The sequence below is a fragment of the Panthera pardus genome, unplaced genomic scaffold, assembly GCF_024362965.1.
Source record: "Panthera pardus isolate Hobbes unplaced genomic scaffold, ASM2436296v1 HiC_scaffold_12, whole genome shotgun sequence".
Taxonomy (NCBI): domain Eukaryota; kingdom Metazoa; phylum Chordata; class Mammalia; order Carnivora; family Felidae; genus Panthera; species Panthera pardus.
Genome location: NW_026526677.1, coordinates 51,648,233 through 51,720,321, shown reverse-complemented (window position 1 = coordinate 51,720,321; position 72,089 = coordinate 51,648,233). Strand labels below are relative to the sequence as shown.

Below are 72,089 nucleotides of genomic sequence, written 5' to 3'. Positions count from 1 at the left end.
TGAAGGCTGGACATTGAAACCATTAATCTGTTTCTGTTTCTGTCCTTGATGCTGCCTCTGGAGTTTTTCATATAACTCTGTCTCTCTCTCCCCAATGAAATAAATTTTTCTTGTAGCTTTATCCTAGAATCAAATATCACAGCTCTTATCCCTGGGACTGATGCAGCTTTTCTGTAGCTCTTGAGTTAATTTCTACCCATGAGCATTCTGACTCCCAGATGCGGCTGTCTCTTAGGGACTTTTGAGCTTTTCTCATTTCCTTTAGCTGTTTGTTTGTGATCCTCATAAAGCCATAGATGTGAACTGAGGGTGGGGTCCTGGTTCAACCAGGGTGGGTGACTTGGCATTCTGGGCTACCTGGTTGTACTTACTCATGGCCTCTGTTCTACTCAAACTTGCTTGGATATACTATTTCTATATTATAATGGATTGCTGCTGGGCATTTCTGACTCTATGCTTTGGTGGGTCCAAAATAACCCAACTTATAATGGGCAATTCCAGTTGCATCATCTCTTTGTGCCTCAAGATCAAACATCCCATAACTACCAGAGATCAGTAGCAGACTAGGAGCTGCTTCTCAAAAGGCATATAATTCTTTGCTGCTGATGGCATGGCTTTACTCCAGAACCCCTATATTATGATTCTCTCACTGAGGTTTACCATAAACCAAGCATAAGCAACCTTTTTCTGTAATGGCCCAGATAGTAAATATTTTAGGCTTTAGTGGCCATATGTTCCTTCCTTCATCTACTTAACTCTGCGTTGTAGTATGAAAGCATTTATAGATAATATGCAAATGAATTTACATGATTGTATTAATATAAAACATTTTGTACCAAAAAAGGTGGCATACCAGTTTAGCCCATGGGCCATTGTTTGCTGAGCCCTGCCACAAACTCCACAGTGATTCTTTTACCAACATTGACACCTCGAATACTGTGTGGTCTGCTGGATCATATAGCACAGCAGTTGGTCAACTTGTACCACAGCCTGAACCTACTGCAGAGTCCTTGCCACTTCTTGACTCCATTCAGAGTTGGCAGCATTCTTTGTTGCCTAGTATATGGGCCAGAGAAGTATTCCTATGTATGGAATATATCAGAGGCCTATCGGGTTCTGTGCTTTGTTCTTTAGGTTAGGGGATGCAAGATGCAGTTATTTGTCTTTTATTTTGGAGGGGATAATTTGACCATTGGACCCCTACATTCTTTTGTTGTGAGGCAGTTCCCTGATTCTTTGTAGGGTTTATCTCCTACCCTCTGGGGCATATGTCTTAAGGCCACCAATTCATTAGTTACCTCTTGCTTTTCCTGCTTGATTAATACGATGTCATCCATAGAATGGATCAATTGATGTTCAATGGGATGCTCCCCTGTCTTTCTGGATTTTGTTATGACAAAAAGTGGGAAAATTAATAGTGCTGGGGCAAAACTTTAAAGAATATTTTTGTCCATTCCATGTGAATGTGAACGATTTCTGGAAGTCTTTTATTACTGAAATAGAAATGAGTTCATCTGCCAAATCAATGATACATACTATGCAACTGATTATTAGCCTTATTAATCTGCCCTAGCAATGTTACCATGTCTAGGACAAAACCTGCAATAGGGCTACCACCTGATCTTGGAGGAGTTTACAATAATTTTTCAGGATCCATCTGTTACTAGAGGGGCCAACTGGCAAATTAAATGGAGATATGATAGGGACCACCACCTCTTTAGGTCTTTGATGAGGGTGTTAATCTTTGCCATCCCCTGTGTTGATTGTAATGTTTTTTGTTTTTTTTTTAAATTTACATCCGAGTTTCTTAGCGTATAGTGCATCAATGATTTCAGGAGTAGATCCTTAATGCACTTTACCCATTTAGCCCATACTCCCCCCACAACCCCTCAAGTAACCCTCTGTTTGTTCTCCATATTTAAGAGTCTCTTATGTTTTGTCCCCCTCATATTATTTTTTCTTCCCTTCCCATAGGTTCATCTGTTTTGTATCTTAAAGTCCTCATATGAGTGAAGTCCTATGATATTTGTCTTTCTCGGACTAATTTCGCTGAGCATAATACCCTCTAGTTCCATCCACGTAGTTGCAAATGGCAAGATTTCATTCTTTTTGATTGCCGAGTAATACTCCATTGTGTGTGTGTGTGTGTGTGTGTATATATATATATATATATATATATATATATATATATATCACATCTTCTTTATCCATTAAACTATCAATGGATATTTGGGCTCTTTCCATACTTTGGATATTATTGATAGTGCTGCTATAAACATTGGGGTGCATGTTCCCCTTCAAAACAGCATACCTGTATCTCTTGGTAAAATACCTAGTAGTGCAATTGCTCGGTTGTAGGGTGGTTCTATTTTTAATTTTTTGAGGAACCTCCATACTGTTTTCCAGAGTGGCTGCACCAGTTTGCATTCCCACCAGCAGTGCAAAAGAGATCCTCTTTCTCTGCATCCTTGCCAACATCGGTTGTTGCCTGAGTTGTTAATGTTAACCATTGTGACAGGTGTGAGGTGGTATCTCATGTGGTTTTGATTTGTATTTCCCTGATGATGTGTGATGTTGAGGATTTTTTCATGTGTCAGTTGGCCATTTGGATGTCTTCTTTGGAGAAGTGTCTGTTTCTGTCTTTTGCCCATTTCTTCCCTGAATTATTTGTTTTTTGGGTGTTGAGTTTGATAAGTTCTTTACAGATTTTGGATACTAACCCTTTATCTGATATGTCGTTTGCAAATATCTTTTCCCATTCCATTGGTTGCCTTTTAGTTTTGCTGATTGTTTCCTTCACTATGCAGAAACTTTTTATTTTAATGAGGTCCCAATAGTTCATTTTTGCTTTTGTTTCCCTTGCCTCCAGAGACGTATTGAGTAAGAAGTTGCTGCGGCCAAGATCAAAGAGGTTTTTGCCTGCTTTCTCCTTGAGGATTTTGATAGCATCCTGTCTTACATTTAGGTCTTTCATCCATTTTGAGTTTATTTTTGTGTATGGTGTAAGAAAGTGGTCCAGGTTCATTTTTCTGCATGTCACTGTCCAGTTTTCCCGGCACCACTTGATGAAGAGACTGTCTTTATTCCAATGGATATTCTTTCCTGCTTTGCCAAAGATTAGTTGGCCATACGTTTGTGGGTCTATTTCTGGGTTCTCTATTCTGTTCCATTGATCTGAGTGTCTGTTTTTGTGCCAGTACCATACTTTTTTTTTATATTCTTATAATCAGTAAATTCTCTTTTTTTTCACATTTTATTTTATTTTTTTTCAAAATATGAAATTTATTGTCAAATTGGTTTCCATACAACACCCAGTGCTCATCCCAACAGGTGCCCTCCTCAATGCCCATCACCCACCCTCCCCTCCCTCCCACCCCCCATCAACCCTCGGTTTGTTCTGTTTTTAAGAGTCTCTTATGCTTTGGATCTCTCCCACTCTAACCTCTTTTTTTTTTTTTTCCCTTCCTCACCCCCATGGTCTTCTGTTAAGTTTCTCAGGATCCACATAAGAGTGAAAACATATGGTATCTGTCTTTCTCTGTATGGCTTATTTCACTTAGCATAACACTTTCCTGTTCCACACATGTTGCTACAAAGGGCCATATTTCATTTTTTCTCATTGCCACGTAGTACTCCATTGTGTATATAAACCACAATTTCTTTTTTTTTTTTCAATATCTGAAGTTTATTGTCAAATTGGTTTCCATACAACACCCAGTGCTCATCCCAAAAGGTGCCCTCCTCAATACCCATCACCCACCCTCCCCTCCCTCCCACCCCCCATCAACCCTCAGTTTGTTCTCAGTTTTTAAGAGTCTCTTATGCTTTGGCTGTCTCCCACTCTAACCTCTTTTTTTTTTTTCCCTTCCCCTCCCCCATGGGTTTCTGTTAAGTTTCTCAGGATCCACATAAGAATGAAACCATATGGTATCTGTCTTTATCTGTATGGCTTATTTCACTTAGCATAACACTCTCCAGTTCCATCCATGTTGCTACAAAGGGCCATATTTCATTCTTTCTCATTGCCACATAGTACTCCATTGTTTTTATAAACCACAATTTCTTTATCCATTCATCTGTTGATGGGCATTTAGGCTCTTTCCATAATTTGGCTATTGTTGAGAGTGCTGCTATAAACATTGGGGTACAAGTGCCCCTCTGCGTCAGTACTTCTGTATCCCTTGGGTAAATTCCTAGCAGTGCTACTGCTGGGTCATAGGGTAGGTTATTTTTATTTTTTTGAGGAACCTCCACACTGCTTTCCAGAGTGGCTGCACCAGTTTGCATTCCTACCAACAGTTCAAGAGGGTTCCCGTTTCTCCACATCCTCTCTAGCATCTATAGTCTCCTGATTTGTTCATTTTGGTCACTCTGACCTGTGTGAGGTGATATCTGAGTGTGGTTTTGATTTGTATTTCCCTGATGAGGAGCGACGTTGAGTATCTTTTCATGTGCCTGTTGGCCATCCGGACGTCTTCTTTAGAGAAGTGTCTATTCATGTTTTCTGCCCACTTCTTCACTGGAATATTTGTTTTTTGGGTGTGGAGTTTGGTGAGCTCTTTATAGATTTTGGATACTAGCCCTTTGTCCGATATGTCATTTGCGAATATCTTTTCCCCTTCCGTTGGTTGCCTTTTAGTTTTGTTGGTTGTTTCCTTTGCTGTGCAGAAGATTTTTATCTTCATAAGGTCCCAGTAGTTCATTTTTGCTTTTAATTCCCTTGCCTTTGGGGATGTGTCAAGTAAGAGATTTATGGCTGAGGTCAGAGAGGTCTTTTCCTGCTTTCTCCTCTAGGGTTTTGATGGTTTCCTGTCTCACATTCAGGTCCTTTATCCATTTTGAGTTTATTTTTGTGAATGGTGTGAGAAAGTGGTCTAGTTTCAACCTTCTGCATGTTGCTGCCCAGTTCTCCCAGAACCATTTGTTAAAGAGACTGTCTTTTTTCCATTGGATGTTCTTTCCTGCTTTGTCAAAGATGAGTTGGCCATACGTTTGTGGGTCTAGTTCTGGGGTTTCTATTCTATTCCGTTGGTCTATGTGAATGTTTTTGTGCCAATACCATACTGTCTTGATAATTACAGCTTTGTAGTGCAGCTTGAAGTCTGGGATTATGATGCCTCCTGCTTTGGTTTTCTTTTTCAAGATTGCTTTGGCTTTTTGGGGTCTTTTCTGGTTCCATACAAATTTTAGGATTGTTTGTTCTAGCTCCGTGAAGAATACTGGTGTTATTTTGATAGGTATTGCATTGAATATGTAGATTGCTTTGGGTAGTATTGATTGCTTTGGGCAGTATTTGTTCTTCCAATCCAGGAGCATGGAATATTTTTCCATGTTTTTGTGTCTTCTTCAATTTCTTTCATAAGCTTTCTATATAGTTTTCAGTGTCTAGATTTTTCACCTCTTTGGTTAGATTTATTCCTAGGTATTTAATGGTTTTTGGTGCAATTGTAAATGGGACTGATTCCTTGATTTCTCTTTCTGTTGCTTCATTGTTGGTGTGTGGGAATGCAACCGATTTCTGTGCATTGATTTTATATCCTGCAACTGTGCTGAATTCATGAATCAGTTCTAGCAGTTTTCTGGTGGAATCTTTTGGGTTTTCCATATAGAGTATCATGTCATCTGAGAAGAATGAAAGTTTGACTTCCTCCTGGCTGATCTGGATGCCTTTTATTTCTTTGTATGTCTGATTGCTGAGGTTAAGACTTCCAATACTATGTTGAATAACAGTGGCAAGAGTGGACCTCCCTGTCTTGTTCCTGACCTTAGGGGGAAAGTTCTCTGTTTTTCCCCATTGAGGATGATAATTAGGGTTGGGTCTTAACATATATGGCTTATATGATCTCGAGGTACGATCCTTCTATCCCTACTTTCTTGAGGGTTTTTATCAGGAAAGGATGCTGTATTTTGTCAAAGGCTTTCTCTGCATCTATTGAGAGGATCATATGGTGCTAATACATACTAACTAATTCTTGTAGCTCTCTTGGGATGTAATCTCAGTAATCCTTGCAGGTGTCCACTGAGATCCATCCCATGTTCCAGGTTCCAGGTTCCAGGTTTTAGACTTTCCCAGTCAGGGCCCTGACCTTAGCAAAACAGACTTGCCCTGGCTGAACATCTCTGGATATCTGTGACTCTAACTGTTAAGTCCTGAGTCTGTGTCTTAAATGTGCTCATTCTTCCACTGCAGGGGACAATGGCTTCTTTGTAAGCTGCATAAGAGTCCCTTAGACTCTTATACACAGCCTTTAATTATTTGTTAACTACCCCTAATTTCTCATTATTTCTCTGCAGGGTGGCAGTACAACTTTCTAATAACCAGTCAACCTCACTTTCCTATAGGGAGTGTTCTCTCCATATTTTTCAAATATCTGAATCATGACACTGATAACAATGTTATGAAATTGCCACTGGTAAATTATTTAGCAATTTGGTTGCCATCTTATGTGAGGGACTGTGCTTTACATTCTACTCAAGTTGGATCCTTCTTGTCAGCTGGGTGGTGAGTGAGCCAATTTCTAAACTCTATTTTATTTCCCATTTCTGGGACCATTTCTGTACCATCTCTGTAACTTTGAGCTATTCAAGAAACATACACTAAAATAAGATTAGACATATAAGAGATTTAATGAGAGACATGCATATGAAGGATAAAGTGGTGGGAGCAAGTAGTCTATCAGTGAGCACCTTGAGATCATAATGCTAGTCTAACATCAGTAAAGGAGAGGGGGAAGAAGGATAAGGTAGGAAAAGTTTCAGATTACAGCACACTTCTGGCAAACTCTCAGGTCCTGAGCAAAGATCGCTTGCTGGAGGAGCTTGCAGTGGGTGGGAACAGTGCAGCTCTAATAATCCCATCATGCTCAGTCATTGGCTGGGGGTAGCCCACATCTGAACACCATTTGTGACTTTGGTATGAACACCATAGTGGATCCAAAAGGGTAGCACCTTGAAGCTGTCCTTTAGCAGGTTCTTTTGAAGGAGAACTAAGTGGTGCACCTCTATGGCAGCAGTAGGATGCAACATTGGATATGAAGCAGGTATATATGTGTTTTGTTTTGTTTCTGTTTTTGCAGTCAGGCATTGGGTGAGAGGAAATACAAATGGAAGATAATGGGAGCAGAAATGAAAGCAAAATTAATTACTAGAGAGCTTATGAGAATAAAGAAGGAAGCTCAGGGAGGTGACCAGGCAGGTTAATCAATAGAAAACTCATAAATTCTTTAACAGGTTGGGATCAAACTCAGCATATTCTAAATGGCATTCTTTAGGGGTGCCTAGGTGGCTCAGTGAGTTAAGTGTCCAACTCTTGATATTGGCTCAGATTGTGATCTCGTGGTCATGATTTTGAAGTGGTGAGATGGAGCCCGGCATGGGCTCTGTGCTGGGTGAGGAGCCTGCTTAGGAGTTTCTCTCTCCCTCTTTCTCTGCCCCTCCCCCACTTGCGTGGACATGTGTTCTCTCTCTCTCTCAAAAATAAATATTTTAAAAAATGGGATTCTTTTTTTTTTTTTAACATTTATTTATTTTTGAGAGAGAAAGAGAGAGAGAAAGAGAGAGAGAGGATACAAGCAGAAAGAGAGGAAGACACAGAATCCGAAGCAGGATTCAGGCTCTCAGCTGTCAGCACAGAACCTGACCTGGGTGAAGGGGGGTTCGAACTCACAAGCCCATGACCTGAGCCAAAGTTGGATGCTTAACTGACTGAGCTACTCAGGTACTCCTAAATGGCATTCTTAAATCTGTTCCTTAACGATTCCACAAATCTGTACCATTTTAGATGAGTTCTACGTTTTTTTCTTTTTCAAATTTTTATTTAATTTCTAGTTAGTTAACATATAGTGTAATATTGGTTTCAGGAATAGATTTTTTTTTTTTTACAGTTTATTTATTTATTTTGAAAGAGAGAGAGAGAGAGTGCATGAGTGGGGAAGAGGCAGAGAAAGAGAGAGAGAGAAGGAGAGAATCCCAAGCAGGCTCCCCACTGCCAGCATGGAGCCTGATATGGAGCTCCAACTCACAGACTGTGAGATCATAACCTGAGCTGAAATCAAGAGTCCGTCGCTTAACTGACTGAGTCACCCAGGAGCCCTGTCCTTCAGGAGTAGAGTTTAGTGATTCAATATTACGCATAATACCCAGTGCTCATCATAACGGGTGCTCTCCATAGTACCCATCACCCATTTAGCCCATCCCCACTTACCTCCCTCCATCAACCCTCAGTTTGTTCTCTATTGTTAAGAGTCTCTTATGGTTTGTTTCCTTCTCTCCTTTCCCCCCACTTCCCATATGTTCATCTGTTTTGTTTCTTAAATTCCACATATGAGTGAAATCATAAGGTATTTGTCTTTCTCTGATTGACATATTTCGCTTAGCATAATATATTCTAGCTCCAACCACATCATTGCAAATGGCAAGATTTCATGGTTTTTGATGACTGAATAGTATTTCACTGTATATATATTCCACATTTTTTAACCTTTTTTTTTTTTTTTTTGAGAAAGAATTTGCAAGTGTGGGGAGGGGCAGAGAGAGAGAGAGAGAAACAGGGAGAGAAAGAATATCAAGCAGGCTCCATGTTCAGTGCAGAGGCCCAACACAGGGCTTGATCTCATGACAGTGGGATCATGACCTAAACTGAAATCAAAAGTCTGATGTTTAACCGACTGAGCCACCCAGATGTCCCAATATACCATATCTTCTTTATCCATTCATCAGTCAATGGATATTTGGGCTCTTTCCATAGTTTGGCTATTGTTGATAATGCTGCTGTAAACATTGGGGTGCATGTACCCCTTCGAATCTGTAGTTTTGTATCCTGTCCTTTTGCATACGTAGTAGTGCAACTGCTGGATTGTAGGGTAGTTCTATTTTTAACTTATTGAGGGACCTCCATACTGTTTTCCAGAGAGGCTGCACCAGTTTGCATTCCCACCAACAGTGTTAAGAGGGTTCCCGCTTCTCCACATCCTAACCAACACCTGTTGTTTTCTGTGTTGTTAATTTTAGCCATTCTGACAGGTGTGAGGTGGTGTCTCATCATGATCTTCATTTGTATTTCCCTGATGATGAGTGATGTTGGGCATCTTTTCATGTGCCTGCTGGCCACCTGTATGATTTTTTTTTTTTTGAAAAATGTCTATTGATGTCTTCTGCCCATTTCTTAACTGGATATTTTGTGTTTTTTTGAGTGTTGTGTTTGATAAGTTCTTTATAGATTTTGGATACTAACCCTTTATCAGATATGTCATTGCAAATATCTTCTCCCATTCTGTAGGTTGCTTTTTAAATTTTGTAGATTGTTTCCTTCACTGTGCTGAAACTTTATCTTGATGAAGTCCCAATAGTTCATGTTTGCTTTGTTTCCCTTGCCTCTGGCAATGTGTCTAGTAAGAAGTTGCTGTGTGTGAGGTGAAAGAGGTCGCTGCCTGTGTTCAAAGAGGTCTGCTTCTAAAATGGCAGTGTGAGGAACTTCATGGAACCATTTCTCAGTGAAATAGTATAGCTGGTGAAATTTATTTAAAAAATCAACCAATGATAAGTTTCTGGGAATTATCTTAAGGCCATACAGCAAATGAAGGACATTTTATTCAGGAAACTCTTTGAAAAGTTGGTAAGAACAGCAAGAGTCTGTGGCATGATCCATGACCCACTCCTTCCTTCCACTGTAAGCAGATGTGGATGAGAAGATGGGGTTCCCTCTTCCCTCAGCTCCCAGTGAAGAGGTGTAGGGTATTTTACTGGGAGGGGCAGGTGGCCAGCATTTTTCATCCCCTCCAATTTCGAGTTGTAGAGGCTAATTTGTAAGAGACTGCTGCTGAGAAATTAGGGCTCCCTTCTTCCACCTAGCCCCACCCATAGGTGTGGAGGTTCTACCACAGGGATGGCAGGCTGAATATATTGGGACCTCAGCTCACTTGTAGGGAATGTGTTCTGTGCTGGGAAGGGCAAGCCAAGAAGACTGAAGACTGCTGCCCTTACTCAGTGCCTATGGAGTAGCTCAGAGATTTTTAGGTGAATAGGCAGTTCATAAGAACAGAGAGCCCTGAAGCTCTCCCCTAAAGAATTGACTTTATTTAAAAGAGTGTGAGGGGAAGTTAAAACCTAAGGGTGCTTCTGAAAACAATGGAGATTTTTGTGGTAAGAGTTAAGGGGAGGCTAATAACTCTATGACAGTAACATGCTAAACTATAGGTCAGGAAGTTTGACAAAGAGAATTAGGGAAGGAGACAGGAAGACTCACCCTGGGGTCAGGAGAAAATCCTCAAAGATTGGTCGTAAAAACTAACCCTGCTCACAGTTTATTGGAGCAGACTGTGAAACCTCTTATGCCCCAGGGCACTGTTGAAAAGAATGGAACCTTCGGAGAGGAATTAGTGGAGTCCAGCTGGGTGTCATATTGAAGGTGGTGGTAAACTGAACAGATCAGAGAAAGAGACAAATAGAATCCTGCTAAAACCAGTCACCCCAGGGTGATTGTGTTTATCACTGGCTGCATTCTCTGAGGAAGAGCATCAGAGGCATAAGACTGCAAAAGAGGCAGAATGGGGGGAAGAGAATAGAGAATCCACTTCATTAAAACAGTCCAGCCAGTCACTAAGCACACAAATAATAACAAGACCCATAAAGGGGACCAATATCCACCTTGCTATAATATATTGCCTAAAATGTCTACTTGGCAACAAAAAATTACAAGATGTTAAAAGAAAGAGGAAAGTATGACTCATACAACAGAAAAAAAAAGCAGACAACAGAAACTGCCTATGAGAGCAATCAGATATTAGAATTAGAGTAGAAGACTTCAAAGTAGCCATTATAAAATGTTCAAAGAACTAAATAAAAGCAGGATTAGAGAAGTAAAGTATGATGACAATGTCACATCAAATAAAGAATATCAATAAAAACAAATTATAAAAACCCATTGAAATTCTAGAGTTTAAAAAGTACAATAGAACAATCCACCCCCTTCCCTCTATCCATGCTTTTGCTTTCTGTGGTTTCAGTTACCCATGGTCAACTGTGTCTGGCAGCAGATGATCCTCTTTCTGATACATCAAAAGAAGGTCAGTAGTAGCCTAGTGCTACATTGCAATGTCTATGTCATTCACCTTACTACATCTCATCACATTGGCATTTTATCATCTCACGTTATCACAAGAAGAAGGAGGTAAGTGCAGTATAATAAGATATTGAGAGAGAGACCACATTCACATAGCTTTTACTACAACATATTATAATTTTTCTATTTTATTATTAGTTATTGGTAATTTCTTACTGTGCCTAATTTATAAATTAAACTATCATGGGTGTGTATGTATCTGAGAAAACATAGTATATATAGAATTTGGACTATTTGTGGTGTCAGGCATCCACTGGAGGGCTTGGAATGTATCCCCTGTGGATAAGGTGGGGGACAAATATAGCTGAAATGAAAAATTCACTAGAGGAGCTCAACAGTAGATATGAACCAGCAGAAGAAAGAACTAGCAAACTTAAAGGTAGACTGATAGAGATTATGCAAGTATGTATAATCTGAGAACAGAGAATAAAAGAATGAAGAAATGTGAACTGAAACTCAGGAAAATGTGGGACACATTAAGCATGCCAACACATACATAATGTGCAAAAAAGTATTTGAAGAAGTATGGCTAAAAACTTTTCAAATTTATTTATAAATATTAATTTACATGTCCAAATGCTGAAAACTAAAAAGGAGGAGAAAATTTTGAAGGCAGCAAGAGGAAATGGATTTATCTTGTATAAGGGAACCCTGATAAGATTAATAGTCAACTTCTCACCAGAACCAGTGGAGGCCAGGAGGCAGTGGGATGGTATGTTCAAAGTGCTAGAAGAAAAAAAAAGGTATTTATCAAGAATCTTATTCCAGAAAAACTGCCTTTAAATAAATGAAGGCAAACTACATTTCCAGGTAAACAAACGTGAGAGAATCTGTTGCTAGAAGACACATCTTAAAGAAATACTAAAGGAAGTTCTTTAGGTTGAAAGCAAAGAGCCTGAGAGAGTAATTTGAAATCACATGAAAAAACAAATCTGTTCAGTTTTTTTTGTTTTATTTATAATTTTGAGAGAGAGAGAGAGAGAGAGAGAGAGAGAGAGAGGCACTGAGAGAAGGAGAGCAAGAATCCCAAACAGGCTCCACACTGTCAGTGCAGAGGCCGACGTGGGGCTCAAACTCACAAACCATAAAATCGTGACCTGAACCGAAATCAAGAGTCAGACGCTTAACTGATTGAGCCACCCAGGCACCCCAACTCTGTTCATTTTAAAACAGATTGATTCATTTATTTATCCATTCAGCAATATTTATTGTGTACCTTTATTGAACTAAGTATACATTGTGGTAGGTGCCAAGGGTGTCACAGTTAACAAAAGAGATCTCTTGCTCTTATGGACCTTGTATTCTAGACAATAAAATGAAATAACAAATGAGTATATGATAGAGTCCAGAAGATGGTAAGTTTAAAAACAAAAAAGTCATACATAAGGACCTGGATGCCAGAGGTAAGGTAGGGGTGCAGACTGTTTTATTAATTAGGGGGTTCTAGGAAAGGTCTCATTCATAAGATGAAGTACGAGCAAAGACTTAGAAGTATTTGGGAGCATAAGGGAGTTTTCACATTGGATATCTGGGGGAAGAATATTCCTTCAGGTAGAGGTAAGACCTACAGCTAAGGTCCGAACAATGAATGTTTGAGGAATAGCAAGTAGTATGGTTGGAGTGAGTGACCAAAGAGGATAGGAGTAGGAGAGTAGATCAGAACAGTAACCAGGAGCCTTGATGACTCTTGTGACTTTGGCTTTCACACTGAATGAGAAATGGAGCTATTTCAGGGTTTTGAGCAAAAGATTGAAATGATATAGCATAAATTCTTAAGAAAGCTTTCTGACTGCCTTCTGGAGAATAGGCTATAGATATGGCAATCTGTTAGCAGGCTGTTGAGCCTCAGTGCTTGCAGTGGAGTGGTGATAAATGGTTAGATCTTGATATATTTTGAAAGTAGATCCCACAGGATTTACCAATGAATGAGAGGGGTGAGATGAATTATGGATGAATCAGAGTATTTTTTGGCCTGGGGGATTGACACAATGAATTTCCCTTTAAATGAGATGAGGAAGGCTGTGGGTAGAGCAGGTTTCAGGTGAGGGGAGATTTAAAATCCAGTTTTGAGCGTGTTATACTTGAGATGTCTTTAAGACTTCCAAGTGCAGGTGTTGAATAGGCAAGTGTTTGACATTTGGAAAGAAGTATTGGTGAGACATATATATTAGGAGTCGTCAATGTATGGGTGCTCTTTAATGCCTTGGGGACAGGTGACACATTAAGAGGGAGAGAGAGTCTAGATATAGAAGGAAGACCAAAGATTGAGTCCTCAGAGTATGCTAGCATTGAGAGTTCTAATAGTAGAGGAAGAACCAGTAAAGCAGAGTGACTGGAGGAGGAAAACAAGGGTGCAGTATTCTCAAATCCTAGTGGAGAAAGTGTTTCAGGGAGGTGAGAGTGATAAAAGGATGTTGGTAGATCAAATAAGATTATTGAAAGTAAAAAAAAAAGTGGATTTAACAAAACAGAGGCCATTGGTGACCTTTATTTAGTTAATTTAGCTGCATTATCACTGTGTGAAATATTAGAACCATCTTCAGTTTCTTTCTTTTCCTTCCACCTGTCATCACCTTCACCTCCAATATGTAGAAACCTTGTCCATTATATTTAAGAGTCATTATTTATCACCGACACTTGTGGTAAGTACCATTCAAGATACTGAGCATATGGAAATGAGCAAGACATGGACCCTCTTTTTTCAGAACTTAGAGTTCAGAACAAGTTACAGGCATAACTACATTTTAGTAGAATAGCAATGATAACAATAATGTTAATAATTACTGTAATTCTATTAATGTGACTTATGCTGCTGCTGTTGCTGCTGCTGCTGCTGCTAATGCTACTACTACTGCCACCGAATGTCATTAGAACGTGTACTGTGTGCCAGTCATGTACGTTGTCCCAAGTCATCCTCGCACCTCCGTGAGCTGGCACCCTTTTATAGGTGAAGAAAATAAAGCAGAGACAGGTTGAGGAACTCATTCAAGATCACACAGCCAGGAAATTGTGGAGGCCCTATGTAAAAGCAATCTAACTTCTGATTTTGTGTTCTTAACTACAACTGCAAGCTACACTCCCTAACTCTTAAAACTTGACTTAAACCTACTTATTTATTTATTCCCTCACCTTAAATTACCTTTCCCTCATTGCTTCCCCTTATTCATTTTTACTGGGATAAGTTTTGTAATTAGTCACTTTTATGTCAGTCTATGCCTTAGGCCTGCTTCTGAGGAATTTAAGACATATTGTTTTCACATTGCTAAACAATTTTGGCAGTGACTCCTCTAAGTTTTTGATTGGTTGATTAGTATTTGAAATCATTGTAACTACTCATAAAGTATCAAAGGACATTGATATCTTGAGATGCATTTTGAGCTATAAGTGATAATCACATTTATTGAGAACTTACTATGTCCTAATTATGATTTCCCAAGGAGTCCTTGTTAAATATTCCTGCCAATGAACCTTAGTCACATGAGGCTATCTTAACCTATCAATGTGATTCTAATAAAATGTTACACAAAAGCAAAGGAAGAAGGAACCTGAGAGAGGGAGTATAACATAATAATTACTTATAGGGTACTTACTATGTATATGCCATTGTCCTAAATGCTTTATATACAGCAATTCATTTATTTCTCTCAACAACTGCATGAGAAATGTACTATTTTACAGATAGGGCACTTGAGCACAGAGAAGTTAAATTACATGCCCAAGGCCTCACAGGTACCACTGCTACAAAGATAGCAGTATTAGTAATTATCATGATAATATCAATGGTGATACACACACTTTCCTTCCCTTCCTTGTTCACTCATGTACCACAACACTCCCAGACCTTACTAAAGGGTTAGAATGATTCAAGGGAATTACAATTTTGAGGCAAGGGGGAAAAAAAAAATTGTATGATTCATGTGTCTTTTCTTATAGTCCAAGGGAGGAGTCTGCCAGAACTTTAGGGGGTGAATTTTTAGGCACACACTGTCTTGGTTTGGGCTGCTGAAACAAAATAATCATAGACTGTGTATCTTAGAAAACAGAAATTTATTTCTCAGTTCTGGAGCATCTAAGATCATCGTGCTACCTGGTTAGATTTGTGGTAAGCAATATTCCTGGCTTGCAGGTGGCTGCCTTCTCACTGTGGGCTTACATAGCCTTTCCTTGGTTCATGGCACGGGGAGAGAGAGGTCTCTCTGGTGTCTCTTCTTCTAAGGGCACTAATCCCATCATGAGGGCCTTGCTCTCAATAAGTTATTTTACTCTAGTAATCTCCCAAGGAAGAATCTCTCACTATAATCTCTTTAATCCTGACTACACCTTTATGGCAGCTTTACACTCTCCATTACTATCATAGAAAACTCCATTCCTATACAGTCATCTTTTCTCTATCCCAATTTACTTCTTGCCAGTTTATCTGGGATTTCTTGAGCATAGTGTCTGAATCTCATTGAATAATCATACTGCTTAAATGCCTGAGGAATTTGTCAAAGATCTTCTTTATTTACACACAATTTTGGCTTGAAAATCAAAGTTAATACATGACATGTAATACTTCTTAAAGGTGATTTTGGATTCATTAAACAAATACAAAAAACATTCAGCAAATGTTAACTGAACATTGCAGTTTTTGAGGATGCAGTGATTTGCGAGACAGGAACCATGCAGGGATTCTGTTTCCATCACCATTTCAACTTAATCATATTGGTAGGTCCTTCCAACTCTTAAAGCGATTATTTTCCAGAGAACAAAAGGAAAATTGTGCTGTTCAAGAATACCTGTTTCCTTTATCCTTTATAATTTTTCTGTTCCAGGATTTCTTTTGGAGACATGGGTCATTTTACCTGAAACTGATAGTATTCTGGAAAAATTTTTGAGTAATAAAACAGCAGAGTCATTACTCCTATCTTCTAACTTTAAAGATTCCAGTCCTTTGACTATGGTTCCCTGTGCTGTTTGTTTTCACTGGCTATGGAGGGGTTGATAGTGTGTCTTAAATAGAAGCCAATGGATGCCCTTATGTCCGACATAAATTTTCTTCTTTGTATCAGGATTCCTTTAGATCATCAGCTTTGAGAACCTAGTGTAAGTCATTGTTTTAGAAGGTGTAGTTTTGTAGAATGGCTATTTCTTTCCCCTCTCACGTCCTTGATTAGCTTCAGAGTGATTGTCATTTTTATTCTGATCATGACCCTATGACTTAAACAGTATGAAAAGTTACTTATCACCTAATGTGGAGATGAGTATTTCCTTATACTTGAATGTATAAAAAGAATTACTTATTAAAATATTAGAACCAAAAAACTGTATAGTTTTTGGTATTTTATTCTTAAAGGAATAGTTGATATTTTATTCTTAAAGAAATAGTTTTTTAAAAAAAAATCATCAATGGCTTAATCAGATTTGACCCTATCCACAGCTTCAATTAAAATGGCCCTTTTTAGCTGGTCATAAATTATGTTACCTGGTCATAAATTATGTTCCAAAAGCCAGTTTATCTTAGACTTGTATATAGCACCAAGCTTTGAATACCTAAGCTCTTGTGACCCCCCCCCCCCTTTTTTAACATATATAGGCAAGATGCCAGGGAAGAAGAGGGTGAGGATTAAATGAGAAGAACAGTTATTTGATTTCTGTTTTCTATATTTGCTTGATAACATTTCTTGAATTGATGCAGACTTTGTTCTGGTAAAGTCTCTGTTTTATTCCTCTCCAGAACAGTATTCTGTTCTGCCTAAATATTGCTATGCTTGGGGATCATGAATTTTCCATGAATGTTTTTCCATTTGAGGATTAGTAACTTTTTCTCACAGTTTCAGAGGATTAAAGAAAAAAAGGCTTTTGGTAGCTTCCAGTCAATATTGTATGAAATATCCATATATTTATTCTATAGAAATTTGTAAATTTGTAGTAGTCTGCAATGATTTTGTTTTCCTCCTATGAAAATGACTTTCTCTGAGACTTTATATAACATTATATATTTCAAAATAAAAACATTCTGAATAATAGTTTAAAATGTACAGTAGATATTTTAAATGGGTTTTATTTGATTTTATCATATGTTCATATATTTTAGAAATATGTTTTTGAGCCAGAAGGAATTGAGGCAATGAAAAATGAAGTCTTTTCACAAGACTTAAAGTTAATTGATTGATTTTTAGATTTTTCATTTGAAAAAATGTAATAATGAGGATTCTTACTGTGAGGAGGAGGTATTTTAGGATTGTCTGAGTATTGGGGTTCATTGAGTTTTACTGTTTTTTCAAGTCATCGAGCACATCCTGCTTTTTTATATTGTCCCATGCATCAGGGATTTTACCTTTATTTATAAATTTTTTCTGATATTTTTCTTCTAGCTTTAATCTGAAGTGAGAGACAAACCATTTCCAGTATGGCTGGGTAGATGAGTCTGGGGTGATGCTCCACATGGCATACTCCCCTCCTGCCTGTCGATAGTTCTTATATGGGACTTTCCAGTCATCTCTCAAAACCAATAGAAGATTGCTTGCTACCAAATTAGTACAGCAATCAATGACAAAATTGTCTGTTTTGTAAAAATACCCTCCACTAACAGCGTGAGGACGGTGGAAGGGAACACTGTGGTCTCCTTCATGTTTAGGGATTGTGTTTGTACAAATTGCTCCACAGCAGGGACACTGTTTCCAGCAGCCAGAGAGATGTTCAGAGAGCATTTTCTGAACTGCCAGAACCATTTCTTGTTCAGACATATTCAAATAGTTCTCTTCTACTCTCTTCATTGTGGGATCCAAAGCTTCACTCATAGCTTCTTTGAGAAACTCAATATCTTTTATCTCTTGGTGTTCAATGCTTATCAAGTCTTTTCTTGGAAAGATCACATTACTCCCCAGGTGATCACAGAACAAATCCAACCACCCAGACACAGTGCTGCTTTTATCTTTGGCTATTACTGTGGATTTATGAATAGCTGAGAGGATGGCAGTCTTGATATCACCTAAAGTTGTTTTTAAAAAAGTCTTTATTTTTTCACTTCCTTTGTCTGAACAATATGTTTTAATATGGTTTTGAATGTAATTCCTAAAAAATGATTCTGAATTATGAAGGTAATCCCAGTAATTATCAAAATTTTCTTCTTCTGCCAGAGAGATGAGAATATGTTTCTCCAGGTTAGACTTGTTTCCGTTGAATGCTGGGCAGTTAGCTCGCATGTCCCCAGCAATTTTGAGGACCATTTGTTCCCATATGGTGGTAGAGACAGCAGGAGTGAGTTTGTGCCACAGAAAATCAACAAATGTTTTGACTGAAGTTGCTCCTTGACAAGATATCTTAAAACTCATGAAGAAATCCTCTTTCTTACTTTCCAGATAGTTTACAGGATCATTTGCTCTCTTGAATGCCCTGTGCATCTTCTTAAAAGTCTCTGATGCTTTTTGGAATAAACACAAAGATAAATCAATTTCATATTTACTTGTAAATGTGTATCTTCCATCAGTGTTTGCAGATTTCACTTCCTCATCTATTATTCTCAGGATTTCATGGAAATAATTTGGATTGTAATCACGCTGTTGTGTCCAAATATTCTTAATAGTTTCAGTATATCTTGAAATAATGTGGTCAGTAGTCTTATCTATGGACATTTTATCATAGCCCTCTAATGTCCTTGTAATTATGTAATATTTCATGTTCATTTTGACATGTTTGTCATATTTGATTTGAAACTCTTCTCCAGGATTTTCCTTCAGTGTGTCTACAATATTTCTCTCCTTTTTGAAATACTCCAAAAGGATGTTTTCAGAATCCACATCAATGTTAGGCTCTGTGACTGGAGGGAGAGTTGAGGACACAGCACAGACCCATTTTTGCCAAAGTTGATTGAACTTCTCATGTAGCTCTTCCTCACTCAATTCTGTGCCTTTGACAGTTAAAGCCAACCTTCGGCTTTTTTCTAATAATTCCTTTTCATAACCTGACTTTTTGCTGTCCAGTTTTTCTTGACTTTTCTTAAAACTAATAAGTTCATCAGCTTTTTTTTGGCTTTCTAAAATAAGTGCCTCTGTAAGGATCATTAGCTTATTTTCAAAATTTGCTTTCCACTGAACCAGTATTTCACTATCTGGATCTTCATTAAAATATTTTTCAAGTTCTTGCTTGATGGCTTCATATTTTTCTGTGACTGGCGCCTTAAATGTGCTTTTTCTGAATGTTTCGATTTTCCCATTCTGAATCTGGTTGATTAGCTGGTTCTGCAAGCCCAGCACATGACTCCTCAGCTCCCAGGTCCAGTAGTTATACATTGTTTCCAATTTGCTCATGGCCATGACTTCTCGTGTGTTCCTGAAACTGAAAATAAAGTTCTCATTGACCAGGGCTCTCCACAAATCTTGGACTCGGAATTTTACATCTGATATCTTCATGATGCCTCCCCTAGATTCCTGTTTGGCTGTCAGAAGAATTCTACTCTTCAGTTCCTGGACATTGTGGCTGTAGCGAGGATTGGGAGGGGCCATTGGAGGATTGCCATCCCAGAGGTGAGCAAAGTAGTAGACATGAGTATTGACATCAAACTTAATGACATCACTAAATCGGGTTACATCTGAATACTGTTCTTGTTCAGCTGCTTTTGCTGCCATTTCATCTAATCTCTGCTCTAGCCGCCTTCGTCCTTCCATAGTTTGGTCTTTAGCTGTAACTTCCCCCACATTCTGATGGACAAAAAGGCAGCTAGGAGAGATTTTTACTTGTTTCATCCTCAGAAAGGCTTGGACAACTATTTGTAGAATATCTTGCATTTCTGATGGATTTTCCCCAAAAATGTTAATCAGAGTCAAGTTTCCAAGTCCAATAACAAAGGTTGCCAGCTCATTGTCACGATTCTGGGATTTGCTGCTGAGTTCTGGGGCCCGAAGTCCTTCTGTGTCCACAACAAGCACAAAGTCAAAGCCCAGTTCCTCTGTGAATGTCTCCTCCACCTTCAGGAGCTGCATGTAGGCACCCCGGGTACACCTCCCAGCACTGACAGTGAACTGCAGCCCAAAAAGGGCATTCAGCAGGGTGGACTTCCCTGAGCTCTGCAGGCCAAGGATAGAGAGAACAAACAGTCGTTTGTCTCCAAGTTTCTCAGAGACCTTGTCAAAAATAGCTGCTACCCACTTTAGAGGCACATATGACGCATCCCCATCCATCAGCTCAATGGGAAGACCAGATATCATTAGATCTGCAGCAATCTGGGGAAGGGAGAGAAAAAGGTTATCTTTTGTGGAGAAAGTTTCTTCCAGAACTTCATAGATCTGGCCTATTTCTCTGAGAAGTTGTTCAATTCCCAAGGTGCAGTCAGTAATCTCTGTAGAAATAGCTTCTATCTCATTTTGCCAGTGTTTCAGGGAGGTGTTCTTTGGTGCTTTTTTCTTTTCTGTTTGTACCAGTGACCACAAAGCCTTTTTCTTTTCATTCAGTTTTTCCAAGTGTCCTGCAGTCAGGTTGTCCAAAGACACACTCAGCCATTGTAAGAAGTAGAGTTTGGTATGAGTTTCTGAATGGTTTTGGATAATTTCAAGGACAGATTGCATTAACTCATTGAGAGGAAAGGCTCTGGTCAATTGTTGCTGCCGTATTATTTGTTTTTCTGCCTCAATCTCACTCTTGTGTTGTTCAATGCTCCGATTTCCCTTTTCTCTCAGATGATAGAGTTCTTTGTCCTTTTTACACCAAAGATGCCACAGGTGTCCCTGAAGGGGTAGTAAGTTTTCCTTCATCTGAGATATCTGCATTTCTCCTAATAGGGCCATGAGAACCTCTGCCTTTTCTTTGGCTTCCTTGCAGTCTCTCTGGTCTTCATCAATAAGGAATCCTTGCTTACGAGCAATCTGGGCACAGTCCTCTAAGCTAAAAGTAGTGTCAGAGAGCTCTAGCAAATGTCTGATTGTAGTTTTGAGCTCCTCTGTTAATTCTGCCTCATTTCTGTTCCTGATCCCAATTCTCACTTTTTGGCCAGAATTACTGGCTGTGGTTTTTTCTTTGTCATCAAGCAGACAGATCAAAGGTTTGGATAGCTCACACAGGCCACGGATAATTTTTCGGTTTTCTTGATTGCCATCAGAAGTTGCCATGAGGACTACAATGAGAGAAGAGATCTCCTGCAGGAAGGTGAGTTGCTTCTCATGTTCCTTGGCATCTCCATGAAGATTGGTGAAGGTCAGACAGTTGTCAAATCTGTCCTCATCTTCACCCCCAGGACAGAACCAGCAGATTTCCACTACACCCCCCATCAAGAGACAGTCTTTGCTACTCCCTCTGCAATGGCGATGAAAAAAGATATCATGTTTACGTTTACTGAGAATACAGTTCATAATCTGAGATTTGGAAGCGGAGAAGCCATTTCCAACCCTAACAAAGGACACAATGGGGGTAGAGACACGACACATTTGCTGATTCTTGTAATTGTTCTTTGCCTCTTTTGTTGATTTCCTTGCTTGCTGCCAGCTTCTCCTAATTTGACTGAGAGACCAAAGAGAGAATTCAATTTGAGAATTGCAAGGATTAGGTATAAGAAGAGGGAGGGCAAACTGGCAAATGGAAAGTTTGGCCAGAATATATTGTCTAGCAAAATCATCAGCACAGTGAAGAATTGCCATCTGAATATCCATAGGGTGAATATGGGGTCTGGAATTAGTATCTGAAGGATTAGTGGGACTATCATTGTCTTCAAAAAAATCATCATATGGATCAAAAACCTCATTTTTCTGTTTTGAGGCACTTAGATAGACTTGATTCTCTGTGTTTCCATCATCTTTGAAGACCAGATATCTCAGCCCATAATCCAACATCAGTAGCTTCTGTAGGAAGTAGAAGGGAAGCTCCCGTTCAGAGCTGGGCTGGGTGTTGTACACAGAAGTCTTGTAGATCAGATGGAAATTAGCTCTGCTCATCCTCTTTGGGTAGTAGTGTTCTAGGCCTAGACGCTGGAGCAATTCTAAGAAAGCTCCATTTTCTGTGGCCTCCCATTTGTTGTTTTCATTATCATGTGGTTCGTGAGGCAGTTCCTTTTCATGGAAGATACTTTGCAAATGTTTTCTCACTTCATCCATTTTCAATGAAGGGGTGGTGGCTTCATAATTCCCATCAATGAGCAGACTCAAGTCTTTCTCTAGGTTTACCCAGTCATGATCTGCTCCAGGTTTGGTGAGGACATCTACAACTTCTTTAGTCAATGATTGTCCCATGTACTGTCTTATAAATGTCAAACGTTGTGTTTTCTCCTTTGGAGAAACAGCTGTAACTCCAACAGTGGCTGTCAGACCTGTGAGCACCAGGAATGCCTGAGCCCTGTGGCTGCAAATATTTTTGAGCTCCTGGTATTTATCTTGGGCAGTTTGCATTTCATGCACTAGAAAGTCTAACTCATCACACCCCAGGAGATACTGAAAAGTCTTATTTACCATGTGGTAACCTGCGCCAGTTGCAATGGAAAGTAGCAAGAGCTGTATGTCTGGCTGCTCTGTTTCTTGGAGGTAATTCAAGAAGCAGCGAAGAGACAGGCTGACCTCATACGTGGCCTTTCTTTGTGCTTCCTCCACTATTTCCGGGGACTCGGACTTAATCTTCACTTCCATGAAGTCATTTTTGGTTTTTTGAAAGATTTTAATTAATTCAGAAAATTGGGAGATTTTGATATACTCCTGCTCTGACTCTGACCTGAAGATCCACTGCATGATGGAATGAGCCTGAGGAAAGTTTGTCACGCTATAGATGTGAGGATCCAAAAGGCTGCGCAACTGAGATTTAATAAATTTTGTTTCATAAATGGAATACCTTTTGCAAAAGTTGACAGTGTTTACCAGAAAATTCTGCAGATCCCTATCTGTCAGGCATATGTTAATCCAAGTGTCATAACTTTTTAGTTTTTGACTCAACATTTGCATGAAATTTATCAGTTTTTTAAGCTGCTCTTCAGGGTCAGATACCTCCCAGGATTTCACATCCTCTAGGAAAACCCTGGCCTTCTTCACAACACTGAGTAATTCTTCTCCACTCTGGATCTGGGTAGTGAGGCCAGTCAGAGCAGTGTAGCTGTCTTTCAGGCACATAGCTACCTGAAGAGGATCTTTAAAATCACTTCTGTGGCTGGAGAGGATGATGTCCCAGACGGGCACCAGTTGAATTCCCCGGTCAATGACACACCAGGTTCGATTACTGGCAACTAGGCCAGCTTTCCACTGGAAAAGGTCATTTGCTTCTGGTGGGCCACCTGTCTGGGCCACAGATAATTGGATTTTGGTTTGGAGATTTTGGGAGCTTGTGCTCTGAGAGTCGTCTTTTGAATGAGAGTCTGTCACAGCCACGTCTGTAGCAACTTGAATTCCAAAGCCACTGTAGCTGCCCCTTATGTAAATATCCAGGGCCTTGGCTGACTGCTGTTTCACTTCTGCCAGCTGTTCACTTTGGAAACCCTCTGAAATGGCTTTCCACCAGTAGATTCCTCCCAAGTGCAGAGGGCCCTGGTTAGCATGAGAGCCAAACCTGTGGAAGAAGGCTTCACTCCTGGACTTTAGCAAAGGGAGTCTGTCTGAGCCTGCAGACTGACCCAGAAGGTCTTCAATGCATTTTAGTTCCTGGAGAGCAGCCTTGGATAACTGGAGCTGATCAGTGGGAAAGTGGCAGGAAGCCAGCGGGATGTAGCTGAACTTGGTTGAGCAAAAATAAGAGTGCTCAGAATGTGATTGTTGGGTTTTCTTAGATTCTGAATGTATGCTGTGATGTACACTCGCTTTCAGGCTAAATCCCCAACCTTTACCTTTGGCTGAGGCAGTTGCACTGAAGCCCAGCTTCTCTATAGTCTGGGTGAATGTGGATTCTGCTTGAGAAGATGTAAATTCTCTTGTTTCCATCCGTGTGCCCTGCTCAGGGCCAAAGAGTGAGAAGTTCTTTGGGACACTGAGTAGCTCCTCTCTCTTCTCTATCAAACCCCTTTCATCGCTAGTTTTGTAAATTCCCTGCAGAGCCAACCCTCCAGATGCCCATCTCACCAGATCTCCATCTGGGAGGTTCTGCCTGTGAGACAATGTCCCCTCCATGAGGTTGAGTTGTTTCTGAATGTTTTCCATGACTTCTTGTAGGGACTTTTGGGGAGGTGGCCAGTGTTCGTCAGGGATCCCCATTGCCTGCCTCAGCTCTGCCTGTTTTTTCCTCACTGCTTCTTCCTCTTGCTGCCTCCCTTCTGACAGCAAGTCTCTTAGCTCTTGCAGTGTCTGCTCTGCATGCTTCTGCATTTTCTTCATCATCTCCAGCCGAGACTCCTGTAACTCTGAAAGACTATTTGAGTGTGACATGTTAAGAAGCATCTCCAGGGCTTTTTTCTCCCAGGAATGTCGTGCTTGAGATTTCAGCTTCTGGAGGTCTTTTTCTTCCAGGTGTTGTAAGGCCTGGGCACAAGTCACACCTAGGTGTTCCTGCAACTTGGGCAACCAGTACTCGAGTGCCAGTCCTACTTCTGTCAACATCTCCTGGAGATCATGTGTTCTTTTGCCTCTGAGCAGGGGCTCATCAGGGGTGGACTTCGCTGTGGCCATAGCTGTGGGAAGAAAAGACACTATTAGCCTGTGTTATGACCTTAGAAGTCACATAGCCAAAGGGTGAATGTACTAAAGATCCAAGTCTCCAAGGCTTTCTCATTTCCTCCTTTCATTGTTCCAATGAATATATTTTGTTAAAACTACTTCTTCTTCTTCTTCTTCTTCTTCTTCTTCTTCTTCTTCTTCTTCTTCTTCTGGCAAGACATCCTTGTGGGTGTTCTCAACATGGATTGCCTTTTAGTTACCAGGGTGAGTTGCACCTTGAAGCCTGGCTTTTGGCATTTCCTATTACACAGAATTGATTGCATGGAAAGCATTGAGCTGAGGGTTGGAGTTTGGAAATATGCATGAGTTTGATAGCCTGATGTTTGTTTTAAAACCAAGAGTGGCCAAAAAAAAAAAAAAAAAAAAAAAAAGGAAAAAAAGAAAACAAAAAGAAAAAAATATGGAATCTTGCCATTTGCAATGATGTGGTTGGAGTTAGAGTATTATGCTAAGCGAAATAAGTTAGAGAAGGACAAATACCATATGATTTCATTCATATGGGAATTTAAGAAACAAAACAGATGGACATAGGGGAAAAAAAGACAGGCAAACCACGAAACATACTCTTAACTACAGAGAACAAACAGAATTACTGGAGGGGAGGTGGGTAGAGGGAAGGGTTAAATGGGTGATGGAGAGTAAGGAGACCACTTGCTGTGATGAGCACTGGGTGTTGTATGTAAGTGATGAATCACTAAATTCTATACCTGAAACTAATATTATACTGTATCTTAACTAACTTGAACTTAAATAAAAACTTGAAAACAAAAAGAAAAAAATTAAAAAAAAATTATTCAGTAGCAAACAAAAAACAAGAGTGGCACCACCAATTATATTTCCTCTCAAGTTTCTGTGAAACCTGTGTTGAGTGGTTTCTTTCCTGTCTTTCTGTCACTTCTTCTTAGGCCATTTTATGATATTTATTTACTGTCCTGTCCTTTAACTTACTTGCAGATATCAGCATCATGGTGGTATAAGATGTTCCTCTTTTTTGGCTCCCTTTTAAAACAACTTATTAGACATCCATCTGTGAACAAAAGTGCCTCAGTGGGAGTTGTGAAATACAGCACCATAGGCCAAGGGACATGGGAGTAGTCTCATCCTCCTGTGAATCTGGTAATAGGCAGAAGACCTCAGTATGGGCCATGGAACCAGCAAAACCAGCAAGTCTGCCCCAGCCCCCTGGCCCCATTCCGAAAAAAACCTGGAGTGTGCTGTCCTATACTCACAGATGAAAGAATTTGCAGAAATCCAGCCCTCTTGATGGGAGATTCCTGCACAAATTTGCTGACATTGGTGGACTGGAACTGTCCATTGGCAGTGACCTCTCCAGTGGGGCTAAAGGATAGTAGATAGCCCATCTACTCCCAATTGTGTGGGACATGGCTAGAGAAATCCATTTCTGGGTATTCATCCCAGAGTATCAAGTCAGGACTGGGAGAAGGGAGAAGAGATTGGGAAAGAAGAATATCAAAGGACTTTAAAGGGACATGGTCCCTGTTGATTACACTCAAGAATTCAGCAGGAAGTCCCCCCCCCCCCCCCCACCATGAGCCTCTTGGGAGAACCTCACCCAAGGAACTCCCCAGCAGGTCCAAGGGCACCCTCAATGACCAAGTGCTAAGCTGACACATACACCCCACCTCCCATTGTGGCTGACTTCCTGTGCATGCTCCTGAGTTCAGTGGTGAGAGCTAGTCTTTTAGAGTGCTGTGAGCAAAACAGATCAGGATTTGTGAGGAAGAGAGAAACCATACAGTTGAGCCATAGCACCACCTTCTGGAAAACAAAAGAGAAGTTTCCAGTAGCCAATCTGCTGAATTGTAACAACCAGACAAGACCTAAAAGATTAATAATTCTGCCACAAGAGAGAGCAAGACAATGGAGCAGTTGTATCCATACAAAGGTAGAGAAAACCCCAGATATAATAGTACCAATACACAGAATACTCTGACTGAAGGGAACTAGTAAAGATTTAAGGAAGTGTCTTCCAACTTCGGATGCAAAGCAGCAAAACTACAAGGACATGAAAAATGTCATTAACATGTCATTAACAAAAGATAATAATTCTCAATTATCTAGTTCAGAGGCATGGAATTTTGTGACCTTCCTGATAAAGAATTTGAAATACCTGTTTTGAAGAAAATCAGTGAGCAACAAAAACTCAGAAAGACTATTTAAGGAAATCAGGGGGAGATATGTAAATAAAATGACACTTACCAAAGATACTAGATCATAAAAAAGAAACAAGCAGAAATTCTGGAGCTGAACAATTTTTATCTTATTTTATTATAATTTTTTAAATAAAATATTGTGTTTATTTGAAAATAATTGTTTATATAGAAAAGCCAAAAGAATCTACAAATTACTGAAATTAATAAAGTTATAAGCTGTAATTTATAAGATTAAGAAACAGATGAGTAATAAACATTCAATATTATTTTTACTTATTTTATTAAATTTAATAAATTATTTATTAATATATTTAATTTATATAATTAATATATATTTATATATAATTATTATAATTTAATATATATTTATTTAAATAAATAAATTTAATAAATTATTTATTTAATTTAAAAAATTTTTATTTTTTAAATTTTTATTTAAATTTCAGTTAATATACAGTGTAATATTAGTTTCAGATGTACAATTTAGTGATTCAACACTTACATACATCACCTGGTGCTCGTCCCAACAAGTGAACTACTTAATCCCCATCAACTATTTAACCCATCCCCACACCCATCTCCTCTGATGGCCATCAGTTTGTTCTCTATAATTAAGAATCTGTTTCTTTGTTTGCCTCTCTCTCCTTTTTGCTCTATGCTCCTTTGTTTTGTTTCTTAAGTTCCACATATGAATGAAATCATATGGTATTTGTCTTTCTCTGACTTATTTTACTTAGCATTATACTCTCTAGTTACATCACCATCCTTGCAATTGGCAAGATTTCATTCGTTTTTATGGTTGAGTAATATTCCGTTGTATATATATACCACATTTTCTTTATCCATTTGTCAGTCAATGGACATTTGAGCTCCTTCCATAATTTGGCTGTTGTAGATAATGCTGCGATACACATAGGGGTGCTTTTATCCCTTTGAATTAGCGTTTTTGTATCTTTTGTGTAAATAGCTAGTGCAATTGCTAGATCATAGGATAGTTCTATTTTTACCTTTTTGAGGAAACTCCGTACTGTTCTCCAGAGTGGCTGTACCATTCGCATTTCTACGGATAGTACAAGAGGGTTCCCCTTTCTCCACATCCTCGTCAATACTTGTTATTTCTTGTGTTTTTGATTTTAGCCATTCTGACAGGTATGAGTTGGTATCTCATTGTGGTTTTGATTTGTATTTCCCTGATGATGAGTTATGTTGAGCATCTTTTCATGTTGGCTGTCTGTGTGTCTTCTTTGGAAAAATGTCTTCATGTCTTCTGCCCATTTTTAAAATTGATTATTCATTTTTAAAATATTGTTTTATTTTTTAAAGTAATCTGCACCCAACATGGGGCTCAAGCTCACAACCCCGAGATCAAGCATCACAGGCTCTACCGACTGATACAGCCATGTGACCCTAAATTTGATTATTCATTTGTTGAGTGTTGAGTTTTATAGGTTCTTCATATATTTTGGATACTAACCCTTTATCAGATATATCATTTGCAAATATATCTTCCCCCATTCCATAGGTTGTCTTTTAGATTTATTTCCTTTGCTATGCAGAAGCTTTTTATCTTAGTGAAGTCTCAATAGTTTATTTTTGCTTTTGCTTCCCTTGCCTAAGGAGACATATCTAGTAAGAAGTTGCTATGGCCAATGTCAAAGAGATTACTGCCTGTGTTCTCCTTTAGGATTTGAATGGTTTCATGTGTCACATCAGGGTGTTTCATCCATTTGAATTTATTTTTGTGTATGGTGTAAGAAAGTGGTCCAATTTCATTCTTTTGCAAGTTGCTGTCCAGTTTTCCCAACACCACTTGTTGAAGAGACTGTCCTTTTCCCATTGGATATTCTTTCCTGCTTTGTCAAAGATTAATTGACTATAGAGTGTGGGTTCATTTCTGAGTGTTCTATTCTGTTCTGTTGGTCTATGTGTCTATTTTGGTACCAGTCTTGAAAACTGCATTTTGTAATATGACTTGAAGTCTGGAATTGTGATGCCTCCAGCCTTGCTTTTCTTTTTCAAGGTTGCTTTGGCCATTCAGAGTCTTTCATGGTTCCATACAAATTGTAGGATTGTTTGTTCTAGCTCTTTGAAAAATGCTAGTAGTATTTTGATAGGGGTTGCATTAAATGTGTACATTGCTTTGGGTAACACAGACATTTTAACAGTATTTGTTCTTTCAATCCATATGAACATGGAACGGTTTTCCATATCTTTGTGACCTCTTCAGTTTCTTTCATCAGTGTGTGTTACAGTTTTCAAAGTACAGATCTTCTACCTCTTTAGTTAGGCTTATTCGTAGGTATCTTATGGTTTATGGTCCAGTTGTAAATAGGGTTGATTCCTTAATTTCTCTTTCTGCTGCCTCATTATTGGTGTATAGAAATGCAACAGATTTCTTTACACTGATTTTGTAGTCTGCAAGTTTATTGAATTCATGTATCAATTCTAGTAACTTTTTGGTGGGGTCTTTCAGGTTTTCTGTATAGAGTATCATGCCATCTGCAAACAGTGAAAGTTTTACTTCTTCTTTGCCAGTTTTGATGTTTTTGATTTTTTTTTTTTTCTGATTGCTGAGGCTGGGACTTCTAGTACTATGTTGAATGAAAGTGGTGACAGTTGATATCCCTGTCTTGTTCTTGATGGTAGGAAAAAGCTCTCAGTTTTTCCCAATGAAGGATGATATTAGCTGTGGGTTTTTCATGTATAGACTTTACTATGTTGAGGTATGCTTCTTGTAACCCTACTTTGTTGACAGTTTTTATCATGAATGGATGTTGTATTTTGTCAAATGCTTTTTCTGCATCTATTGGAAGGACCATATGGTTCTTGTCATTCCTTGAATTAACATGGTGTATCACATTGATTGATTTGTGAATGTTGAACTACTCTTGCAACCCAGGAATAAGTCCTAGTTGAACATGGTGAATGATTCGTTTAATGTACTGTTGGATTTGTTTTGCTAGTGTTTTGTTGACAGTGCTCGCATCCATGTTCATCAAGGATATTGGCCTGGTGTCTTTCTTAGTGGAGTCTTTATCTGGTTTCGGTATGGTATGATTTCAGTCTTTTTGTATGTGTTGAGGCCTGATTTGTGACCTAGTATGTAATGTATTCTGGAGAATGTCTTGTGTGCACTTGAAAAGAATGTGTATTCTGCTGTTTGAAGATAATGTTCTGAATATATCTGTTAAGTCCTTCTGGTCCAGTGTGTCATTCAAAGCCATTGTTTCCTTAGTGTTTTTCTACTTAGATGATATATCCATTGATGTAAGTGGGGTGTTAAAGTCCCCTACTGTTGTATTATTGTCAATGAGTTTCTTTATGTGTATTATTAATTTTTTGATGTATTTGTGTGCTTCATGTTGGGGGCATAAACATACAATTGTTATACCTTCTTGTTGAATTGTTTTCTCAGTCATAATAAAGTGCCTTTCTTTATCTCTTGTTATAGTCTTTGTTTTAAAACTAGTTTTCCTTATATAAGTAAGTATTGCTACTCTGGCTTTTTTTTTTTTTTTTGACATCCATTTGCGTTATGAATGTTTCTTCATCCCTTTACTTACAAGCTGCAGGTGTCTTTAGGTCTAAAATGAGTCTCTTGTAGGCAGCGTATAGATGAGTCTTCTTTATTTATTATTTATTTATTTATTTATTTATTTGTTTGTTTGTTTGTTTATTTCCATTTTGACATCCTATATCTTTTGATTAGAGAGTTTAGTCCATTTTCATTTAGAGTAATTATTGATAGATACGCATTTAGTGCAGTTTTATTACTTGCTTTGTAATTGTTTCTGGGTATTTTCTCTGTTCCTTTCTTGTTTTTGTCAGTTTTGGTCTCTCCTTTGCACTAAAGAGTCCTTTTTAATATTTCTTGTAGGGCTGGTTTAGTGGTCATGAACTCCTTTAGTGTTTGTTGGTCTGGGAAACTCTTTATCTCTTCTTCTGTTTTGATGATAGCCTTGCTGGATAGTGTATTCTTGGCTGAAGATTTTTACCATTCAGCACTTTGAATATATCATACCACTACCTTTTGGCTTGTTAAGTTTCTGTTGAGAAATCTGCAGCTAGCCTTATGGATTTCCCCTTGTAAATTAAGGACTTCTTTTGTCTTGCTGCGTTTAGGATTTTTTCTTTATCACTCTATTTTTCAAATTTAATTACAATATGTCTTGATGTTGGCCAGTTTTGTTGATTTTAAGGAGTTCCCTGTGTCTCCTGGATGTGGATGTCTGTTTCCTTACCCCGATTAGGAAAATGTTTGCTCCTTGGTCAGAATGTGGCAAGTTTTAACTAGGTGGGGTCTGGTCTGCTTGTTAAATGAGACCTGATAATACTTCCACTAGAACTGAGACCCTGCAGAACTCTGTGGTTAGGAGATGTGTTGGTAGGGGTTTCTGCTGGTCTTCTGGGGTAGGCACCCACTGTGCTGGGACTGAGTCAAGCTTGATTGAGAAGGGCAGTCCCGCCAGACCACAGCTGTGTGGGACTAGATGTAAGCAAGTTAGGCAGCTAGTGTCAGTGCTGGACTGCTACCCAGGGTAGCTTTTTGTTTATGCTGTCGGATGGGGAAGGGAAATGGTTCCAGCCAGTTTCTTTGTCCCCTTAGAAGCTTCTCCATGAATGCTGCCTCTTAGGGAAGCACTCTGAGAAGAAGGAATAATTCCCCCGTGTACATTTTTCCAATCACTGTTTCCACACTGTGTGCCCCTATGTTGTTTACCTGCCTTCTCTCCAGGAGCAGGACAGTGCCCTCTGAGCTCTAGCCCAGCCTGATAACTTTAAAAATTTCAGGCTTTAGGGAGTGGCATGGACAGGGGTTTGTACTAGTCTTCTTGGGGAGGGGCCTGCTGCACTGGGACTGAGGCAAGCTTGACCAAGAAGGTCAGTCATGTCAGAGCACAGGTGTTTGGGGCTTGGTGTAAGAAAGTTAGGCCCCAGTGTCTGTGCCGTGCTGCCAGCAGGTGGCTCTGTGCTTATGCTGAGGGGTGGAGGAGGGAAATGGTGCCAGCCAGCTCCTTTGTCCCTGTAGAGGCTTCTTCATGAATGTTGCCTTTAGGGATGTGCCCCAAGGAGAGAAAATAATCTCCCTCCTTGTGTGCCCCAGGTATTCTTCAGGTCACTGTTTCCAGGCCATTTCCCCTAGGTTGTTTGCCTGACCTTTCTTCAGGAGCAGGGCAGTGCCCTCAGGGTTCTATCCCAGTCCAGCCTGCTGACCTTTAAAACTTTGGGCTTTAAGACTCACTGGTTGCAAGAACGTATAGAAAGCAGCCCTGTCATTTTCTCACCCTATGGCTTTGTGGAAATCTTGTCTTTTTGTGTTCCCTTGTGTGTTCTGACCTCTCTCACCCTTCTCCACAACCATGGCTCCCTACTCTCCACAGCACCTGTGATACTTTTCTCCCCTGAACCATGTCTCCACACTCCCTACCTTCTTTGATGTGGCTTCTTCTTCCCCTTTAGGTATGGAGTTTGTTCTGTCAATCTTCAGATTGGTTTCTTGGGAATTTAGAATAATTTGATTGTTACCTAGTTGTATTCCTGGGATGAGACAAGCCTGAGGTCCTCCTACTGTGCCCCCATCCTCCTCTAGGTGAATTTTTTAAAAATATGAATGGACTCCCTTTTGATTGGCCGAAGACAATGGAGGCAATTGCCTGTCCTTTCACAATGGCGCTTGCCCATCTCTCAGGACCAACTGACCCATGTTCAATTGCTGTTCACATGGAACCTTTCTCCACTTCAGCCTTCAAAGTCTTTTTTTTTTAAGTTTTTAAAAAATTTATTTATTTTGAAAGAGAGGGAGAGAGCATGCTTACATGTGCATACATGAGAGCAGGGGAGGGGCAGAGAGAGAAAATTACAAGCAGGCTCCATACTGTCAGCTCAGAGCCCAACATGGGGCTTGATCCCACGAACCATGAAATCATGACCTGAGCTGAGATCAAGAGCTAGGAGCTCAACCAATGAGTCATGCAGGTGCCCCCAGCCCTCAAAGTTCTCATTTGAATATTTGCTACTATCACCAAGATCTGCACCAGTGGGAGCTCCACCTGGGCCCATGCCCAAAGCTTCAAGTCTCACCACAGTGGCCTTCCTACTCATTGTGGCATAGTGGCTGTGGTGGCCCTGGGGGGAACCCATGTTCCCTGCCCCCACTTGCTTCCATCCTTCTTGCATGCATCACCAAATGCCAGCCATGGCTGTGTATGGGCCTATCACTCCCAACATTTTCAGGGCTAGGTCATTCAGCAAGTGGGTGTTTACATACTTCTTAGTGGGTTCCAACTTCCATTGACATTATCCTGTTTATATCAACCAATATCTTTTCTGGGGTTTAATCAGTTTTGGCATTGGGTACCTTAACCAAGCATTTGATTCATCTTGTAGCACTACTTCTGCTTACCAAAAGTAGCCCACTAGGCACTTACATTCCTCTCCCGGCTCCATGCTAGCAAGGCAGGCTTCTTAGCCATTTGAAGTTTGAGAATAGGTTGAAATAGTTGTGGTTGAAGACCCTAGTCATTCACTTTACTAGATAAAACTTGTAGGTTTGTGTGTGAGCATGCCAGCTATCCTGAGGGAAACTTTGGAGGGAACCAGTTACTAAATGGTTCGATTAGTCTGTTGCCCCTATACACAGGTCAGATAACCAATTTGCACATCAGGACCATTACAGACCATTACAGACATTACAGACCTCCACCAAGTTTCCTTTGGCTTCACCCTTCAAAGACATAGTTCACCATCTTTCAGTCCTAGTACGTGTGCTCGTGCTTTACTTCCCTGGTGGATGAGATTGTCTGGTGATACACCCTCAACAGACTAGAGAGTAGAGCTGAGGAACTTAATGAATGAAATGGAAAATGCAATAGAGAGCATGTACACAATAGTAGAACAAGTGAAAGACAGAATAAGTGAGTTAGAGGACAAGAAAATTAAATAACCCAATGAGTAGAGATTAAAGAAAAAAGATTGAGAAAAGAGTGAAATCTGCATGATGCATAGGATTTTATAAAAAGAAAAAAAAATCAGAATAATAAGGATTCCAGAAGGAGAAGAGGGAAAGTTGCAGAAAGTTTATTTAAATGAATAATAGCCAAGAACTTCCCACACCTGAGGAGAGAATTGGACATCCAAGTTTATGAAGCCAAGAGATTACTCTATTATCTCAGTGCAAAAAGACCTCCAAGACACATTATAACGAAACTGTCAAAAATCAAAGATAAAGAGCAACTCCTAAAATCCAGTGAAAAAATGATGGTAGTTTACAAAGGAACCCCCATTAGGCTATTAGTGCATTTCTCAGAAGAAACCCTACCGGCCAGGAGAGACTGGAATGACCTATGTGAAGTGTTGGAAGAAAAAAATTGTTAATCAAGAATACTCTAAGTGGCCCCCAAAATAAGAGTTATGGACCAGATGGCTTCCCAGGGAAATCCTACCAGACATTTAAAGAACAGTTTAATACCTATTCTTCTCAAAGTGTTCCAAAAAAAAGAAATGGAAGGAAAGCTTCCAAACTCATTCTGTGAAGCCAGCCTTACCTTGATTCCAAAACCAAACAAAGACCTTACTAAAAAAGAGAATTACAGGCCAAATACCTGATGAACCTGGATGCAAAAATCCTCATCAAGATACTAGCAAATTGAATTCAACAGTGCATTAAAAGAGTTCTTCACCATGATTAAGTGGGATTTACTCTGGGATGCAGGACTGGTTCAATATTTGCAAATTAATCAATATGATACACATAAATAAAAGAAAGGATAAGAACCATATGATCCTTTCAATAGATGTAGAAAAAGCATTTGACAAAAATACAGCATCCTTTCTTGGTAAAAACCCTCAAGAAATTCGGGATAGAAGGATCATACCTCTAGATCATAAAGGCCATATACAAAAGACCCACAGCTAATATCATCTTCAATGGGGAAAAACTGAGCTTTCCTCCTAAGGTCAGGAATGTCCACTCTCACCACTGTTGTTTAACATAGTACTAGAAGTCCTAGCCTCAGCAATGAGACAACAAAAAGAAATAAAAGGCATCCGAATTGGCAAGGAAGAAGTCAAACTTTCACTCTTCTCAAATGACATACTCTGTGTGGAAAACCCAAAAGACTCCATCAAAAAACTGCTGGAGCTGATACATGAATTCAGCTAGTGGCAGAACATAAAATCAAAATACAGAAATTGGTTACATTTCTATATGCCAATAATGAAGCAGCAGAAAGAGAAATTAAGGATTCAATCCCACTTACAGTTGCACCAAAACCCATTAAATACCTAGGAATAAACGTAATCAGAGAGGTAAGAGATCTGTACACTGAAAACTATAGAAAGCATATGAAAGAACTTAAAGAAGACACAAAGAAGTGGAAAAACATTCCATGCTCATGCAGTAGTAGAAGAACAAATATTGTTAAAATGTATATATTACCCAAAGCAATGTACACATTCAATCCAATCCCTATCAGAACAACACCAGTATTCTTCACAGGACTAGAACAAACAATTCTGAACTTTGTATGGAACCAGAAAAGACCCTCATTAGCCAAAGTAATGTCAAAAAAGAAAACCAAAGCTGGAGGCATTACAGTTCCAGACTTCAAGCTGTAATCATCAAGAGTGGCAGTATGATATTGGCACAAAAATAGACACATAGAGCAGTGGAGCCAAATAGAGAACCCAGAAATGGACCCACAAATGTATGGCCAACTAATCTTCAACAGAGCGGGAAAGAATATCCAATGGAAAAGTCTCTTCAGCAAATGGTGCTGGGAAAACTGGACAGCACCATGCAGAAGAGTGAAACAGGATCACTTTCTTATACCATGCACAAAAATAAACTCAAAATGGATGAAAGACCTAAATATGAGATAGGAAACCACCAAAATCTTAGAGGAGAAAACAGGCAGCAACCTCTTTGACCTCAGCTGCAGCAACTTCTTACTAGACATGTCTCTGGAGGCAAGAGAAAGAAAAGAAAAAATGAACTATTGGAACCTCATCAAGACACAGACTTCTGTATAACGAAGGAAACAATCAACAAAACTAAAAGGCAACCAATGGAATGGGAGAAAATACTTGCAAATGACATATCAGATAAAGGGTTAGTATTCAAAATCTATAAAGAACTTGTCAAACTGAACACCCAAAAAACAAATGATCTAGTGGAGAAATGGGCAGAAGAAATGAATAGACACTTTTCCAAAGAAGACATCCAAATGGCTTACAGACGCATGAAAAGATGCTCAACATCACTCATCATCAGGGAAATACAAATTAAGACTACAATGAGATACCACCTCACACCTGCCAGAATGGCTAGATTAACAACTCAGGAAACAACAGATGTTGGCGAGGATGTGGAGAAAAGGGAACACTTTTGCACTATTGGTGGGAATGCAAACTGGTGCAGCCACTCTGGAAAACATTATGGAGCTTCCTCAAAAAATTAAAAGTGGAACTACCTTACAACCAAGTGATTGCACTGCTAGGTATTTATCAAAAGGATACAAACGTGCTGATTTGAAGGGACACATGCACCCCAATGTTTATAGCAGTGCTATCAATTATAGCAAATTATGGAAAGAGTCCAAATGTCCATCAACTGATGAATGGGTAAAGAAGATGTGTGATATATATATGTATATATATGTGTGTGTGTGTGTGTGTGTGTGTGTGTGTGTACATATATATACATACACACACACACACAATGGAATTTTCCTTGACGATCAAAAAGAATGAAATCTTGTCATCTGCGACATCATGCATGGAATTAGAGTGTATTATGTTGATCAAAATAAGTCAGAGAAAGACAAATATTGTATGATTTCCCTCATATGTGGAATTTAAGAAACAAAACAGATGAACGTAGGGGAAGGGAAGGAAATATAAGATAAAAACAGAGAGGGAGGCAAACCATAAGAGAGTCTTAAATGCAGAGAACAAACTGAGGGTTGCTGGAAGGGAGATGGGTGGGGGGAATGGGCTAAATGGGTGATGGGCATTAAGCAGGGCGCTAGTTGGGATGTGCTCTAGGTGTTCTATGTAAGAGAGGAATCACTGGGTTCTACTTCTGAAACCAATACTACACTGTATGTTAACTAACTTTAATTTAAATAAATAAATTTAAAAAAAAGAATGCTTGGGGCACCTAGTGGCTCAAAGTTGAGTGTCCAACTTTGGCTCAGGTCATGATCTCATGGTTCATGAGATCGATCCCCATATCAGGCTCACTGCTGTCAGCCTGTCAGCACAGAGCCTGCTTCAGATCTTCTGTCTCCCTCTTTCTGTCTCTCCCCCACTTGTGGTCTTCCGAAATATAAATAAATATTAAAAATATTAAAAAAATAAAACAGAATACTCTATCTGGCAGTTAACCTTTCTATATGAAGGAGAAATAAAGGCTTTCCCAGACAAACAGCAATGAGGGATTTCATCACCACTAGCCCTGCCTTGCAAGAAATACTGAAAGGAGTTCCTCAAGCTGAAACAAAATTCTAATTAGTGGCATGAAAACTTATAAAAAATATAACATACTGGTAAAGATAAATATTTAGAAAACTCTAATTCTCTAACATAATGTGTTTACCACTGAATGCTATAAGAGTTAAAAGAATATTAAAAATAACTATAGCTATTATAATAATATATACTATAAATAGAGGTAAATTATGGTATTAAAAATGTAAAAGAAGGAAGAAAAAGGGGGGACCCTTTGTAGGCAATGAAAACTAAATTGCAACCAACATAAAAGACTTTTATTTATGAGATGTATAAGCCTCATCATAACCACAAATCAGAAACATAGGGTAGATTCGCAAAAGATTAAAGGGGAAACAGAGTATATCACCACAGAAAACAACAAATTTACAAAGTACTCGGAAACAGAAGGAAAAAGAAACAATAGAAATATAAGGCAAACAGAAAGCAATTAATAAGATGGCATTAGTAGATCCTTACATATCAGTAACATTCCTAATGTAAATGCATTGAACTCACCAATCAAAAGGCACAGAATGGCTAGATGGATTAAAAAATAAGACCCAACTATATGATGCCTACAAGAGATTCACTTCAGCTTTAAGGAGACACATAGGTTCAAAGTGAAGAGATGGAAAAAGATACTCCATGCAAGTGGAAACCAAAAGAACGTGGGGGTAGCTTTACTAATATCAGACAAAATAGACTTTAAACAAAAAATGGTAACAAGAGACAAAGAAGGTAAATATATAATATATGATAAAAGTGTCTGTTCATCAAGAATATATAACCGTCATAAAAAGATAAGCACCCAACCTCAGAGCACCTAAATATATTAAGCCAATACTAACATATCTGAAGGCAGAAATAGACAATAATGCAATAATAATGGGACATCAGTACCCTGCTTTCAGCAATGGGTAGATTATCCAGACAGAAAATCCACCAGGAAACAGTGGGTTTGAAATACACATTAGACCAAGTGGACCAAACAAACGTTTATAGAACATTCTATGCAACAGCAGCAGAACATATTCCTTTCAAGAGTACATGGAACAGGATACATCATATGATAGGACACAAAACAAGTCTTGGGAAATTTAAGATTAAAATTATATCCAGTATCTTTTCTGACCACAATGGTATGGTACTAGAAATCAATAAGAGGAGAGTTGGAAATTTCCATATATGGAAATCAACCAACCCATTCCTGAACATCTGATGAGTCAAAAGAAAAATTGAAAGGGAAATAGAGAAATATCTCAAAACGAATCGAAGAGGAACACAACATACCATAACCTATGGAATACTTCAAAAGTAGTTATGAGAGGGAGGTTTATAGCTATAAATAGGTATATTAAGGAAATATAAAAATCTCAAATAAAAACCCTGCCTTTACCCCTCAAGGACTGTAAAAAGAATAAACAAAGCCCAAAATTAGTAGAAGCAGGGAAATAACAAGATCAGAGTGGAAATAAATGAATTAGCAGAAAAATAGTAGAAGAATCAATCAAATGAACAGCTGGTTTTATGAAAAAGACAAAATCGACAAGCCTTTAGTTAAACTAAGAAAAAAAAGACTCAAGTAAATAAAATCAGAAATAAAAAAGGAGTCATTAAACCTAACACCACAGTAATGCAAAGAACCATAAGAGATTATGATGAACACTTATATGCCAATGAATTGGATACCTGAGAAGAAATGAATATATTCTTAAAAACAAACCAACTACCAAGACTAAATAAATGAGAAATAGAAAATTCTGAACACACAAACAATGAGTACGGAGATTGTATTGATAACCAAACTCTCTAGACACAGTACACCCCAGGACCAAATGTCTTGACTGGTAAATTCTACCATACATTTAAAGAAGAATTAACACCTTTTCAGACTCTTCCAAAAAAAATGAAAAGGAAGGAATACTGTCAAACTGATTTTATGAGGTCAGCATTATTCTGATGCCAAAGCCAGATAAAGGCACTACAAGAATACTATAGACCAATATCTTTGATGAATATAGATGCAAAAATTCTCAACAAGATATTAGCAAACTGAATTTCAGAACACATTAAAAGGATCAAGAAAAATTAAAGATTAAAAGAAAATTAAAAGGCTATAATGTCATGTCAATTATACCTCAATTTAAAAATGGAAAAAAGGCAAACCAAAGAATGGAAGAAAATGTTTGCAATGTATATGTATGACAAAGGACTGGTATCCAGATTATATAAAGACTCTTTCAGCTCAACAGTATGTAAGAGAATGTAATTAAGATGGGCCAAAAGCTTGAACAGTTAACAAAATAATACATTTAATGTTCAATAAGTAAATGAAAAATTGGTCAACATCAGTCATCAAGGAAAGGCAAACTAAAACTGCAATAAGGTAGTACTCCTCATTAGAATGGTTAAAATTAAAAAGACTGACAATATCCAGTGTCAAGGAGAATATAGAGCAACTAGAATTCTCATTACTGTTGGTGGTAACTATTTTAGAAAATTGTTTGGAAATTTCATAAGAGGTTACATATGCACCTGCCACACAACAATGAAATTTCATAGGTATGCATTTAAGAGAAGTAAAAATCTATGTTCATACAAAGATTTTTGTATAGACTTCATAGCAGCTTTTTTCATAATAGCCCCAAACTGGAAATACCCTAAAATGTCAGTCAGTAGGTAAATAGAGAAACACAATATGATATGCAATGAAATGCTACTCAACGATACAATTGAATAATTACTTATACTTGCAACAACATGATTGAATTTAAAAATTATGCTGGTGGGGGGGGGTGTCTGGGTTGCTCAGTCTGTTACATATCTGACTCTTGATTCTGGCTCAGGTCATGATCTCATAGTTCATGAGATCAAGCCCTGTGTTGTGCTCCATTCAGTCAGTGCAGAGCCTACTTAAATTTCTCTCTCTGTCTTTTTCTGCCCCTCCCCCACTCGTTTGTTTTCTCTCTCTCTCTCTCAAGATAAATAAATAGGGTTGCCAGAGTGGCTCAGTTGATTAAGTATCCAGCTCTTGACTTTGGCTCAGGTCATGATCTTATGGTTGGTAGGTTCAAGCCCCACATCGGGCTCTATACTGGTATTATGGAGCCTGCTTGGGATTCTCTCTCTCTCTCTCTCTCTGTCTCTCTGTCCCTGCCCTGCTTGTGTGCTCTGTCTTTCATTCTCTCTCTCTCTCAGAAAAAAAAAACAACAACCTTAAACATAAATAAATAAACTTGAAAAAGTAAAAAAAAAAAATTAGGCTGGGCAAAAGAAGCCATCAACAAAATAATACATAATGTATTATTCCACATATATAATACATAATGTATTACACATTTACACATAAATATAAATATAAAAATATATAAAAATATATAAAATATATATGTATATCGAAATAATTTATAGTAACTAAAATCAGTGGTTTCCTAGGGGTGGGACAGAGGGAAGGATGGACTGCAAAGGAGCACTGAGAATCTTTTAGGAGGATGAAAATGTTTTTTGTGCATTGATTGTAGGAATGGTTTCAAGGTTTCAGTGGTTTCAAGTTGGTAAAATTCATCAAAATATGGAAGGATGCATTTTATTGTGCACAAATTATTTCTCAATAAAGTTGACATAAAAAATTTCTGTCCTCTAAATCCTGCTCATACTTATCTCTGTTTCAGTCTTGATTTTTATATCTGGAGTGTACAATATCTTGAGTATCTTACATTCATGGTTGCTTTGCTTTGGACAAGAAAACCATTCTTCCCATTCCATTTAAATGAAAATTGGATCCTGCCTCTTCCACAAGCTTTTAGCTTCCTCATTTTCTTTTTAATGATAGATTTCTTAAAGAAAAATAGGAAGGAAACTTGAAATTTAGCACTTCTGGCTCAATAAATATTTGTTGATGACATAAACTGATGAGTGCATCCCATGCACTTATTATTTAGTCTCACTTCTGCCCTCACAATTTTTTGGAAAAATTCTTCTTAAGCCGTATTGATACATTCCAATTACCCAGTCTAGGGTGTATCTCCAGTGTATTCATCCTGCTCAGTCCTGTCTAGGGACCTTCTCTTTGTTGACTATCTCTCCTCTCCTACCCATCATGATAATGTGCCTTTAAGTGAACTAGATCATATAAGTACCATGGATCAGAGGCTTAGCAAAGATATGTTTAAAATCCCAGCATCTATTCCACAAATATTTATTGAGGTTTTTCAGTATGCCTGGAAATGTTCTGGTGCTGTGGGTTGATTGATGAATAAGACTCCTTTGTGGAGTTTACATTCTAGGTGAAGGAAGCAGACCACAAATTTGTAAATGCTTGAATAGGCAAAATAACTTCAGATTTTTTTAAGTGCTAAGAAAGAAATAAGCAGGTAATAGGAGGGAAAGTAACTTGAGGTTACATTCAATCATGTGGTTAGAGAATATGTATTTCAGGAATTGTGTCCCTACTGCTCATTATGAGTTGCTTTAGGCTCTTTTTGCAGTGTCCATCCTATTCCAGGTTCTATAAAATTTAATGATCCAGCAATCCCACTTCTGTGTGTTTATCCAAGGGAAAATACTAACTCCAAAAGATCTATGCCATTATGTTCATTGCAGCAAAATATGGAAACGACCAAGTCTCCAGTGATGGATGGATGGATAAAGAATGTCTGGTATATACATAATAGAATATTATTCAGCTATAAAAAAGAAGGAAATCCTGCCGTATGCAGCAACATGGATGGACCCTGAGGGCATTAGGTTAAATGAATTAAGATAGAGAAAGACAGGTATTTATGATCTCACTTATATGTGGAAATTAAAAAACAAAGAACTGAACTCATAGATACAAAGAACAGATTGGTGGTTGCCAAAGGTGGGGGTGGGGTGGGGGATGGACAAAAGGGTGAAGGGGGCCAAGAGATACAATCTTCCAGTTATAAAATGAATGAGTCCTGGGTATGCAAAGTATGTATAATATGGTGATATATATATATATATATATATATATATATATATATATGTATATATATAGTTGATATATATATCAACTATATAGATATATAGTTGATAATGCTGTATTATATATTTGAAAGTTGTTAAGAGAGTATACCTTAAAAGTTTTCATTGCAAGAAAAAAATTATAACTATATATGGTGATGCAATGTTAAGTAGACTTATGGTTGTGATCATGTTTTAATACATACATATATTGAATCATATGCAACTGATACTAATATAATGTTATATGTCAATTATATCTCAATTTTTTAAATCTGGGAGTGTGATACTTTTAGCTTTTTTTTTCCTTAATATTGCTTTGATTACTTGGGGTCTGTTTGTGGTTCCATACAAATTTTAGGATTTTTTTTGGTTCTAGTTCTGTGACAAATACTTGTGGTATTTTGAAAGAGATGTCATTGAATCTGTAGGTTGCTTTGGGTGGTATGAACATTTTAACAACATTAATTCTTTCAATCTGTGAGCATGGTATGTATTTCCATTTGTGTTGTCTTCGATTTCTTTAATCAATGTCTTAGGTATTTTTCAGAGTAGATATTTTACCTCTTTGGATAATTTATTTCTAAGTACTGTATTTTATTCTTTTTGATACAATTGTAAATGGGACTGTTTTCTTAATTTCCCTCTCTGCTCTTTCGGTAGTTGTATTACAGCAGATTTCTCTATGTTGATTTTGTTTTCTACAACTTCATTGAATTCATTTATTGGTTCTAATAGTTTTTTGGCGGAGCCTTTAGGATTTTCTACATATAGTATCATGTCATCTGCAAATAGTGACAGTATTACTTTTTCCTTACTATTTTGGATGCCTTTCATTTTTTTCTTCTGATTGCTATGGCTAGGACTTCCAGTACTATAATGAATAAATGTGGTGAGTGGACATCCTTGTCTTGTTCCTGATCTAAGGAGAAAGAACTTCCAGCTTTTCATCATTGAGTATGATGTTAAGCTGTGTTTTCTTATATATGGCCTTTATTGTGTTTTTGAGATATGTTCTCTCTATACCCACTTTGTTCAGAATTTTTCTCATGAATAGATGCTGAATTTTATCAAGTGCTTTTTCTGCATCTATTGAGAGGATCATATGATTTTTATTCTTCATTTTGTTAATGTGGAGTATCACACTGATTGATTTGTGTATATTGAGCCATGCTTGCATTTCTGGAATAAATCCCACTTGATTGTGGTGAACTATTTCTTTAATGTATTGTTGAATTTGGTTTGCTAATGTTTAAAAAATTTTTTTTTAATGTTTATTTGTTTTTGAGAGAGAGACAGACAGACAGACAAAACGTGAATGGGGAAGGAGTAGAGAGAGAGGGAGACACAGAATCCAAAGCAGGCTCCAGGCTCTAAGCTGTCAGCACAGAGCCCAACGTGGGGCTTGAACCCACGAGCTATGAGATTGTGACCTAAGCTGAAGTCAGACACTTAACTGACTGAGCCACCCAGGCACCCCGGTTTGCTAATATTTTGTTGAGGATTTTTGCATCCATGTTCATCAGGGATAATGGTCTGTAATTTTCTTTCTTTCTTTCTTTCTTTCTTTCTTTCTTTCTTTCTTTCTTTCTTTCTTTCTCTTTCTTTCTCTTTCTTTCTTTCTTTCTTTCTTTCTTTCTTTCTTTTTCTTTCTTTCTCTCTCTCTCTTTCTTTCTTTCTTTCTTTCTTTCTTTCTTTCTTTCTTTCTTTCTTTTTCATCCTTCCTTCCTTCCTTCCTTCCTTCCTTCCTTCCTTCCTTCCTTCCATAATGCTTTTGTTTTTCTTGGTATCAAGGTCATGGTGGCCTCATAGAATAAATTTTGTAGCATTCCTTTCTCTTCTATTTTAGAATAGTTTTGAGAAAGGTTATGTATTAACTCTTCTTTTTTTTTTTTTTGTATTAACTCTTCTTTACATGTTTGGTAGAGTTCACCTGTGAAACCATCTGATCCTGACTTTAGTTTGTGCTGACATTTGTTTGTTTGTTTGTTTTATTTGTTTATTATCAGTTCAGATTTGCTACTAGTAATGGGTCTGTTCATATTTTCTGTTTCTTCCTGGTTCAGTCTTGGAAGATGTATGTTTCCCTGAATTTATTTTTTCTAGATTATCCAATTTGTTGTTATATACTTTTTCATAGTAATCTCTTACAATTTTTTGTATTTATATGGTGTTCGTTGTAACGTCTCCTTTTTTATTTCTGATACTGTTTATTTGAGTTCTCTTTATTTCTTGATTAGTCTGGCTAAAGGTTTATACATTTTGTTTATCTTTCAAAGAATCAGTTCTTGGTTTATCTTTTCAAAGAATTAACTCTTTTGAAAAATCAGCTTTTGATCTTTTCTAATTTTTTAAAAAATTTCTCATTTATTTCCTCTCTAACCTTTGTTATTTCCTTCCTTCTACTAAATTTAGGCTTTGTTTGTCATTCTTTTTTAGTTCCTCTATGTGAATGGATAGATTGAGTTTTTCTTCATTTCTTGAAGTGGGCCTTTATTGCTATAAACTTTCCTCTTACAACTGCTTTTGCTGTATCCCAAAGATTTTGAATGATAATGTTTTCATTTTCATTTGTCTCCAACAATTTTATAAATTTTCTCTTTGATTTCTACATTAATCCATTGATTGTGTAGTAACAGGTTATTTAGCCTCCACTTTATGTTTCTTCTAGGTTTTTTCGTTGTAATTGATTTTTAGTTTCAAACCACTGTGTTTAGAACAGATGTTTGATATGATTTTAATTTTAAATTTATTGAGACTTGTGACATATTATGTGATCTATTTTGGAAAACATTCCATGTGCACTTGAAAAGAATGTGCATTCTGCTGTTTTTGGGTGGAATGTTCTCTATGTATCTGTTAAGTCCATCTGGTATAAGGTGTTGTTCAAGGCCACTATATATTTTTTTTTTTTTTACTGATTTATATCTGGATGATCTATCCCCTGTTATGTAAGTGGTTGTTAAATGCCCCTACTATTACTGTGTTATTGTAGATTTCTCTCTTTATGATTGTTAACATTTGCTTTATATATTTAGGTACTCCTATGTTGGGTATATAGATATTTATAATTGTTGTATCCCTTTGTTGGATTGATCCCTTTATCATATGTAGTTACCTTTTTTTGTCTCTTGTTATGGTCTTTGTTTTAATGTGTATGTAATCTGACTATTGCCACCCCACCTTTTTCATTTCCATTTGCATGGAATGCCTTTTTCCATCCCTGTATGTATCTTTAGGTCTGAAATGAGTCTTTAAGCAACATTAGATACATCTTATTTTTTATCCATTTGCTACCCTATATATTTTAATGGGAGCATTTAGTCCATTTATATTTAAAGTAATTTTTTTAAAAGTAGGCTTCACATCCAGCATGGAGCCCAATACAGGACTTGAACTCATGACCCTGAGATCAAGACCTGAGCTGAGATTGGGGTGCCTGGGTAGCTCAGTTGGTTGAGTGACCAACTTCAGCTCAAGTCATGATCTTGCAGCTTGTGAGTTCAAGCCCCACATCGGGCTCTGCGCTGACCGCTCTGACCCTGGAGCCCATTTTAGATTCTGTATCTCCCTCTCTCTCTACCCCTCCCCCACTCATGCTCTGTCTCTCTTTTCTTCAAAAATAAATAAACACTAAAAAAAAAAAAAAAAAAAACCTGAGCTGAAATCAAGGGTCAGATGTTCGACTGGGCGACCCAGGAGCCTCCTCTTCAATTTTCTTTCACCCCCTGGCCCTCCTGGAGTTGGTCCCCACTATTTTTCAAAGTCAGTTGTTATGGGGACACACCTTCCAAGTGGGGGTCTCCAGGGCTGGGGTGCCGGTATGGGATTTTCTCACCTTGCTCCTCCATGCTTATGATATTGCTCCTGTTTGCGGGTAGTCCCACTCAGAGTTTGGTTCCTGATTGCATCTCTATCCCAAAGAAGGCCAAAGTGGCCTTCTCTCTATGCCTAGCTATGGAAGATCTGTTCGCCAGTCTTCAGATCATTTTCAGAGTGAGTTGCAATACAATAGTTGTTGCCTGTTGTGTCTTTAGGAGGAGATGAACCCAGGATTCTCCTAGTTGGCTATCTTTTCTGTCTTCCTTTCCCAGTTATCATCTTAAGGTGTATGCCACAGAAATAACCAGGTTTCCTTTTCAATTGCATTATAATGAACTCTCATCAGATCTTTAACCATAGCCATTTATTTTTCTTTTTAAGTTTATTTATTTATTTTGAGAGAGAGAGAGAGAGAGAGCACAGGAGGGGTGGAGAGAGAGGGAGAGAGAGAGAATCCCAAGCAGGCTCTGCACCGCAGGGCTTGAACCCATGAACTGTTGGACACTCATCTGACTGAGCCACCCAGGCATCCCTAACCATAGCCATTCTTAGTCTTTTGTCATTTACAGACACTTACTGTTTTATTCTAATGCTTTGCAACATGTTCCTGTAAAAGCGGTTCATCTTCAAGGAGACTAATGGAAACGACTCTAACAAGTACAGGTCTCTGAAACCTTTCAAATCATACCAGTAAATTGGGTGTGAATTTGTAGAGCTCTAATGCAGAAACTAATGACTTATGAAACTGCTAACAAAAGATCAAGATCAATAAGAATTAATTACATGGAACTGAAGAACTGATGAGGATAGTTATAACTTTATATGATTTTTTTTTTTTTTTGGTTGGAAACATTGGTTCTTTGTGTTTTGTTTTCCCAGATTTAAGGAAACCCTTTTCTCTTTTCTCCCAAGCTACCAGCAGTTTGGTAAAATATACCTTTGTGAACAAAGGTGAAACATTTATCTTTTTCTCTCTTTCTGATACCTTCAGAATTTAGAAGCTTTCAATATGGTGTTAAGTATACTCTTAAGTATTCTTATTTCATGGCAATATAGTTATGCTTAAGTTTAATAAGAATCTATTGTCTTTCAAACTGATGTTTATCAGAGGGGAAGTGGGTAGGAGGATGAGTAAAAGAGGTGATGGGGATTAAAGAATACACTTAACATGATGAGCACTGAGTAATATATAGAATTGTTGAATAACTATATCATACACTTGAAGCTAATATAACACTGTGTGTAAACTACACTGGAATTAAAATCTAAAACTTTAAAAAAAAAAGAATCTGTTCTTCTTATAACAGGACACAATTGGAAACATTAGTTATATTACCAAGGCTTTGATTGGAATGTCATCTTTGGGAGAGATGTAATACTCAGATATGTAATAGACCCAGATATGACCACACAGCTTTAAGGAACTAAGGTTGACTTTATGGAACCAGTAAACATTGGCCTAGTACCTGCTTACATGGTTCCCAGAAGCTTTAGCAGGTAAGTAAGGAAATTCGCTTCCTGGCAGTCCCAGGAACCTCAGGTTATTTAAGATAGTTTGACAAGAGAGGAATTCACCCAAATCTATAGGTATTACAGGTAAAGTCTAATGGCTAGCACTTGGCTTGGCTTCCTAGCCTTGAGAGGCTTTTAAAAGTCTAGTCTGAGATTCTTTATGAAAAGTTCTAGCAAAGCAGACCTAGAAGATCCTATATGGTTAATTACTATTCTTGCTGCATTTACGTAAGTAATCAGGTTAACTTAATGAGACTAGACTTATTGTGCAAACAAATTAGTTTTACTTTGGTTATTTCTTTTTTTTTTTTTAATTTTTTTTTTCAACGTTTTTTATTTATTTTTGGGACAGAGAGAGGCAGAGCATGAACGGGGGAGGGGCAGAGAGAGAGGGAGACACAGAATCGGAAACAGGCTCCAGGCTCCGAGCCGTCAGCCCAGAGCCTGACGCGGGGCTCGAACTCACGGACCGCGAGATCGTGACCTGGTTGAAGTCGGACGCTCAACCGACTGCGCCACCCAGGCGCCCCTACTTTGGTTATTTCTGATAGAAACAGGGGTGCCTGGAGAGAGAGAAATTACGTTTTAGCAAAAACCATAGTGCACCCTGGTGGGTATCAGATTCTAGTTCTGTTAGTTGTCTTTGAGGTTCTGTTTTCTACCTGTAAACTGGACTGGACTCTGAATTCTTCTAGTTTCCTTCAATATTTGGCTACAGCTCTCTAAACTAACATTTCCAATTTTCTCTCACATTCCTGCCTTGGAATCATTGAGAAACTACCCTTTTCTAGAGGCTCTGCAAGGTTAAGTTGGACAACTTGATATAAACTTCTAAGAAATCACCCCAACCACTCATGTATAGGTAATTCCATTCTGGTTGCTGTGTGGGCCATTCAGAAAGACCATCAGAGACCTTCAAATTATAAACCAGGAAAACCTGGCAGACTGCCACAGCCTGCCCTCACTCCATTTGAAGATGTTTTGAGCCTGACATCTAGAAATGTTCTTCACTGGCTGCCTTCACACCTCAGAAACTGGAATTATAGTCGATTCCAATCAACCATTGTTTCCGTTTTGTTTCCACAGAAATGCCTCATTAAATATTGGATTGCTTATACAATATAAGCCTAATTTTGGGAGCCTACTGTCTCCTGAAATGGGTTTAATGAAAGTGATCCATTGTCAGAACTAAGAGACTGGTTCAGGGAAATGGAGCAATCTACCAACTCAATTTCTGGACTGTGAGACTTCTTGGGGAAGTTTCAAAGGCACGACTGAAGGGGAGTAGAATATGCCACCCCAAAATGTGCCACTTTGGCATGTGGATTGTTTTGAGCTGAAGGCAATTAAGAACGAGTAGATTCCAGAAAAAAGCTTTTTACCTGTTTCTTAATTGCTTAGAGAATTTAAATAGGGGATTTGTCCCAGAAAGAGAGCTATTATCAGAAATAACTTTTTATATCAGAAAGACTTATCTGCATTGCATGGCAAGCATTGTTTACCAAACATTTGTTGTCATATTCCTGTGAGTTGTCTTCCTTCCCTTTGAAACCCTAGGCCCCTAATTCCTTCTCATTAGCTCAATAGCTTTAATTTCCTGATTGCTTTGAGTCTTCATGTCTTTGTGGAACTCCTGTATATACATAATTAAATTTGGTTTTCCTCTGTTAATCTGTCTTGTGTCAATTTAATTATTAGACCAGCCAACAAATCTAAAACTGGAAGGAAAGAAGAGAAAATTTTCCCTCCCCTACATCGTTATTTACATGAACCCTTCCCCATCTTCTCTGCCCAGGACTCTATGCTCCTGACCCAGTTCAAGGTTCTCCTTATTTGTGAAGACTTCCGTTATACTTCTAGGTTGAGTTAATACCTAGGCTGAGTTTACAATAGCATCTGATGCTTACATGAATCATAATAACAATATTAAATTTTTTCTGAGTCCTTCTGGAAATGTGTTCTGGTAAAGGCTTACTGCAAAGAACCACTCTTCTCTGTATGACTTAGTTAAGACTCATGGATGGAGGTCCCCCTTTTTAACTTACTAATAATGAGGACAGACATGGACCCTTTAAATTCCCATTTTTGTCTCATAAAAGGTTAGCTGAGATGTTTGTCCACACTGATCAATCTAAGTAAATTGTTTGTAATTTAACTAAACATTAGTTAAGCTTCTCTCCTTTCTCCAGGGCTCTGAACTTTGATCAACTCTTATCTTGACTCAGCACACAACTACTTAATCAGGAAAAAACATTACTGGATTATTCCACTCCCTCTATAGCCTGTTCTTTCTAGCCTTGTTGACATTTCCCCATAGAAGAAAATTCCTTTCTGCCTGACCTTTGAGATTCTTGCACCTCTGTGGTTAGATTGTTTTCCTTATTGCAAGTTTCCTTCTCCTTATTGCAATAATACTTTCAAACAGTATTTTTTTAACCTAAGTTCCTTTTTTGTGTAGATAATATTCTGCCTCTGTAGCTGCTTATCAGAACAGTGACAACGCCAGATTCATATTTGTGTTCTTAGTATGTGTTAGTATGTTCTTAGTAGGTTCCTTCCTTGAGTCTGGTAGGATGGTGATTAACCTCCAGCCCAGACTCTGTCTCCCTCTGTGTCAGGGGGCCTGAATTTATGAAAAACTGTTTCACTTTTCTTTTTGTTGGTTGTTTTGCTTAAAAAAAATCAGTGGAATGCAACAAAAGTAGTTCTGAAAGGCAAGTTTACAGTAATAAATGAATATATTAAGACATTATTATAAATATCTCAAATAAACACCTAACATTACACCTCAAGGAACTAGAAAAAGAGAAGCAAATTAAGCCCAAATTTAGCAGAAGGAAGGAAATAATAAAAATCAGTGGAAGTAAATGAAATAGATACCAGAAAATAATAGAAAAGATGAATGAAACTAAAAACTGCTTCTTCAAAAAGATAAAATTGGCAAACCTTCAACTAGACTAAGAACAAAAGAAGACCCAAATAAATAAAGTTAGAAATGAAAGAGGAGACATTACAATTGATACTATAGAAATATAGAGAATAATTAGACTCCTGTGAAAATTACATACCAACAAATTACATAACCTAGAAGAAATGAATACATTTCTAGAAACACACAACCTACCAAGACTGAATCAGGAAGAAATAGAAAATTAAAAAAAATTTAATGTTTATTCATCTCTGAAAAAGAGAAACAGAACACGAGTTGGGGAGGGGCAGAGAGAGAGGGAGACACAGAATCTGAAGCAATCTCCAGGCTCTGAGCTGTCAGCACAGAGCCTGATGTGGGGTTCGAACCCATGAACCCTGAGATCCTGACCTGAGCCAAAGTCAGACACCTAACCGACTGAACCACCCAGGCACCCCAGAAATGGAAAATTTGAAAAGACCCATCCATACCAGTCAAGAGATTGAGATAGTAATCAAAAAAACCCTCCCCACACTAAAACTCCTGGACCAGTTTCCCTAGAGCATTCTGAACATTTCTAGAATTGACACCACTTCTCAAACTCTTTCAAAATATTGAGGAAGAGGGAACACTTCTGAACTTATTCTACAAAACCAACATTACCTTGATACCAAAACCAGATGAGCATATCACAAGGAAACTATAGACCAGTATTTCTGATATAGATGAAAAAATTCTCAATAAAATATTAGGGAACCAAACTTAACACATTAAAAGGATTATACACCATGAACAAGTGGGACTTATCCCTGGGATGTGAGGATGGTCCAACATATGTAAATCATTAATCACATCAATAACTAATCACATTTTCACATCAATAAAATGAGAAGCAAAAATCTCACATTTATGTGACTCACATTTATCTCAATAGATGCAGAAAAGCATTTGATAAAATACAATATCTTTTCATAGTAAAAATCCTTAACAGATTGGGTATCAAAGTAACATACCTCAACATAATAAAAGCCATATGCAATAAATCCACTGCTAACATAATCAATGGAAAAGAATTGCAATGTTTTTTTCAGCTCTAGAGACAAGATTGCCTACTCTCAGTACTCCTATTCAATATAGTACTAGAATTCCTAGCTACAGCAGTTGGGCAAAACAAGGAATAAAAGGCATCCAAATCAAGAAGGAGGAAGTGACATAGTTGCTGTTTGGTGATAATATGATCTTGTATGTAGAAATCCCAGTGAGTCAATTGAAAAGGTATTGGAACTAATGATTGATTTTAGTTAAGTGGCAGGTTACAAAATCAGTTTACAGAAATCAGTGGTATTCCTTTGCACTAATGATTAAGCATTAGGAAAAGAAATAGTTTCAGGGGAGTTAAGAAGGCAGTGTAGTAGGAGGATCCTTGGCTTGTCTTGTCCCTTGAACACAGCTAGATAATTATCAAATCATTCTGAATATCCAAGAAATCAACCTGAGGATTGACAGAACAAACTCCATAACTAGAGGGAGAGAAGAGGCAACACTGAGGAAGGTAGGAAGTGCAGAGATATGACTTGGGGGAGACATGGATTGTGGGTACTGCAGAGGGGAACGAGCCCTGATTGCAGAGAGACCAGAGAGAGTGGGGTGCACAGAGATATGCCCAAGAAAACTTCCCCAAAGCCATTGGCTGGAAAAACGAGAGGAGCTGATTTTTGTACTTTTGCAACCAGTGGGGCTCAAAGACTGGAGCTTTAGAGGTTGGCATGCGTGACTGGAAGAGAGACCTGAGGGCATTGCCCTACTCCTGGAGAGAAGGCAGGCAAGCAACCTCGGGGGTAGATGATGCAATCTGAGGATCACCTAAGGCACACCAGGAGAGACTGTTGGATCTTCTTGGAGCACATCTGTGAGAGGTGGCATTTGCAGAGATGCCACTTTAAGGAAAACAGAGCCAGTGAGCACCATTTCCCTTCCCTACCTTCAGCATAGGAGCAGAGATGCCTGCTGAGGGTGGTTAACCCAGACACTGGCTCCTTAGATGGTTTTGCTCCAAATCCTACACCTTTGCGCTCAGGTGCAGCTGTTGTTCTTGGTCAAAACTGCCTATGTCCCAGCCCAGAGAGACACTCCCCCAGAAGACCAAGGCAGGCCCCCACCACAGCACATTCCTAAAGTTTAGAGTTTTAAAAGTCAGAAGGCTTGGCTTAGGATAGAGCCCAAAGTACACTGTGCTGGTCCAGGCAGTCAAGAAACCTGGAGACAGACAGCATGAAACATGATTTGAGGAACATTAGGGGACACATGAGGGGAAATTATTCACTCTTCTGGAAGTTCTTTGAGAGAAGATAGCACAGAGACCCCTCTTTGGGGACAAAGGAGCTGACTGGCACCATGTCCCTCCCCCCCCCCCCAGCATAAATAAACTTCAATAACAGCACAGCCACCACTGACTGCCTAACTTGCTTACAACATGTCCCTTCACCCTGCACCCTGCTGGCTCTGCCTTTCTTGGGCAAGTGTGCCTAACACCGGTGCAATGGGCCCCTTCTGCAGAGTCAGCAGAAACCCCCGCCTGCACCCCGTTCTGCAAGGCTTCAGTTATAGTGGAAGTGGCATCAGATGTCATTTAATAAGCTAACCAGAGCATGCTTAGTTAAAACTCACCACACTCTGGCTAAGGTCCAAACACTGCCCATTGCAAGCAAGGTAAGCCTCTTAGAAATGACTGATTTGAGGTATAAAGCATGTACGTGCAGGGATCAGATTGTGTACAGTAGAAAAAAATAGGGCTTTTACACTAAAATCTCTAGGGTAATAACCTTCTACATTGACCTCATTTTGTAACAATGGACCCTGGCCGATACTTCTCTGCCTTTTGCTGACTCTGCTTCCATCCCCTTGTACTTTTCCCATTGCCACAGGCAGAAGCCTACATGGAAACCTGGTATTTTGATTTTGAAAATCTCTGGATCTAGAAACTGAGATGAATATGACAGCTTTTGAGGACTTTTGTTACCAAAAGACCCAATACTTTGCTCTATCATCTCTGTCACAGTGTACATACTTTACCCTGATCTCATGCAGAAGGTAAAGTGGCCAACTGGTAATTTTCTTCTTGAGTTCAAGGTAGGAAGAAAAAAAAAACATTATTTGTGCAACTTTACCTACTCCAAGCCTAGGTGAACATGCCTTATTTTTCCTACTTTCATGCTTTATGGTTCCTGGTTGTATAAGTGTTTATGTTTGGGAATATAAGTAAAAATATGTATAAAATGTGTGGTAATATGTGCATGGGATATACGCTTATTGATTTCTTAAATAGATATTTATTGAAAATGTTATCTGTGTCAAGAGATGAGGATAAAGTCACTGATAATCTTTGTCTTAAGAATTCATAAACTAGAAAAAAACAACGACTTGAAAGTAAAGATATATTGTATGACAGAAAATATGTGTTAATAGTGGTAGGTATAAAACCTAGAGAAACAGAGAGATGGAAAATAACAGCTCAGCTTAGTAGACTTCTAGAAAGATTGGGTGAAGAAGTGTCAGAGGAGAATACTGAAGGATGACTAGGAGTTTATCTAGATGTTAAGGCAGAAATGAACTTCGATAGAGGAAATGGCACAGGCAAAGACACAGATTCCTGTACCTTTGGGTATAGCAGAGATATGAATTAGCAGTTAGGATGGAAGGGGAAAGATGGATGGGGAAGGATGGAAGGATGGCCTTTCAGACAGTCGCGGTCAGGTAGAGATGCTGTAGGATTTGATCAGGCATTTGGACTTCAGTCTATAAGCAACGGAGAATCACTGAATTGATTTAATGGGGGAATTGAAAATGATACGATTGTCACTTTCTATAGATTATTCTATTCTATTTTTAAAAATTTATCTTGAGAGAGAGAGAGAGAGAGAATGAGAGAGAATGAGAGAGAGAGCATGAGCAGGGGAGGGGCAGAGAAAGAGGAAGAGAGAGAGAATCCCAAACAGCCTCTGCACTGCCAGCACAGAACCCAAACTAATGAACTGTGAGATCATGACCTGGGCCAAAATCAAGAGTTGGGCACTTAACCAATGGAGCCACCCAGGTGCCCCTCTTCTATTCTGTTTTTTGAAAGAGCAATACAGGAGGCAGAGAGATCATAGAAGTATAACAAATAGAAAGTATAGGGTCAGAAAATAGGTTGATGATAACTGGGAATAGAGAGGAGGAGAGAAATTTGAGATCTGAGATACAATCTAGTGACTATTTCACCTGTCTAGTAGGTAGAAAGGAAAGGAAGGGAGAGAAATGTCTCCCCTTTTCAGCCTGAGAGACTGTCTTAGTATTTGTGTCAATATAAGAAAGAAAGGGAGTATTTATGTAGAAAATAAATTACGGAAAAAACAGAGGAGTATAATAGTTTCAATTTTTGTTGTCCTAAATTGAAAGTTAAATGAGAAAATGTGTGTAGAGTGACTGGTTCATATTTGTGCGTTAAGTAATATTTATTTGTTATTATTACAGATAATTAATACTTGTCATATACCAAATAATAACTGTTTATATAAGTTATTACATTTAATTCTTACAGCAAACGGAGAAATTAGATACTAATATCCTCATTTTATAGATGTGGAAACTGAGGTTTGTGTAACTGAAATTACTTACTCAAGAAGATCTATATATTAATTCATAGAACTCAGATTCAAACCAAGTTGTTCTGAAAACTTATACTACCATCATCATCATTATTTCTATTATATATGTAAGGAAATTGTCAGTGAGGTCCTGTAAGATGTTTGATGTGTAAATCAGAACTCTGAAAAAAAAAAAGCCTCAGTTGCTTATGGAGATTTAGAAGTCATCAACAGTTAAATGATAGCCAAAGTCAGAAGAAATGAGGTCATGCAGAGAGTGTAGACTCAGAAAGTGAAGAAGTGAGGGAAATGTCAATATTAAATGATGAGCAGAAGGAAAAAGATGATAAAGGAAAGGATGTCATTAGAGAAAAAAAAGGAATAAGAGAAAGCAAGGGAGAATACATCTTCAAGAGTATCCATAGTTTTAATTGTGACTGAGAGATCAAGCAAGATAACCAAAAGCAAAATCAGTAAGTTTGGCCATTGAAAGGTGGTTTTGAATTGTGCAGAACAGATTCATCGAAGAGATGAAAAGCACACTACATGGAGAAGCTTAGAGTGAAGGGTAAGATGATAAATATATTTATTCTTTTATTAGAAAGAAAACCAATAGTATAGGAGATAGGGAAGATAAAGGGAGAAAAGAAGTTATAATTGTTAGAGAAATAACCAGAGAAGAAGTATGTGAAGTTTTGAGCACAGGGAATACCCTTATTATAGCTAAGACAATTTTTTTTATTTAAAAAAATTTTTTTTAATGTTTATTTATTTTTGAGACAGAGACAGAGCATGAACGTGGGAGGGTCAGAGAGAGAGACACACACACACAGAATCTGAAACAGGCTCCAGGCTCTGAGCGGTCAGCACAGAGCCCGACGCGGGGCTCGAACTCACGGACCGCGAGATCATAACCTGAGCGGAAGTCGGATGCTTAACCGACTGAGCCACCCAGGCGCCCCAATTTTTTTTTAAAGACAACTCTTCCCTGTGAGGAAAGGATGGATTGCTACAGGTTTGTAGGTATGTGTGGTCAGAGAGGTGAGTGGTTTAATTTATTTATGTTGAGGCTTTTAATTTCTCTGTGGTATGGTCGGAAAGACAGAATCCTGAGAGTGATGAGATGGAACCGGGTTGGGTTAGTGTGGGGACTGGGAAAGAATTCTGTTCCCCCAGCTATGGAAGGGGTATTGGAAAGACACAAGGAAATAGTAAAGAAGGGTGCAAGGTTTGTGGAAACACTGGCTGTAATAAGAAACTTTTGCATTTGTTGTGATTATTCTGTAGTTTAACCTAGTGACTGGTATATAAGTGAGACAAAATCAAATATTAACTGACTTTAGGTTCAGGAAATTAGACTTAAAAAAATCAAATGGAGAAGAATTGTGATAAAGAGGAGTGTCAACTTGCCAAAAACTCTAACTAATGAACGAACTAACTAACCAACTAATGAGGATGCAGTTGGGGGTGCCTGCGTGGCTCAGTCAGTTAAGCATTCGACTTCAGCTCAGGTCATGATCTCGTGGTTTGTGAGTTCGAGCCCTGCATCAGGCTCTGTGCTGACAGCTCAGAGCCTGGAGCCTGCTTCAGATTGTGTCTTCCTCTCTCTGCCTCTTCCCCGCTTGCGCTCACTCGCACTCTCTCTCTCTCAAAAATAAATACAAGAAAAAAAGAAATAATAAAATTGATGAACCTCTATCAGACTTATCCCAAAAGAAAAGAGAAAGGAACCAAACAAATAAAAGCACAAATGAGAGAGGAGAAATAACAAACAATACCACAGAAATATAAACAATTATAAGAGAATGTATTAAAAATCATATGCCCTCATATTGGACAATCTGAAAGGAATGGATTAATTTCCAGACACATATAAACTACCAAAACTGAAACAGGAAGATATAGAAGACTTGAACAGACTGATAACCACCAAAGAAATTAAATCAGTAATTAAAAATCTCCCAAGGAACAGAATTCCAGGACCAGATGGCTTCACAGGGAAATTGTCCCAAACATTTAAAGAAGAGTTAATATCTATTCTTCTTAAGCTGTTCGAAAAAAGAGAATGGGAGGAAAACTATCAAACTCATTCTAGGAAGCCAGCATTATCTTGACAAGGACTCCAGTATAAAAGCGAATTACAGGCCAATATCCCTGATGAACATGGATGCAAAAATTGTCAACAAGTACTAGCAAATCAAATTCAATAGTATATTAAAAGAATCATTCACCACGATCAAGTGGGATTTATTCCTGGGCTCCAAGGTTGTTTAATATTTACAAATCAATTAACATGATACAGTACATTAATAAGAACCATATGATCCTCTCAGTAGATGCAGAAAAAGCATTTCACAAAGTACAACATCCATTCATGATAAAAACCTTCAACAAAGTAGTGGTGGAGGAAAATACCTCAACATAATAAAGGCCTTGTGAAAAAACCACAGCTATTATTATCCTCAGTGAGGAAAAAGTGGAGCTTTTCCTTATGGTTATGAATAAGACAGGGTTGCCCACTCTCACCACTGTTGTTAAACACAGTACTAGAGGTCCTAGCCTCAGTAATTAGACAACAAGAAGTAATAATATTGTATCTAAATTGACAAGGAAAAAGTAAAACTTTCAGTATTTATAGATGATATGATATTTATAGATGATATGATATAGAAAACCCTTAAGACTCCACCAAAAAATACCCACACAAATTCACTAAAGTTTCAGGGTACAAAATCAACGTACAGAAATCGGTTGCATTTCTATACACCAATAATGAAACAGCAGGAAGAGGAATCAAGGAATCATTTCCACTTACAATTGCACCAAAACCTGTAAGATACCTACAAATAAACCTAACCAAAGTGGTAAAAGATCTATACTCTGAAAATTATAAAACACTAATGAAAGAAATTGAAGAGGGGCCTCCTGGGTGGCTCAGTTAGTTAAGTGTCTGGCTCTTGATCTTAGCTCAGGTCTTGATCTCAGGGTCATGAGCTCAAGCCTCACTTTGGACTCCATGCTGAGCATGGAGCCTACTTAAAAAACAAAAAACAACAGCAAACATCAAACAAACAAAAAAGAAATTGAAGAAGACAGAAAGAAATGGAAAAACATTCCAAGCTCATGGATTGGAAGAACAAATACTGGTAAATTGTCTGTACTACCCAAAACAATCTACACATTTAATGCAATCCCTATCAATATACCATAAGCATTTTTCACAGAGGTAGAGCAAACTATCCTAAAATTTGTATGAAGCAACAAAAAACCCCAAACAGTCAAAGCAGTCTTGAAAGAGAAAAGCAAAGCTGGTAGCATCACAATTCTGGACTTCAATTTATATTACAAAGCTATAGTGATCAAGACAGTATGGTGCTGGCACAAAAAAGACACATACATCAATGCAAGAGAATAGTAAACCCAGATATAAACCGAAAATTATCTTTAACAAAGGAGGAATAAATATACAAGGGGAAAATCTTCAACAAATGGTGTTGGGAAAACTAGAAAACAACATGCAAAAGAATGAAACTGGACCACTTGTTACACAATACATAAAAATAAATTCAAAATGGATTAAATACCTAAATGTGAGACAGAAAGCCATCAAATTCCTAGAGGAGAACACAGGCAGCAATCTCTTTGACATCGGCCATAGCAACTTCTTTCTGGATATGTCTCCTGAGGCCAAGGAAAGAAAATCAAAAATGAACTATTGGAACTTCATCTAGATAAAGAGCTTCTTCACAATGAAGGAAACAAGCAACAACACTAAAAGGCAACCTATGGACTGGGGTAAGATATTTGCAAATGACATATCTGATAAAGGGTTGGTATCCAAAGTATATAAAGAAGTTATAAAACTCAACACCCATAAACCAAATAATCCAGTTTAAAAAATGGGCAGAAGACACGAATAGACATTTTTCCAAAGAAGACAAACAGATGGCCAACAGACACGTGAGAAGATGCCCAACATCATTCATTATCAGGGAAATGCAGATCAAAACTACAGTAAGATATCACCTCACACCTGTCACAATGGGTAAAATTAACAGCATGGGATACAACAGGTGTTGGTGAAGATGGGGAGAAAAGGGAACCCTCTTACACTGTTGGTGGGAACGCAAACTGGTGCAGCCACTCTGGAAAACAGCATGGAGAATCCCTCAAAAAGTTAAAAATAGAACTACCCTATGATCTAGCTACTAGATATTTACCCACACTACTACTAGATCGCACTACTAGATATTTACCCACAGGATACAAAAATACTGATTTGAACAGATACATGCACCTCGATGTTTATAGCAGCATTGTCAACACTAGCCAAATTATGGAAACAGTTCAAATGTCCATTGACTGATGGATGAATAAGGAAGATGTGGTGAGTACACACCACACACACACACACACACACACACACACACACACACACACACACACAGAATATTAGCCAATTAGCCATAAAAAAGAATGAGATCTTGCCATTTGCAACGACATGAGTAGAGCTGGGGAATATTATGCTAAGCAAAATAAGTAAGTCAATTAAAGCTAATACCATATGATTTTACTCATATGTGGAATTTAAGGAACATAAAAAGTGAACGTAGGGGAAAACGAGGCAAACCAGGAAACTGATTCTTAACTATTTGTAGGGAACAAACTGAGGGTTACTGTAGGGAGGTAGGTGGGGGATAGGTTTTGAGGGCAGTTGTAATGAACACTGGGTGTTGTATGTAAGTGATGAATCACTAAATTCTACACTTGTATGTTAACTAACTGGAGTTTAAATAAAAACTTCAAAAAAAAAAATAAAGAAAATTATCCCAATCACAATAACTTCAAAAACAATACAATACTTAGGCATAAATTAAACTAAGGATGTGAAAGATCTGTATAATGGAAACTAGAAGGCTTGGCTGAAAGAAATTGAAAGAGACATAAAACAAATGGAAAGACATCTCATGCTCATGAATCCTAAGAATAAATATGGTTAAAATGGCCAATCTATTCAAAGCTATCTACAGATTTAATGTAATCCTTATCAAAATGCCAAAGGTATTCTTTACAGAATAAGAGGAAATAATCCTAAAATTTGTGGTGGAGCCACAAAAGACCCTGAATAGCTCAAGAAATCCTGAAGAAAAAAAGAACAAATCTGGAGGTATCACACTTCGTGATTTTAACTATACTACAAAGTCATAGCAATAAAAAACAATGTAGCTCTAGTGTAAAAATAAATAGACCAAAGGAACAGAATAGAGATCCTAGAATTATATCATGGCATATATACTCAAATAATATTTGGCAATGGAGCCAAGAACATTCAATGGTGGGAAGGATAGTTTCTTCAACAAATGCTCCTGAGAAAACTGGAGAAACGCATGTAGAATGATGGAATTGGTCTCCTATCTCACACCACTGACAAAAATTAACTTGAGATGGATTACTTAAACATAAGCTCTGATACCTTAAAACCCCTAGAAGAAAGTATAGAGAAGAAACTCATTGAAATTGGTCTTGGGAATGGTTTTTGTGGGAATGAGGCCAAAGCACCAACAATAGCAAAAATTCTACGCAATGAAAGAAACAATTAACAAAATGAAATCGCAGCATGCAGAATGAGAGAAATTTTGCAAACCATATGTTGGATAAGGGGTTAATATCCAAAATGTGTAAAGAACTAACACAACAAAAGAACAAACAATCCAGATAAAAAATGGGCAGAAGAACTAAATATATATTTTTTCAAAGAGAACATCAAAATGGCAAATGGACACATAAAAAGATGTTCAGCATCACCATCACTGATCATGAGTGAGATGCAAATAAAAGCCATAGTGAAATATCACTTCACATTTATTGGAATGGCTATCTTCAAGAAGGCATGACAATTGCTAGCAGGGGTAGGGTTAAAAGGGAATCCCTATATACTACTGCTGGGAATTAGTCTTACTATTGTGGAAAATAATATGGAGGTTTTTCAAAAAATTGAAAATAGACCTATACGATCCAGCAATTCCACTTTTGGGTATGTACCCAAAGGAAATGAAAACAAGATCTTGATGAGATATAGGCACACTCGTGTTTATCGCAACATTATTCCCACTGGTCAAGATATGCAAACAACCCAAATATCCATCAATGAATGATGGATACAAAAGCTGTGGTGTATATTTGTAATGGAATATTATTAAGTCACAAGAAAGGAGGTTATCCTGCCATTTGCAACAACATGAATGGACCTTGAGCACATTATGCTAAGTGAGATAAGTCAGAGAAAGACTAGTATTTATGATATCGCTTATATGTTGAATCAAAAAAAGTCAAACCTACCAAAAAAACAGAGTAAAATGGTTATCTGGTGATAGCTGGCATGGGGGAATAAAACTGATGCTATTTAAGAATACAAACTTGTAATGACTGATAAATAAGCCATAGAGATCTAATGCATAGTATAATGAATATAGATAATAATATTGTGATACAATGATGTATAAATGTATTTATACATCATATTGAATGGCAATCATATTACAATATATAAATGAATCAGGTAATACACTGTACACCTTAAATTTACAAAATGTAACATATCAAGTTTGTAAAATAAAAAATCCAGCTGATTAAAAGGAATCCTGTTTATTTTTTTGTTTATATTGTGATGCCTGGTGTGTGTGTGTGTGTGTGTGTGTGTGTGTGTGTGAGAGAGAGAGAGAGAGAGAGAGAGAGAGAAAGAGAGAGAGAGAGAGAGAGAGAGAGAGAGAGAGAGAGAGAGAGAGATATCCTGGGTTTAAAAATTACTGCAAATACGGGCACCTGGGTGGCTCAGTTGGTTAAGTATCTGACTTTGGCTAGGGTCATGATCTTGCGGTTTGTGAGTTTGAGCCCTGTGTCAGGATCTTTGATGACAGCTGGGAACCTGGAGCCTGCTTCAGATTTTTGTCTCCCTTTCTCTTTGCCCCTCTCCCATTCAGACTCTGTCTCTCTCAAAAATAAATAAACATTAAAAGAATTTAAAATTACTGTAAATAGAAGACTAAAGTTGATGTGTATGTGTGTGTGTACCAATGGTGGGGGGCGGTAAACGCATGATAATAAACATAGCAGAAACAGGATAGGTAAAGAATTAGGGAGAAAAGATATGGGCACTTTAGAGTTTCTTCCTCAGGAAAAGTGCTTTAACTGCTTTACTGTTCCAGTTCACAAGTCACTCAAGGACAGAGAGAGAAGCAGTTGTAATAAAACTTGTTACTTTTATTTTCTGTGAAAGACCTTTATGTTAGATTTAGTTTTTATTTCCTGTAAAAGACTTTTTTTTTTTGCTAAAGTTGTTTTTCTACAGTTGTTGAGTTGAAAATTAACAACATTCCTAACATTGTGTTGGCTCATTTGGATGATTCAACACTAAAGCGAGCTTAAACTGTTAAACACATATTGTGTGTTTATGGTGAGAAGGAGAGAATTTCACTGTTCTCTATCTTTTATATTAGAACTTTTTAGTAACGTTATTGCTGACAGTTTTCCCTCAAATGTAAATCCCATGGAAAGTGTTTTGTTTTCTAATAAGCAAGAGTTTTGATATCAGTTACAGACAAATTTGGGTCCAAGAACCAACAGTAACTAGCTACATTTACTAAAATCTTGGGTGAGAGGAGGGTGACCTAAGCAGTGAGAAGGAGCTGAGTAATGGAAAGAAGTTGTTCTGGTAGTACTACCTCACATTACATTAATGACAATAGATTGATATAGGTTATATTATAAGTTTCTTGGCCTGAAGAAACATTCAAATAGGAGTTATTTTCTCCCCAGCACATAATTGGTTTTAAGATCAACTCTATGAGAACAAGGGGCATCAAGGGAAATGTCTCTAGGTGCGGTGTTCCCTTGTGTTTAATTTGAATCTGTGAGAATTTCTATATGAGTGCTACCATGTTACAGTTCTTAGCGGATTTTTTTTTGCACTCTTCTGCTGAGTCTTGTTTCAGTGCTTATGTCTTCTCTATTGCTATGCTATGAGTATATAGATGGATGACAGAGTGTGTTTGATCCACTTCAGATTCTTTCATGGTATGAGCACATTTTCTGTATATGGTAAGATCTCAGTAAATGTTGTATAAACTAGTGAAGAGGGTGAAGAAATCCCATGACCTCAAAATCAGATTTACAAGCAAATTCATTCCACCATACAGCTGGCTCCTGTTACGTAGGTCAACCCCCAATACTGAGAAAGGACTGGGTTTCATTTCTCAACCTCATGTCAACTCTCATTCTTTCTGTGAAGGATACCAGTCTGTTTGTCTTGAGCAAGGCTGAGGGTCACCCTTTAGGTTTGTCATATATCTAGTGGACTGTGGAGCTGCTTTTGTGGAATGTAGGCTGTGGACACCATCTTGGCACTCTCCCTCTGCCTTGTTCCAATTCACTGGTATCTCCCAGAAAAGAGCTTATACACTCATCTCCAGTTCAAGATGACAGCATAGGAAGAGCCTGAACTTACCTCCTTCCATGGACACACTGAATTTTATAGCTACATATGGAATAATTTCCTCTTAAAAAAACCAAGGTTGGCTGAGTGATGACTACACAATGGGCAAAAAGAAGAAAACCACACTGAAGTGGGGAGGAAAGGCTGGGACACAGTTTTGCCATAATCTCTACCCCTGTTGTGACAAACCAGAAATGGGAAAAGAAAAACCTCAAAACCAGAGCTTCCCTTGAAGAGTGAAGTGGTTGAACCCATCACAGGCACCTCAACTTTTAGACCTGCCCTTGAGAAATGAACCCCCAAATACATCTAACTTTGAAAACCAATTAGACTTGTGAGCTGAGACCCACAAAGTTGTAGTGCTCTGGGGCACAACTAATAAAAGGCCCACACACTCAGAGTTACCTGCCCTAGGGTCCTGCTCAGAAATAGCTGACCATGTCCAGGCTTAAAGTGAAGGAGACTCACCTGCTCATATTAAAGCATTGGCTTAAGGGGTGGGCATCTAATTTAACTCACATACTTGGGAACCTGCTGGAACACATTCAGGGGATGGAGACTGGTGGGCACCATCTTTGCACTCTCTCTTTACTGTGTTCCAGAGCACCAGTATCTCCTGGAAAGGGGGATTTTATATATTTCTGGTCCCCCAATCTTTGTGGCAGTTTTTCTCAGGGGATGCCTCTTGACTACCTGTGTCTGGAGTCAAGGGGAGCTTCAGGCCCTGGTCTCATGGGATTGTGGTAGTCAATGTCACCCAGAAGGGAGCTCATACCCCTAGCCAGCACCCTGATTTTTGTGGCTGTTGCCAGAGGACAGCTTTACATCACCTGGCTCTGGAAGCCAGTGGAGCTTATGCTTGTTGGTCCCAAAGGACTATAATCAAAGGAGAAAGGGTTTTTAAACCCCTGTTACCCCTAGGGCACAGCAAGAGGCCACAGACCTAGGAGCTCAGTCTTTCTGTGAAGGAGGCCTGTTAGCTAATCATCATGGCTGTAGCCTGAGGATCAGACTTCTAATGAAACATGCACCTAAGAGCTGGCTGTAATCCTTTCCAAAAAACATGGAGGTCAGGAGCTATTGTTGTGCTCTCCTGCCATGCTCCACAGGGCCCCTTGATTACCTTGCTCTGGTGGCCAGGAGTTCCATGGGACTGTGGCAATCAGAAAGGTGATTCTTGATAGGCTACCACCCCGGGACTGTATTCAGATAGCAGCCTGAGGCGTACTCCACCCACTCCCCAGTATTTCTGTGAAGGAGGCTTCTTACTTGTCCTTAAGTTTGGCCTGAGGGGCAGGCTTCAGGTTTGGCACACATTTAGTGAACTGTGGAGCTTCTCTCAAGGAATATAGGTTGTGGATGCCATATTGGGGCTTTCCCTCTGCCTTGCTCCAGCTTGCTGGTATTTCCAAGAAAAAATGTTACATACTCATCTGGAGCCCCAATTGTTCAGACTGGCACCCTGGGGACACCACTAGATTATCTGGCAAGTGGGGCCTATATTTGTGATTCTACAGAACTGTATATATTTGCATTCTTTTAAAATCTGCTGTATGAAGGTTTGGCTTCTAAAAATCCTGAATTTAGGTGTTTAGATCATCCCTTTAGGAACAGTGACAGGTCTTGGCACGTCTTCAACTACTGGAAACTATTAAAAATATAATAGATTACTTGGACAAGCACAAAGGTTTGAGAGACAACAAAGGCCTGAGGAAGGGTTGAACAACAAGGCTCACCTCTAACCTGAGGCCATTCCTTCAAAACTGGGAGAGATAGTTGATTCATCTACTATATAGAAACCAACATAGAGAATCAAGAAAAATGAAGAAATAAATGAATAAGTTCCAAATGAAGGAATAAGGTAAAACCTCCGGAAAAAACTTTAATGAGACAGATACATAATTTACCTGGTAAAAAGTTAAAAGTAATGGTCATACATATGCTCATCAGACTGAGGAGAAAAATGGATGAACACAGTGAGAACTTCAACAAGGAGATAAAAAGTATAAGAAAGTACCAGATAGGGGAAACAAGATGGCAGAATAGAAGGACTCTAGGCTTGCCTTGCCCATGAACACAACTAGATGACTATCAAGTTATCCTAAATACCCCAGAAATTGACACGAAGACTGACAGAATAAACTCCTCAATGAAAGGAAGAGAAAAGACCACACTGAAGAAAGTAGGAAGTATGGAGATGTGGTTTAGGGGAGAAATGGGCCCTGGCTGTTGCAGAGTGGAGGGAGACATGGTTACAGAGAAGGCCGGGGGGGTGGGGGGAGAGAGAGAGAGGAGCACACAGTGGGGAATGCACAAGGAGAATATTTCCCCATGGCCATTGGCTTGGAAAGTGAGAGGGGCTGGATTTTGTGAGTTCTTGCAACAAGTAAGGCTTAAAGCCTGGAGTTTTAAAAGTCAGGGGGCTTGGCTGGGGTAGAGTGTGAAGGGCACTGTGCTGCTCCTGGACAGAAGGCAGGCAAACAACCCAGGGACAGATAGAGTGGAAGGAGCGAGGTGAACAGCACCTGGAGCACACAGTGGGGAGATTATTTACTCTACTTGAAGTATTTTCCTGAAAGACAGCTTTCATGGAGACATTTCTCTAAGAAAAAAGGAGCTGCCTGGCATCATTTCCCTCCCCTGTCCATCAGCATAAATACAGAGCCACCTACAGGAAGCAGTACACAGAGCATGGACACTGGCTGCCTAACTCTATCCACCAAGCCCCATCCTCTGTGCTCCAGTAGAACTGCCCTTCTCATTCATGCTTGCCTCAATGGCAGCATGATGAGCCCTTCCACTAGAAGAGCAGCACAAACCCCTGTGCACACTACATCTCTCAGAGTTTTGCAGGGCTTCAGTTCCAGAAGAGGTGGTGACAGGTCTCATTTCATAAGCAGACCAGACACCTAGTTAAAACTCACCACGTTCAGACCAGAGGTGAAACATTGCCCACAGCAGACAAGGAGAGCCTCTGCAGAGGACTGGCCTGAAGGATAGAGCAGAGAAACACAACAGCACAGAGCATGCAGCACACACGGGAGACACTCCCTAAAGCACTGGGTCCTGGGCACTGCATGACCTCTTCTTCATAAAGCCATTACTTTCAGGAGCAGGAGAAATAACTAGCTTAGATAAAACACAAAAACAACAAAGGGTTTTATCACAAATGAAAGAACAAGATAAGGTCACAGCCAGAGATCTAAGTGAAACAAATATAAGTAACATATCTGATGGAGAATTTGAAGCAGTAATCTCACTGGACTTGAGAAAAGAATGGAAGACATCAGTGAAACCTTACCACAGAGATAAAAGAGTTAAAAAAGAATCAATCAGATATGAAGAGTGCAAGTACCTCCCCTTTATTTTTTTTTCTTCTAGTAGTGTTGGTTACTTTTGACTTTTTAGATAGATTTTCATATTATTTTAAGGTAAACTTTTAACCTTGTTAAGCTTTTGTCTATAATTACATTGAGTTTGAGAATTTTTTGGGGGGGGCAAATGCCATCATTATTGAGACTTGTCTTTACAAATATGGTTTGTTTCTCTATTATTTAGGTGTTTCTTTATGTGCTTCAATAAAGTTCCATAACTTTCTTTGGTGAAGTTCTTATACACTTGCAGTAGATTTACTCTTAGATTCTTTATTATTCTATTGTTAGTGTTAATGACATGGTTTTAAAATTACATTCCTTTTTTAATGCTTCTACATATATATTTATTTTTTTCTGCAAATTTTTATGTAAATTCCAATTAGTTAACATATAGTGTAATATTAGTTTCAGGTGTAGAATTTAGTGATTCATTATTTACATACAACACCCAGTGCCCACCACCACAAGTGCCCTCCTTAATCCCCATCCCCTATTTAACTCATCCCCCCACCCACCTCCCCTCCAGTATATCAGTTTGTTCTCTATAGTTAAGAGTCTGTTTCTTGGTTTGCTTCTCTTTTTTAAAAAACTATGTTCTTGAAATCTGGCCATTTGTAGCAACGTGGATGGAACTGGAGAGTGTTATGCTAAGTAAGCTAAGTCACACAGAGAAAGACAGATACCATATGTTTTCACTCATATGTGGATCCAGAGAAACTCAACAGAAGACCGGGGGGGAGGGGAAGAGGGAAAAAAAAGTTATAGAGAGGGAAGGAGGCAAACCATAAGAAATCCTTAAATACTGAGAACAAACTGAAGGTTGATGGGGGTTAGGGGGGAGGGGAAAGTGGGTGATGAGCATTGAGGAGGGCACCTGTTGGGATGAGCCCTGGGTGTTGTATGGAAAACAGTTTGACAATAAATTTCATATAAAAATAAATAAAAATAAAAACTACATTCTGTATGGTTTCTTGCAGGCATACAATTTTGTAAATTTAGCTTCTATACAGACATGAAAGAATAATATAGGTGATATTTAGTTATATATTCACATGCTAATGTACTCATATGTGATAGATACAACGAGTAGACTGTTGTCAGTGAACAAACTGCAAAAACAGATTTGTAAAAGTCTGGGATCACTTAAGTCTTGCTCTTTTTTTCATTGATAAGCAAATTAACTTTTAGCGAGCAAAGAGGTAAATCTAGACAGCCTGACCTTGAGCAGACTGGCTGGAATCTTCAAAATGATTTATGGATTCTCTGAAAACCCTGTGAATTTAATTATGGAGTATTTGTGACAAGTGTCTTCCATGTCATTCTGTTAACACCAATTTCTTAGGCTAGGTTTATACTTTTTCATCAGGATTTTCTCCTAACAAACTTGTTGACCCTTCTGTTAATCATAACAATGTGGTTATAGATGTTATGGAATTCTTTAGGCAGGTAGTCATACTGTCCGCTGATAATAGACATTTTATTTCTTTTAAAAACTTTATTTTTTTAATGTTTATTTATTTTTGAGAGAGAGAGAGAGAGAGAAAATGAATGAGTGTGGGAGGGGCAGAGAGAAAGGGAAACACAGAATCTGAAGCAGGTTCTAGGCTCTGAGCTATCAGCACAGAGCCTGACATGGGGCTCGAACCCACGAACTGTGAGATCATGACCTGAGCCAGAGTCAGATGCTTAACTGACTGAGCCACCCAGGTGCCCCTAGACATTTTATTTCTTATCTTTTAATCCTTCATGTTGTAATTGTTATCTTACTGTGATCACTGGAGCTGTAATTAAATGTGGAACAAGAACTTGGATACAGGGTATATTTTAATGTTCTTGACTTTAAAGAGAATATTTTTAACATTTCACCATTAAATATGATATTTCCTATATATTTGTGGGAGATGTTCCCGATTAAACAACTTTCATTGTATTGTCAGTGTGCTAACTTTATTATGAATCTGTGTTGAATTTTTTTTTTAGTTAAACAATGATTTTGTTGCTTGAGATTAGACAAATGTATGCAACCAGGGCAGAAGCTGTGGATGACTCATATTTCTAGTTGGAGAGGAGGACTCATATGATTTTACAATATTGGGCCAACTAGTGAATATGGCTCTTGACCAGAAACAGAAAAATGTAAGACACTTCATGAATTTGCCCAGAGGCCACGCTAATCTCTGTATTATTACAATTTTAGTATATGTACTGATAAATCCTAATAAATGTATTGAGATAAATTCACATAACATAACATTCACCATTTTTTATCCATTTTAAAGTGTATAATTCAAAAGTTTTTACTATGTTCACAATGTTGTACATCAAAGGACACTACCAGAAGAGTGAAGAGACAATCCAATGAATAGGAGACAATTTTTTCTTTCTTCCTTCCTTTCTTGCTTTTCTTTCTTTCTTTCTTTCTTTCTTTCTTTCTTTCTTTCTTTCTTTCTTTCTTTCATCTCTATCTGTCAATCATCTATCTAAATCCAGAACATTTTTATCACCCCAAAGAAACTTCATCTCCATTCAACAGTACCTCCTCATTTCCCCTCCTCACTAAAGTAGAGATCACTAATGTACTTTCTATCTCCATGAATTTGCCCATTCTGAACATTTCATATAAGTAGAATCATACAATATGTGGCCTTTTGTGTTTACCTTCTTTCATTTAGCATGTTTTTTCCAGGGTTCATCCATGTTGTAGCATGCATCAGTACTTCATTCTGTTTTATGGCTGAATGACATTCTATTGTACGGGTCTACCACATTTGTTTATCCATTCATCAGTTGATGGACATTTGGGTTATTTTTGCTTTTTGGCTATTGTGAATAATGCTGCCATGATCAATTTGTTTACAAGTTTTTGTGTGAACGTCTCTTGGAATTGAAATCTAGAAGTGGAAAGGCTGGGTCATATGGCAATTCTGTGTTTAACTTTTTGAAGAGCTTCCTGTTTTTCACAGCCATTGCACTGTTTTACATTTTTACCAGCCATGTAATGGAGATTTCAGTTTTACCACATCCTCTTATTTGTTTATTCCCTTTTATTTCCATCTCCACTTTTATTCTCATTTCCTTCATAGACACCCACTTTAATGGGTTTGATATGTATGGTAATGTGTGTGGCCATGTAAGTATACTGGTAAAATGTATAGTCCTTTTTTTACATGAGTATATATTATTAATTTATATAAATAGTTGTGTAATATAGACTTTGTCCTATTTCTTTTTGCCCCCTTTCTCTGTGTGATCTCTTCATGTTGTCTCCTAGATGGTAACTTTATTGTAGTTGGGCTTCTTTTATGGTGGCTAAAGACCCCATAAGATAGTGTTCCTAGCAAACAAGGTGGAAAATACATGGCATTTTTATGACCTAGCAATGGACTGTATAGTGTCACTTCTGCAGTGCTCTGTGGTTGAGGTAATCACAAAGCCTGCTCAGTTTCAGGAGGAGAGGACAGAGACCCTACTTTTTGATGTGAAGAATGTCAAAGAATTTGGATATCTATGAAAACTTTCATGGATATTTGATCTGTTATTAAATAAGAATAGCTGGTTATGGCAGACCTTACTTGATTATGAGAAATATGACTTTGTTGTCAATCATTGACAAAACTAGCTAAATCATATTTTTTTAAATCATATTCTCCCTTACAGAGGTTTATTTCTGTCTGTGTGTGCTGTGTTATACCTAGAGGAGAGCCCAGTAATATAGTAATAATAGTTCATATATTTTTAATTCCTTGCTAACTGTGGGATACTAAGCATTGGGATTAATGTTCTTAATTGTAATTTCTACAACAATCCTTTGAAGTAAGTGCTGCTGCTGCTGTTATTGTTGTTATTATCATCAACTAAACTGGTGCACATTCAGCTCGCTGGTTATGAAAATGTTGAAATACTTTCATACTGAGTGGTAAACAGCTGCTGCTTCAAGGGTGTCTTTGCTGTCCTGGTCATCCAGACTGCATACCCTTCCCCACAATCCAACAGCACCTAAAAGGCTAATTCTGGGTGCTATAGAGAGCCAGACTCCACCCAGAATGTTCAGTGCTTCTGCCTTTCCATTTACCATTTTGAACACCACTCCTAGATAGTGTTATTTTGGAAATGGAAGAAAAGATCAGACACAGAGAAGTTAAATGACTTGTCCGGACCACATAGCCAGGATTCAGCTTAGGAAATCCTAGACCCCCACCTGTGCTGTTAACTACTCTCCTGTAATGTGAAGTCTGTGAATGTTTGTGGAATAAATCGGCACAATTAAGATTCTGTGATCTTTTCCCCCCAAATGACAAAGAAGGAAGTTTGGAAAGAGGTAAGGATGCTTCTATGAGTCCTAGAGGCTAGAATAAATAGATTTTCCTAGGATGCTTGGTATGGCTATCAGCACACACAGATGGACTTCCCCTCCAAAATCTGGTTTGGATGTTATGACTGATAACATGTTTCTCCCTCTCTCCTTTCCTCCCTCCCTCTCCTTCTCCCTCCCTCCCTCCCTCCCTCCCTCCCTCTCTCTCTCTGTCTCTGTCTCTCTCTCTCTCTCTCTCTCTCTCTCTCTCTCTCTCTCACACACACACACACACACACACACACACACACACACATTGAATGAAAACGTTCATTACTTACATAATTGAGGTCTCTGTGGAGAATAGGGAAGAACTTTCGAGGACCTCTGAAATGTCTGAAGAGCAAGGAAAGGAAGTGGACTGGGTTTTTATTGTGGTGAGGGGTGGGGCTGGGTAAAACTTCATGTACTTTGGGAAGGGTGTGTGTGGTTTGCATTTGTGCTGATGCTAAATATGGGAACATCCGGGCTTTCTCATTAGTTAACCCAGATGTGGATACAAGGGGAAGAATGAAAGAGGAGTTTAAAAAGTTGTTAGCAGTCAAATATCAACCACCCAAAAAAGGAGTTGTACTCCTCATTATAGTGCTTTATTCCAATGTCCTTTTTCCTTTCCAGCCTAGAGTTAGTGCAGCATAGTAGAA

General features: G+C 38.3%; 1 protein-coding gene across 3 annotated transcripts; it reads right to left on the bottom strand.

The window, feature by feature from the left end:
- Nucleotides 1-15,599: 15,599 nt before the first annotated feature.
- LOC109271084 (interferon-induced very large GTPase 1-like) lies at nt 15,600-71,854 on the bottom strand. Of its 3 annotated transcripts, none has more exons than XM_053900020.1 (3): nt 71,727-71,854; nt 58,814-58,910; nt 15,600-24,665 (listed from the first exon to the last, which is right to left on the bottom strand). In XM_053900020.1, exon 3 carries the CDS (start codon nt 24,661-24,663, stop codon nt 17,371-17,373), a length of 7,293 nt encoding a protein of 2,430 aa, XP_053755995.1. In that variant the 5' UTR covers nt 24,664-24,665; nt 58,814-58,910; nt 71,727-71,854; the 3' UTR covers nt 15,600-17,370. The 3 variants fall into 3 exon arrangements, with proteins under 3 accessions (XP_053755995.1, XP_053755996.1, XP_019311703.1); XM_053900021.1 differs by lacking the exon at nt 71,727-71,854 and adding an exon at nt 66,645-66,663; XM_019456158.2 differs by lacking the exon at nt 58,814-58,910 and having other exon boundaries at nt 71,727-71,828.
- Between the last annotated feature and the right edge of the window lie 235 nt (nt 71,855-72,089).

Coding starts and splice junctions, on each gene's coding strand:
- LOC109271084 (XM_053900020.1), bottom strand. CDS start 24,663: ATGGCCACAGCGAAGTCCACCCCTGATGAGCCCCTGCTCAGAGGCAAA.